Consider the following 72089-nt stretch of genomic DNA (forward strand, 5'->3'; position numbering starts at 1 on the left):
CTGTGTCATCGGTCATGCTTGTGTGTTTGAAGTATTTATTTTTCTGTACTCCCTCTCTGTGCCCTGTAGTTAATATTATGTTACTGTCCAATAATTAGAGTAAACTATTTTGACAGGCAAAATAGAGTGTGTTATTCTACAAAGTTAAAACATAATTGTTAATTATTAACTCTGCGACAAGCAATAACGCCACAAAGGAAACAAACTCATTAATGCACATTTTTAATAACACCGCAGGTAGAAACATTTCAAATTCGTAAAAGCAGTTTTGAAGAAATAATAAAATCATAAAAAATTAAATCTGCCACCATTTAACCCTCCGAAAAAAAATTGAAAGACTTGCAGACTTTTAGTACATCTACTTTAGTACAAGTCCTTTGAGCATCAGATCTGAGACCATTGCAACTGGTTGAGGGTTACACACACTTGTTTCATTAGGGTCAGGTGTGAACATGTTAACTCATCTTGGATGACAAATGCAAACCAGCTTAAGTGGATTTGAAGTTTCTTTGTGCAACATTACCCAATTATAAGACTAAAAGCTGCGTCATATTTATAAATTCTACAAACAAAATTCAAAAAGGTTTAAGTGATTGACGTTAACACATACAACACGGTTAGCTACATGTGATACGAAACTGGCTTTACTTTCAGGAGAATACATGACCCTTTGTGTTTGAAAAAGGTGAACAACAGATGCAACATATGTAGATGTACATGTTGATATAATATTGATGAACTGCCAAGCAACAATGTTTGTTATGAACAAAGCTTTTATTTTTCAAGTTTTGAGATGACATTTAAGGAGCCAGTACAGTGCAATAAGAGTATGTTGATCTGTTACATTTAACAATCCTTCATCATCTTTCTGATCCAGGGAAGGTATTGTGATACATCTGTGTACACATTGGGCCTATTTGGGTATCTGCAGTTCTTGCCCCAGTTGTAAGACACAACACCAGCTGCCTTCCCGTTGCACACCAGAGGACCCCCAGAATCACCCTGTGAGGAGGAAGAAGCTATATTAGTTCATTTTCTTTCTAATAACCTTTTTATAATGAGACCATACCCCTATGACAGGAAAGGAAGCATACCTGACAGAATCCTTTATTTGTGCCATATCCACCAGCACAGATAACTTTTTCAGGAAGCATGTTAGGCCATTCGTTCTTACAGACATCCAGGTCAACAATGGGCACATTCACCATTTGCAGCTCATCAGGTTCACCAACACTTGTTAGGCCCCATCCAGCAACACTGCACGTTTCTATATTTGTAATCTTAGTCTCAGTTTCTGGAAGTGAAATTGGCTGCAATCTTTGGTTCAGTTGAGCTTTCTTGGACAGCTGGAGAAACAAAATCACAAGTGAAAATGAGTGAAAAAAACTAGAAAATACAGAGGTCTGATAGAGGATACTTCGTATCCCCATATCAGACCTCAAGCTTGAAAATAGTTGCTTGAAAATGAAGCTGCTCATAGTATTGATGTAAATGCTTTGTTTTAACGGTTTTGTTGAGACTAAAAGTGAATTTAACAGAGCATCAAATTACTGGAACTCTACTTACTTTGAGGAGCATGATGTCCGACCCCTCTTCAACCTTCTCATAACATTGATGCTTGCATCTCTTCACACTGTATCTCATTGTGTCGTTAATATTCTTGAGATTGTGGGTACCAAGAACAACACTTGTAGGATTCCTAAGCAAATGATCATCAGGAGGCAATCAGTAGTGTTTATTAATAGCTGCTGCATGTTTTGCAAAAATAAGGTTCTTTGGATTGGTCCAATAACATTAATCATTGAGTATTGAAAGAGCAAAGGTAACCCACCCATCATCACAATGTGCAGCAGTGACCACAAAGTCTTCGTTGATGAGGAATCCTCCACAGTCATGTTGGTTGCGGCTGTTCTGAACCGAGGCCATAAACAGCATTTCGTTCTCCGGGACCTTTTCACCATTTATGATTTTACTCCCATCCGCTGAAAATAAGTAAAAGGTCATACTGTAGGTTAATTTCAGTTAATGATTGAAGCATAATAAACAGAATTCGGAGTCTTACCATTTTGTCCGAGAGATGTCAGGACCTGAAAAATCAGAAGTTTGTGTAGAGCATGCATGATGCCTGTAAGACAATTGACTTGCCTTTGTTCTTCAGGGCATTAACTCGATCCTTTTATGCAGCACTTTGTCTGATTAACACATAGATTATTTTTAATTCAGACCACATCCACATGTTTGTCTGCAAGTTTGCACTAACATATTTCATTAGTCAGCATTTTGCCGTTGTTTTTAAAAAAAATCTGCAACAGTTGAACCACAGAAACTGGTTTCCTGCTTCCCTTCTGAGCGACCATGGTCTCCCAGTCAAAGTTGTGATACGAATACTATTTAATCACTTTGATCATAATTTCACAGAAAAATGATCTAAATGTAAAATCTAAATTGGGGGTGAATGGCCGCTTCCTTCATATCAATCCCAACTATATCGGCAAAGTCTTGAGACTGCATGTGACACGGTTGCTTAAGGTGACAACATCTATCCACAGACACATGAGTAGGCCTACTAGGTATATGTATAGTCCTTTTAATTTGGCTCTATACAAATGACATTTATGATAAATATAATCTTACATTGACCCTGTTCTATATTAAAAGCTAACATTTTGGGGACATGACCAAGTGATGCGACTGCATTCGTCAAAATGTGCACATATCTTTATAGCTTAAATGATCTGCACAGCCACACTTAATGTTCAATGTTTCCAGACAGACATTAATTAATCTAATGTTACAGGCAGATTGGAAGGATATTGAAAAAATAAACAAAATCAATATGCAGTGCAAATGTTTACTCGAATATGAAGATTTCTTAAAAGGCCCAACTAGTCACTTAATGACATTAATAACTAAGGATTTCATGTCTTGTAAGAAAGTAAATTCTAATAATTAAAAGATAAAAATGTATGTAAATGTCCTCTTTCTAAAGAATAAGAAACACTTCATTCAAGCCCGCATTACAAACTAGATATCCGGCAACTGCCCTCGGCATATATACGTTTTTTATATTATGTTGTTTGGCACCTATAACTCTCCTTATTTCTTAGTGGTGTTACATTATTCATTAAACACTGGCTGACAATAAATAATGTTATTATGAATACATTTGCCTCAGAGTCCTGCATGAACTGTGCATAGACTGTATTTTAACATTGGTCATATGGTGGTACTTGGAGAGCCAACTATTTTCTCAGGTGGAAGTCTACTTGGTGTAAAAAGGTTGAGAACCACTGTTGTAGATTAAGTTACGGTCCAATAATTAAAGTAAACTAGTTCGACAGCCAAAATAGAGTGTGGCATTCTACAAAGTTAAAACATTGTTAATGGTCCCATGTCATGCTTTTCCGGTTATTACCCGTCCCCTTGTGTGTTATGTAGCTTGTTCTGCATGTAAACCGTCTGCAAAGTCACAAACCCTCAAAGTACACCCTGTAGCGAGTAAAACTCGAACACAGAAAAGACCTGTCTAGGCTGCCCCAGAACGCCTCGTTGGAGATTTTTATTTTTCCATTTTTTTCTTGCTGGGTACAGTGACGTGACCAGTGACCACAAAGTCATAATTGATGAGGAATCCTCCACAGATATCTTTGTTTCTGCTGTTCTGAACCGAGGCCATAAACTGCATTTTGTTCTCCGGGACCTTTTCACCATTTATGATTTCACTACCAAGTGCTGAAAAGAAGGATGAGTTAATACTGCATTTGTAGTAAAGAGACATGTGGGAATCTTACCATGAAGTCCAAGAGTTGTAAGAAGTTGCAGCAAACTGAACCTGTTGTCTTTGGGTGTCGTGTCGACCCTTTGATAAACCAGTTCCCTCAGTCAGCGACTCTGTGCAAACTTTAATTGTGTTAGTAAAGAAATGACAACTCATGAAGTGTTGCAGATGTTTCAGTATCTATAAGGCCTGTGGTTCTGCGGCCTCCACAGCCTGAAGCACATGAATTATGTGAACAGCGTGGCTGAGTTTTCACATGGTCAACAATTTATTCTCGACAACATTTGATGTAATTTGCTTGAAGTGATCCTTTTTTATCTATTTAAATATCAAGTATCGTGTTTTTTCTGAAAATTCTGGGATATTCTTGTCACTGTTTGGATAATACTTATCCTTAATGTGGCTAAATAACCTTTAGTCACATTAAGTTGGATGAAATATGTGAAAAATAATCAAAATTGTTTGGTATGGATCTACATTTCAGCTTTCACATTTGGGCTGTTGTCTTTTTATTACTGCGATGTTGCACCATAAATAAAATGAGTTGCTGTAACCAGTTTCCATCTCAAAGTCTGAGTGTCAGTATTATCACAGTCAAGTGTGAAGATCATTCTGTGAAAACATGTCAACGCTGACTGACAAATAATATAAAAGAGCATTGTGGCTCATTAGTCAGTGTCTTACCAAAATGTATTATAGATTAGATACGTTCTTAGGAGCTTTCACTCTTTTGAAGTGTAATTTGTTTGCATAAAAACAGCTTTTTTTGTTTGTTTAAATCAATAGGTTGAATTTCTTTTATCTGCTATAATCTAACTTCATTCTGTATCTGACATTTTTATTCACGCTATTTTTTTAATTAATTCATACTTTTTGGACATTCAGCCAAAGAGAAAAAAAATTAGCTGATTTATCTGATACAACCCATACATTTCTTTGCATAGCGTTTCAATCTAGATGAACCACAGACACCACAGTTTCCAACTAAAGATTTGAGTAGTGACGTTCCCACACTAGCAGTTATGAAACTAGAGCTCAATGATTTTATCATTGTTTAACAGCTACAGATGTATCGGTGCTATAAAACACATTTTGACTGGATACTAAAGGCCTCATGCAAACCCTTGACACTGTCTGGTGTTGTTGCTGGTCACATTCTCTGCACCTCAAACGACAATAAGAGAGCAATAAGAGACTAGTACTACTTTAATCTGACCTTTTTATTGTTTGTTCTTAAAAATGTATTCGCCACCTTTACCATCGTCAACAAGTTGATTGAAAACATTTAGATTTATTTTCTCCCTGCTCCTTTCCATCATGGCCTACAAAAACTGTGTAAAGAGTACATGTTTTGTTTTATAATAATTGCCATAAGTGGAATAAACAAATACAAAAAGGCTATAGTTCAAATCAAATATTGATGATATATACAATATTTTAGAATGGAGTGTCTACATAATGAACAGTTTAACTTATGATAATATATTGAAATATATGTTGATGAACCTTTGTGCCTTTCACATTAGGTACGGTTGCTGTACTGAGAAGTAAGATTGCCTCCCCTCTCTTCTCCCCTACAGCTCAATGGATACCTTTTTTTTTTATCATGCCAAGATAATACATTTGCATAAAACCCTATTGCTTTACTGTGTAAGTGTATTTGAGTTTCTAGATAAGCAATCTTAAAATAAAATGCATTATTATTATTATTATTATTATTATTATAGAACCTTTAATGCAAGATGCAGCCTAAGGTGCTTTACAGATACAAAATAAAAAGGAGGAACATAATTAAAAACAAGTTATAAACAAACAAGAAAGAGTTATATCACAGAACCATAAAACAATACAACATAAACTGTTATACCTCTAAAATTACTCCAAATTAAAAGATAGGTCTTCAATTTACTTTTAAAAACTCTAATGGAGTTTGCTGTTCTAAGATCCAATGGGAAAAACATAAAGCAGCCTCCCCAGATGTATTGTGTATTACTTTAGGTACTTCTAAAAGAAATGCATCGGAGGATCCGCGTGTCCTTGTTGGGTTATAAAAAGAAAGGCAGTCCCTGACGTGTGTAGGGCCCAGGTTATGTAAAGCCTTGTAAATAATTAAAAGCATTTTAAAATCAACTCGGAAAGACACCGGTAACCAGTGCAGTGATGCCAGCACAGGGAAAATGCGATCCCTTTTTTCTGTGTTTGTTAAAATCCTGGCCGCAGCATTCTGAATTAATTGCAATTTCTTTAAAGATTTTTTTTGGAGACCACGAGAATTGCAGTAGTCCAAGCGACTAGTAATAAAAGCATGTAAAACAATTTCAGCTGAGTTAGATTTCTGATACTGTTAATCCGACATTGAAACTATGGTGACGTCACATGCTCAACCTCTCCAAGTGCAGGATCTCATTATGATTATTTAAACATACAAAATGAATGTATACTGATGAAATAAACCTTGATAGACCAATCTGTGACACCACAAAGCCTCCATATTACAATGAATGTTTGCTGAAGTAAAACGTTTTCCTATAAGTGATTCAAACCTCATGTGTTCGGATAAAGAAAAGAGAAAACAACATTGAGCGAACACTGACAGAGCAGCTGAGACACAGCCTCCCCTCCTAAATACATTCAAAGTGTGCTGAAGCAAAGCTTTATGATATTGCATAATATTAAGCTTTTTAACTGTTGATCCAGCCAAGGTATTTGGAGATCTCTGTGTAGACGTTGGGATAATTTGGGTACAGATTTTGTTGTTGTTGAAAGACACAACACCAACAGCTATCCCGTCACACACCAGAGGACCACCAGAATCACCCTGTCAACAAGGAATATTATTCATTATTTTATTTAAGATTTTTAAAGCATTTTTATACTAGCTTACATTTTACATCAACAAAGTGAAATCATACCTGACAGAAGCCTTTGTGGCTGCCATAACCGCCGGCACAGATAACATCGGAAGGAATACCACCCCATGACTTGGAGCAGGGGTGTCAAACTCAAGGCCCGGGGGCCAAATCCGGTCCGCGACTTCATTTAATGTGGCCCGCAAGAGCATGCAAAGAATATAATACGTTTATTATACGGTTACACTTCACTTTACAGGAGCACGTTGCCCATAAACTACATGTCCCACAATGCATCTTGTTTTGTGACATGCGCACTGAAGAGACTTGCAATTATTTACCCTAAACTTCTGCTTTCAGACGTAGTTAATTATGAAGTTTTTACCCTATCCGATAATAATCCAATGCACAGGAAATGATGTATTATACATTATTTTGTATATATTGTAGAGCCGATGAATGGGAGTCGGAGGCGGTGTGTTCAGTATGGAACTCCACACATTATTATACATTCAAACAAGGGCCGGGACTTTAACGCGTTAATTAAGATGAATTAATTACACAAAAATTAACGCGTTAAAAAAATTAACGCATTTTAATCGCACTTATTTTTGCACCGCGGAACGTTTCTCACTGGATGAGTTTCAGGCGTACCGATTATACTGGAGCACCAACTAACGTTCATGACTTCAGACAACAACAACCCACAGTGGGAAATGTTGTTTTAAAAAACGGACGGATGGAAGCGTCGATAAGAGCACGGTTGTGTGCAAATTATGCAAAAAGGAATTCGCATAACACCGCAGCACATCAAGCCTCAAGTATCACCTCAATGCAAAACATATAGCAGCTAGCGTGGAAGCTAGCGTGGACGTTAGCCTCTTTTATCGCGTTCACACCAAAAAGAGCCGGTACTAAAATTAGTTCATGAGAACCTTTTTACCCCCACGAAAGTCCCTGCTAGAGAGCAGGGACTTTCGTACGGCTCTCTTGTGAGAAAAGAGCTATATGTCTGATTGGCTGGGCGGATTGCAAACCACACCCCGTAAAACTCCCAAAAAGTTTTGTGAAGCCGCCATTTTATTATCCTCGCATTAGCATTATTAGCATTAGCCCAGCGCAGAAACGCAGAGAGACTAACTTATGGCAACACAAAATAAAACATGGGAGCGGTGGAGATGAGGAGGTGTCGGCGTTCTGGCAATTTACTCGGAAGGCTTCAGTAGAAGCTGCTGGGACTCCCAGCAGCTTCTACTGAAGCCAGTCCCCAACTCCGGGGACTTTGGGCGGCAGTATACGCCGTGAAGTGGTTTGCGGCCTGCCAGTAAACCCAAAGCAGAAGAAGAAGAAGTGACGTCAGCGGCTTCATTTGCCTAATCCTCCCCCAGGTTCAAAGAGTTCTCATGAACCTTTGTGGGAAAAGTACTGCGGTGTGAATGCGCCTAATGGTATACTAAAATCCATGTGAAAAAAATTGCTTCTCACTGTTCTCAGGTCAAATATGTATATGTGATTAAAAATGCGATTAATTTCGATTAATTAATTACAAAGCCTCTAATTAATTAGATTAATTTTTTTAATCGAGTCCCGGCCCTAATTCAAACACAAGACTGGAATACACTTGCTGCTGCATGTCATGCTAGCCTGCATGAATCTAACTTCCGGTGTCCCACTCTAACGGGTCCGTGTTGCAACACAAGCCTGAAGGTGAATTATGTCCAATAACGTGTCACCACACAAGCCCCCCCAGAATTCACACATAAACAAAATCAGCATGGCGGGGAGGAACGACACGCCGACCCCCACGACTCCTGAGCACGGGAGTCCGGAAAAGTGACTTCCGCCTGTGCGGCCTCCGGAAGGTGAGGGACCGGAACAACAGGTCTTAAATCTGTGACCGGGGTCGAGGCCGGGGGGCGGCCCCGTCGCGGAGGTCGAGCCAGCACCACCGGCTGGTCTAAGTCCAGGTGAGCAGCCTTCACCCGGTCCACCGAGACGTGCTCGGCCTTGCCACCCAGGTCGACCACCAGGTGCTTGTCCCCGTGCTCCAAGACCCGGAAAGGGGGCTGCAGGGGGCCTCTGTGCGCATCGTGCCGGATGAACACGTGCCCCGTGCCAAGCGGAGCTCTGCGGGAACCCGGGACACCTGAGTACCACGCTGAGTAGTAGGGATCGGAGCAAAGGCCTCAGCGGCGTCCTGCAGGAAAACCCGCTGGGCTGACGCCGACCAGGGAGCCGATGCATTAGGGAGGAAATCCCCAGGAACCCTCAGCGGCTGACCGTATACCATCTCAGCCGTAGAGCACTGCAGGTCTTCTTTAGGTGCAGTCCTCAGGCCCATCACCCAGGGCAGCTTGTCGACCCAATTCCCGTCCGTAAGGCCGGCCTTGAGGGCCGCCTTCATGGAGCGATGGAACCGCTCACAGAGGCCGTTAGCCTGAGGGTGATAAGCGGTAGTCTTGTGCAGCTTAACCCCCAAACCACTCGCCACGGCGTTCCAGAGCTCGGACGTGAACTGTGAGCCTCTGTCGAGGTAGACAAACACAAACAGCAGGTCCCGCAGCACCGAATCCATCAGGCGCTGGAACGTCTGAGCGGCATTCTTTAGCCCAAAAGGCATCCGCAGGAACTCAAAAAGTCCAAAAGGTGTTATCACTGCCGTCTTGGGAATGTCCAGGGGGTGCATGGGCACCTGGTGGTATCAACGCACCAGGTCCACCTTGGAAAACACCCCCGTACCGGCCAGATGCGCCGAAAAGTCCTGAATGTGCGGCACCGGATAAATCCGCTCCTTGGAGGGGAAAATAAATGTCCGCTGTCACAAAATCCCAGCTGAAACGCGGTCCTCCGATGCACAAATACATAGTCCTCACGCCGTACGTGCGAATGGGACCGCCGGGTGACGTCTTCACTCGACGCGGGAACTACGCTCCGTTGAGCGCCCGTGTCACACAGAAACAGGCTCCCCGAAACGCTGTCGCTGACGAAGAGGAGCCTGCACGTGCCGCCGACGCTCAGGGCCACTACTGAGTGCCGGCCCCTCCGTTTCCCGGGGGTTTGTAGCTGCACGGATCGATGCATTTCTTCGCCATTGTCCCGAAAAATGCGTGGTAAAAGCACTCTCCGGTGTCTCCACGCCGGCTCGATACAGCCGTGTCCTGCCCCCGCCACGCTTTCTTGACTGCATATGGGCCGCTGAGCGTCGCGGATAACGTCTCTGCACCGGGCTGTTGTGTAGCCAGGAAAAAACGATCCGCTTCCTCAGCCAAGACACGGGGCTCCGTGACAGGCGTGTTGGCCAGCGCCGTCTGGACCTGGGGAGGCAATTGACGCAGGAAAATCTCCGTGAATAAAATCCGGGGATCTTCCCCCCTAGCAGATTTAGCATTTTCTCCATTAGCTGAGATGGCTTGCTGTCTCCTAGGCCCTGAATGTCAAGTAACTGGCGGGCCCTCTCCTTAGCAGATAAGCTAAATGTCTTAAGGAGGAGGGCCTTAATCGCCTCATATTTGCCATGGTGTGGGGGGTCTGTGATAAAACCAACCAACCTGGACGACGTGGAGCCTCCTACCACTGCTACAACGTGGTAGTATTTCAGGTCCCCGTCACGGACCTGTCGGCAGAGAAGTGCGCCTCCACGTGTGCAAACCACGCGCTGCGGCATTCTCCCAAAACTCCGGCAGCTTTACGAAAACATCGCGCTCAGCCATGTTCGTTAATTTTCCGGAAACCTTCTCGGAAAAGTCGGGGTCACCAGTGTAGAGCCGATGAATGGGAGTCGGAGGCGGTGTGTTCAGTATGGAACTCCACACTTTATTATACATTCAAACACAAGACTGGAATACACTTGTTGCTACTGCATGTCATGCTAGCCTGAATGAATCTAACTTCCGGTGTCACACTCTTAACGGGTCCGTGTTGCAACACAAGCCTGAAGGTGAATTATGTCCAATAACGTGCCACCACAATATTATATATTTATATATGTATATTTATAAAGTCTTAAAGCCACAACCGGCCCTTTGAGCGCAACCATAATGCTGATGTGGCCCGCGATGAAATTGAGTTTGACACCCCTGACTTAGAGCATGCGTTCAGGTTTATGACTGACACATCCACCATCATCAGCCTATCAACAACTCCACGACCAGTCTTTATGAAACCCCATCCAGCTACATGGCAGGTTTTCTTTTCTTGATTGTGCATATTAGAAGGAGGAAGGGCAATGATTTGTTTTTTGTTCCCGGCAACTTTCTTCTTCAACTGGAGAGGAACAAAATCTCAAAGTAAATCTCACAAAACTAGCAATGTCTGTAATATAAGATAATACTTTTTTATTCTTCAGACTTCAATGCAACAAAAAATGGCTGAATATGAAGCTGAAAGTTAAATTACTAATTTGATCCAAAAAAAATGTGTACTTACTTTGAGAAGCATGATGTCATTACCTTTGTCTACTTGGTAATAGGATCGGTGTTTATATCTCTTTTCAATGATTCTTACATTTTCTTCACCAACTTTGCTGAGATCGTGAGTGCCAACAACGACCCTGTCCGGTTCCCTCAATGAAAGATAATATTCAATATTGAAGATAATATTTACAAATAAAAGGTGGTTAATGTATCTTGAAGACTTTTCAAATAGCTTTCTAATTGAATGATTCAAAGATAGTGGATAAAGGTTATACTCACTCGGCGCTACAGTGCGCAGCAGTGAGCACAAAGTCTTCGCTGATCAGGAATCCTCCGCACATATTGTTACGATTTGTGGAAAAGGTAGGACCCAAATGCAGACTACAAAAACTGAAAAAGGTCTTGAAACAAAAAGCGAGCTTTATTTAAAAGCTGATAAACAAAACATGGCATAACTCGAAACGGTAGCACAGAAAACAACAACACAAAAACTGACCGTGAGAAACATGGAGGAAGACCGGAGAGACAAACATGAAGCGTGAAGGGAAGACAAACAATGAACCGACAGGGGCAACACAGGAAGAGACAAGACTAAATACAGAGAGCGGTAATCACGGGACAAGAAACAGCTGGGCAGGGGAGGTAGAAACACAAGGCAAGTTTATTTATATAGCACTTTTCAACACAAGGCAATTCAAAGTGCTTTACAAAAAATGAAAGACATTAAGAAAATGGCATTTAAAATCAGTCATTAAAAAGAAAAGCTAATAAAATAAACATTAAAAGAAAAAATACATGGATAAAAGTTACAGTGCAGTCTAAGATATGAATAGTTCAATTAAAATCAGCGACAAAAAGAAAAGTCTTCAGTTTGTATTTAAAAGTATTCAGAGTTGCAGCAGACCTGCAGGTTTCTGGGAGTTTGTTCCAGATATTTGGAGCATAATAACTGAACGCTGCTTTACCATGTTTAGTTCTGACTCTGGGGACAGAAAGCTGACCAGTCCCTGAAGACCTGAGAGATCTGGATGGTTCATAATTTAGCAGGAGGTCAGACAGCATGGCTGTGTGTCAGAAATGTATTTTGGGCAACAGGTGAACACAATTAGACAATCAGACACACTAGGGAAACTAACGACACGAAGGAAAACACAGGGAGAAGGACCAGACAAGAAACGAGGAAAACATGAGACAGGGAGAACAGAACAGCAAAATAAACCCAAAACTAGACATACAAAACTCAAATCCTGACATAACCCCAGGACATGGGGTTGGCAGGACCCCCGGCAGAACAGTAGTCGGCGGGACCCCAACAGAACAGGACATGGGGTTGGCAGGACCCCCGGCAGAACAGTAGTCGGCGGGACCCCCAACAGAATAGGACATGGGGTTGGCAGGACCCCCGGCACAACAGTAGTCGGCGGGACCCCCAACGGCACAGGACATAGAGTAGGGACTAGAGAAGGGACTTGAGAGGGAACTCGAGAGGTCACTTGAGAGGGAACTCGAGAAGTCACTTGAGAGGGAACTCGAGAAGAGACTTGAGAGGGGACTTGAGAAGGAATTTGAGAGGAGACTCGAGAGGACACTCGAGAGGAGACTCGAGAGGAGACTCGAGAGGTGACTTGAAAGGGAACTTGATAAGGGACTCGAGAAAGGACTTGAGAGAGGACTCGAGAGGGGACTTCAGAAGGGACTTGAGAGAAGACTTGAGAGAAGACTTGAGAGAAGACTTGAGACGGTCGGTACGCCGACAGAACACGGGGGGTTGGCGCCGGACAGAGAGCCAACCGGAGACGGGGAGCTGGAGTCGGCCGGTACGCCAACAGGACATGGAGAGCTGGCGTCGGCCGGTACGCCGACAGGAGACGAGGGGCTGGAGTTGGCCGGTACGCCGACAAGACACGGGGAGCTGGCGTCGGCCGGAGAGCCAGTACTGGAGCCGAAACTGGAGTCGGGACCATGGCTACTGGACAAAATCTATCCACAGACACGAGTACAAGGTATATGTTAATTTAGTAAAGTCCTTTTTAATTTGGCTCTATACAAATGACATTTATGATAAATATAATCTTAAATTGACCTTGTTCTATATTAAAAGCTAACATTTTGGGGACATGACCAAGTGATGCGACTGCATTCATCAAAATGTGCACATATCTTTATAGCTTAAATGATCTGCACAGCCACACTTAATGTTCAATGTTTCCAGACAGACATTAATTAATCTAATGTTACAGGCAGATTGGAAGGATATTGAAAAAATAAACAAAATCAATATGCAGTGCAAATGTTTACTCGAATATGAAGATTTCTTAAAAGGCCCAACCTGTCACTTAATGACATTAATAACTAAGGATATCATGTCTTGTAAGAAAGTAAATTCTAATAATTAAAAGATAAAAATGTATGTAAATGTCCTCTTTATAAAGAATACAAAACACTTCATTCAAGCCCGCATTACAAACTAGATATCCGGCAACTGCCCTCTGCATATATACGTTTTTTATATTATGTTGTTTGGCACCTATAACTCTCCTTATTTCTTAGTGGTACCAAGCTATTGTGCTTGTGATTTGGAGGTATTTTATCCTGGGGTTATTTCATGACTTTGGCGTTTCTGTTTCCTGTTTTTTTTTATAAAAATCACTCACCTTGTTTCATTGGCTTCCTGTTTATGTGGTTTCCCACTTTATGTGATTGTTAATGTGCTTCCACTGTATTTGTTTTTAAATGTCTTTTATTTCATTTTGTAAAGCACTTTGGGTTGCTGTGTGCTGAAAGGTGCTGTATAAATAAACTTGCTTTCCAACTGTTCTCCTTCAGTGCGTCATTAATGTTCCCTGGTGTGGTTCGCCACAGTGCTCGTCACTACTTTAATCCTCTTCTACCCCGATGTTCTCCCTGTTTGTTCTAAGTGTAGTTACTCTTTCTTGGTTTGTTATTTTCAAGCTCCCTTTTTTTGTTATCTTTAGCTGTTTTACAGTAGCTCCTGTGTGCTTCTGTCTTGCAGTATGAGTGTCGGCTTTCTACATGATATTGGCGCTGGTTTTAGAGCCTTCCCAATATTTCCCTCTGACTGCAGGATTCCTGGACATGCACTGTACGGGTAGACCTAATTTGTTTTTGTCCCCCTTATTTGTGGATAAGACTTGGTAACAGTAAGTGAGCTTTAGTTGCATTGATATAACGAGTAAAGACCACCAACACCGTTATTGTTTGATGTGGAGATTCTCGACACATGCCACTGAAACCTTTCTTTGAAATCGACAACAAATTTAGAAACCACAGAAACCAGTTTCCAGATACAGGTTTGAACATTTATGTTCTCACGGTTATGCTGCAATGATTTAGTTAGTAGGCCTCGATAGAGGGGAGAACACACACAGATCTAGTCAGAACATTAATTACCTTGTTTCTCAAATAACATTATATATTATAAACTCACATTTTGTTTTTGAAAGAACTTTGATGAAAGGATTCAACTGATTATTACATTATTCATTAAACACTGGCTGACAATAAATAATGTTATTATGAATACATTTGCCTCAGAGTCCTGCATGAACTGTGCATAGACTGTATTTTAACATTGGTCATATGGTGGTACTTGGAGAGCCAACTATTTTCTCAGGTGGTAGGCCTACTTGGTGTAAAAAGGTTGAGAACCACTGCTGTAGATTATGTTACGGTCCAATAATTAAAGTAAACTAGTTCGACAGCCAAAATAGAGTGTGGCATTCTACAAAGTTAAAACATTGTTAATGGTCCCATGTCATGCTTTTCCGGTTATTACCCGTGCCCTTGTGTGTTATGTAGCTTTTTATGCATGTAAACCGTCTGCAAAGTCACAAACCCTCAAAGTACACCCTGTAGCGAGTAAAACTCTAACACAGAAAAGACCTGTCTAGGCTGCCCCAGAACGCCTCGTTGGAGATTTTTCTTTTTCCATTTTTTTCTTGCTGGGTACAGTGACGTGCCCAGTGACCACAAAGTCATAATTGATGAGGAATCCTCCACAGATATGTTTGTTTCTGCTGTTCTGAACCGAGGCCATAAACTGCATTTTGTTCTCCGGGACCTTTTCACCATTTATGATTTCACTACCAAGTGCTGAAAAGAAGGATGAGTTAATACTGCATTTGTAGTAAAGAGACATGTGGGAATCTTACCATGAAGTGCAAGAGTTGTAAGAAGTTGCAGCAAACTGAACCTGTTGTCTTTGGGTGTCGTGTCGACCCTTTGATAAACCAGTTCCCTCAGTCAGCGACTCTGTGCAAACTTTAATTGTGTTAAAGTGATGAGTGCATGTGGTAGTAAAGAAATGACAACTCATGAAGTGTTGTAGATGTTTCAGTATCTATAAGGCCTGTGGTTCTGCGGCCTCCACAGCCTGAAGCACATGAATTATGTGAACAGCGTGGCTGAGTTTTCACATGGTCAACAATTTATTCTCTACAACATTTGATGTAATTTGCTTGAAGTGATCCTTTTGTATCTATTTAAATATCAAGTATCGTGTTTTTTCTGAAAATTCTGGGATATTCTTGTCACTGTTTGGATAATACTTATCCTTAATGTGGCTAAATAACCTTTAGTCACATTAAGTTGGATGAAATATGTGAAAAATAATCAAAATTGTTTGGTATGGATCTACATTTCAGCTTTCACATTTGGGCTGTTGTCTTTTTATTACTGCGATGTTGCACCATAAATAAAACGAGTTACTGTAACCAGTTTCCATCTCAAAGTCTGAGTGTCAGTATTATTATCACAGTCAAGTGTGAAGATCATTCTGTGAAAACATGTCAACGCTGACTGACAAATAATCTAAAAGAGCATTGTGGCTCATTAGTCAGTGTCTTACCAAAATGTATTATAGATTAGATACGTTCTTAGGAGCTTTCACTCTTTTGAAGTGTAATTTGTTTGCATAAAAACAGCTTTTTTTGTTTGTTTAAATCAATAGGTTGAATTTCTTTTATCTGCTATAATCTAACTTCATTCTGTATCTGACATTTTTATTCACGCGATTTTTTTTTAATTAATTCATACTTTTTGGACATTCAGCCAAAGAGAAAACAAATTTGCTGATTTATCTGATACAACCCATACATTTCTTTGCATAGCGTGTCAATCTAGATGAACCACAGACACCACAGTTTCCAACTAAAGATTTGAGTAGTGACGTTCCCACACTAGCAGTTATGAAACTAGAGCTCAATGATTTTATCATTGTTTAACAGCTACAGATGTATCGGTGCTATAAAACACATTTTGACTGGATACTAAAGGCCTCATGCAAACCCTTGACACTGTCTGGTGTTGTTGCTGGTCACATTCTCTGCACCTCAAACGACAATAAGAGAGCAATAAGAGACTAGTACTACTTTAATCTGACCTTTTTATTGTTTGTTCTTAAAAATGTATTCGCCACCTTTACCATCGTCAACAAGTTGATTGAAAACATTTAGATTTATTTTCTCCCTGCTCCTTTCCATCATGGCCTACAAAAACTGTGTAAAGAGTACATGTTTTGTTTTATAATAATTGCCATAAGTGGAATAAACAAATACAAAAAGGCTATAGTTCAAATCAAATATTGATGATATATACAATATTTTAGAATGGAGTGTCTACATAATGAACAGTTTAACTTATGATAATATATTGAAATATATGTTGATGAACCTTTGTGCCTTTCACATTAGGTACGGTTGCTGTACTGAGAAGTAAGATTGCCTCCCCTCTCTTCTCCCCTACAGCTCAATGGATACCTTTTTTTTTATCATGCCAAGATAATACATTTGCATAAAACCCTATTGCTTTACTGTGTATTTGAGTTTCTAGATAAGCAATCTTAAAATAAAATGCATTATTATTATTATTATTATTATTATTATAGAACCTTTAATGCAAGATGCAGCCTAAGGTGCTTTACAGATACAAAATAAAAAGGAGGAACATAATTAAAAACAAGTTATAAACAAACAAGAAAGAGTTATATCACAGAACCATAAAACAATACAACATAAACTGTTATACCTCTAAAATTACTCCAAATTAAAAGATAGGTCTTCAATTTACTTTTAAAAACTCTAATGGAGTTTGCTGTTCTAAGATCCAATGGGAAAAACATAAAGCAGCCTCCCCAGATGTATTGTGTATTACTTTAGGTACTTCTAAAAGAAATGCATCGGAGGATCCGCGTGTCCTTGTTGGGTTATAAAAAGAAAGGCAGTCCCTGATGTGTGTAGGGCCCAGGTTATGTAAAGCCTTGTAAATAATTAAAAGCATTTTAAAATCAACTCGGAAAGACACCGGTAACCAGTGCAGTGATGCCAGCACAGGGAAAATGCGATCCCTTTTTTCTGTGTTTGTTAAAATCCTGGCCGCAGCATTCTGAATTAATTGCAATTTCTTTAAAGATTTTTTTTGGAGACCACGAGAATTGCAGTAGTCCAAGCGACTAGTAATAAAAGCATGTAAAACAATTTCAGCTGAGTTAGATTTCTGATACTGTTAATCCGACATTGAAACTATGGTGACGTCACATGCTCAACCTCTCCAAGTGCAGGATCTCATTATGATTATTTAAACATACAAAATGAATGTATACTGATGAAATAAACCTTGATAGACCAATCTGTGACACCACAAAGCCTCCATATTACAATGAATGTTTGCTGAAGTAAAACGTTTTCCTATAAGTGATTCAAACCTCATGTGTTCGGATAAAGAAAAGAGAAAACAACATTGAGCGAACACTGACAGAGCAGCTGAGACACAGCCTCCCCTCCTAAATACATTCAAAGTGTGCTGAAGCAAAGCTTTATGATATTGCATAATATTAAGCTTTTTAACTGTTGATCCAGCCAAGGTATTTGGAGATCTCTGTGTAGACGTTGGGATAATTTGGGTACAGATTTTGTTGTTGTTGAAAGACACAACACCAACAGCTATCCCGTCACACACCAGAGGACCACCATAATCACCCTGTCAACAAGGAATATTATTCATTATTTTATTTAAGATTTTTAAAGCATTTTTATACTAGCTTACATTTTACATCAACAAAGTGAAATCATACCTGACAGAAGCCTTTGTGGCTGCCATAACCGCCGGCACAGATAACATCGGAAGGAATACCACCCCATGACTTGGAGCAGGGGTGTCAAACTCAAGGCCCGGGGGCCAAATCCGGTCCGCGACTTCATTTAATGTGGCCCGCAAGAGCATGCAAAGAATATAATACGTTTATTATACGGTTACACTTCACTTTACAGGAGCACGTTGCCCATGAACTACATGTCCCACAATGCATCTTGTTTTGTGACATGCGCACTGAAGAGACTTGCAATTATTTACCCTAAACTTCTGCTTTCAGACGTAGTTAATTATGAAGTTATTACCCTATCCGATAATAATCCAATGCACAGGAAATGATGTATTATACATTATTTTGTATATATTGTAGAGCCGATGAATGGGAGTCGGAGGCGGTGTGTTCAGTATGGAACTCCACACATTATTATACATTCAAACTAGGGCCGGGACTTTAACGCGTTAATTAAGATGAATTAATTACACAAAAATTAACGCGTTAAAAAAATTAACGCATTTTAATCGCACTTATTTTTGCACCGCGGAACGTTTCTCACTGGATGAGTTTCAGGCGTACCGATTATACTGGAGCACCAACTAACGTTCATGACTTCAGACAACAACAAACCACAGTGAACAACAGTGGGAAATGTTGTTTTAAAAAACGGACGGATGGAAGCGTCGATAAGAGCACGGTTGTGTGCAAATTATGCAAAAAGGAATTCGCATAACACCGCAGCACATCAAGCCTCAAGTATCACCTCAATGCAAAACATATAGCAGCTAGCGTGGAAGCTAGCGTGGACGTTAGCCTCTTTTATCGCGTTCACACCAAAAAGAGCCGGTACTAAAATTAGTTCATGAGAACCTTTTTACCCCCACGAAAGTCCCTGCTAGAGAGCAGAGAGCTGCTAGAGAGCAGGGACTTTCGTACGGCTCTCTTGTGAGAAAAGAGCTATATGTCTGATTGGCTGGGCGGATTGCAAACCACACCCCGTAAAACTCCCAAAAAGTTTTGTGAAGCCGCCATTTTATTATCCTCGCATTAGCATTATTAGCATTAGCCCAACGCAGAAACGCAGAGAGACTAACTTATGGCAACACAAAATAAAACATGGGAGCGGTGGAGATGAGGAGGTGTCGGCGTTCTGGCAATTTACTCGGAAGGCTTCAGTAGAAGCTGCTGGGACTCCCAGCAGCTTCTACTGAAGCCAGTCCCCAACTCCGGGGACTTTGGGCGGCAGTATACGCCGTGAAGTGGTTTGCGGCCTGCCAGTAAACCCAAAGCAGAAGAAGAAGAAGTGACGTCAGCGGCTTCATTTGCCTAATCCTCCCCCAGGTTCAAAGAGTTCTCATGAACCTTTGTGGGAAAAGTACTGCGGTGTGAATGCGCCTAATGGTATACTAAAATCCATGTGAAAAAAATTGCTTCTCACTGTTCTCAGGTCAAATATGTATATGTGATTAAAAATGCGATTAATTTCGATTAATTAATTACAAAGCCTCTAATTAATTAGATTAATTTTTTTAATCGAGTCCCGGCCCTAATTCAAACACAAGACTGGAATACACTTGCTGCTGCATGTCATGCTAGCCTGCATGAATCTAACTTCCGGTGTCCCACTCTAACGGGTCCGTGTTGTAACACAAGCCTGAAGGTGAATTATGTCCAATAACGTGTCACCACACAAGCACCCCCAGAATTCACACATAAACAAAATCAGCATGGCGGGGAGGAACGATACGCCGACCCCCACGACTCCTGAGCACGGGAGTCCGGAAAAGTGACTTCCGCCTGTGCGGCCTCCGGAAGGTGAGGGACCGGAACAACAGGTCTTAAATCTGTGACCGGGGTCGAGGCCGGGGGGCGGCCCCGTCGCGGAGGTCGAGCCAGCACCACCGGCTGGTCTAAGTCCAGGTGAGCAGCCTTCACCCGGTCCACCGAGACGTGCTCGGCCTTGCCACCCAGGTCGACCACCAGGTGCTTGTCCCCGTGCTCCAAGACCCGGAAAGGGGGCTGCAGGGGGCCTCTGTGCGCATCGTGCCGGATGAACACGTGCCCCGCCAAGCGGAGCTCTGCGGGAATCCAGGACACCTGAGTACCACGCTGAGTAGTAGGGATCGGAGCAAAGGCCTCAGCGGCGTCCTGCAGGAAAACCCGCTGGGCTGACGCCGACCAGGGAGCCGATGCATTAGGGAGGAAATCCCCAGGAACCCTCAGCGGCTGACCGTATACCATCTCAGCCGTAGAGCACTGCAGGTCTTCTTTAGGCGCAGTCCTCAGGCCCATCACCCAGGGCAGCTTGTCGACCCAATTCCCGTCCGTAAGGCCGGCCTTGAGGGCCGCCTTCATGGAGCGATGGAACCGCTCACAGAGGCCGTTAGCCTGAGGGTGATAAGCGGTAGTCTTGTGCAGCTTAACCCCCAAACCACTCGCCACGGCGTTCCAGAGCTCGGACGTGAACTGTGAGCCTCTGTCGAGGTAGACAAACACAAACAGCAGGTCCCGCAGCACCGAATCCATCAGGCGCTGGAACGTCTGAGCGGCATTATTTAGCCCAAAAGGCATCCGCAGGAACTCAAAAAGTCCAAAAGGTGTTATCACTGCCGTCTTGGGAATGTCCAGGGGGTGCATGGGCACCTGGTGGTATCAACGCACCAGGTCCACCTTGGAAAACACCCCCGTACCGGCCAGATGCGCCCAAAAGTCCTGAATGTGCGGCACCGGATAAATCCGCTCCTTGGAGGGGAAAATAAATGTCCGCTGTCACAAAATCCCAGCTGAAACGCGGTCCTCCGATGCACAAATACATAGTCCTCACGCCGTACGTGCGAATGGGACCACCGGGTGACGTCTTCACTCGACGCGGGAACTACGCTCCGTTGAGCGCCTGTGTCACACAGAAACAGGCTCCCCGAAACGCTGACGCTGACGAAGAGGAGCCTGCACGTGCCGCCGACGCTCAGGGCCACTACTGAGTGCCGGCCCCTCCGTTTCCCGGGGGTTTGTAGCTGCACGGATCGATGCATTTCTTCGCCATTGTCCCGAAACGTGCGTGGTAAAAGCACTCTCCGGTGTCTCCACGCCGGCTCGATACAGCCGTGTCCTGCCCCCGCCACGCTTTCTTGACTGCAGATGGGCCGCTGAGCGTTGCGGATAACGTCTCTGCACCGGGCTGTTGTGTAGCCAGGAAAAAACAATCCGCTTCCTCAGCCAAGACACGGGGCTCCGTGACAGGCGTGTTGGCCAGCGCCGTCTGGACCTGGGGAGGCAATTGACGCAGGAAAATCTCCGTGAATAAAATCCGGGGATCTTCCCCCCTAGCAGATTTAGCATTTTCTCCATTAGCTGAGATGGCTTGCTGTCTCCTAGGCCCTGAATGTCAAGCAACTGGCGGGCCCTCTCCTTAGCAGATAAGCTAAATGTCTTAAGGAGGAGGGCCTTAATCGCCTCATATTTGCCATGGTGTCGGGGGTCTGTGATAAAACCAACCAACCTGGACGACGTGGAGCCTCCTACCGCTGCTACAACGTGGTAGTATTTCAGGTCCCCGTCACGGACCTGTCGGCAGGTGAAGTGCGCCTCCACGTGTGCAAACCACGCGCTGCGGCATTCTCCCAAAACTCCGGCAGCTTTACGAAAACATCGCGCTCAGCCATGTTCGTTAATTTTCCGGAAACCTTCTCGGAAAAGTCGGGGTCACCAGTGTAGAGCCGATGAATGGGAGTCGGAGGCGGTGTGTTCAGTATGGAACTCCACACTTTATTATACATTCAAACACAAGACTGGAATACACTTGTTGCTACTGCATGTCATGCTAGCCTGAATGAATCTAACTTCCGGTGTCACACTCTTAACGGGTCCGTGTTGCAACACAAGCCTGAAGGTGAATTATGTCCAATAACGTGCCACCACAATATTATATATATGTATATTTATAAAGTCTTAAAGCCACAACCGGCCCTTTGAGTGCAACCATAATGCTGATGTGGCCCACGATGAAATTGAGTTTGACACCCCTGACTTAGAGCATGCGTTCAGGTTTATGACTGACACATCCACCATCATCAGCCTATCAACAACTCCACGACCAGTCTTTATGAAACCCCATCCAGCTACATGGCAGGTTTTCTTTTCTTGATTGTGCATATTAGAAGGAGGAAGGGCAATGATTTGTTTTTTGTTCCCGGCAACTTTCTTCTTCAACTGGAGAGGAACAAAATCTCAAGGTAAATCTCACAAAACTAGCAATGTCTGTAATATAAGATAATACTTTTTTATTCTTCAGACTTCAATGCAACAAAAAATGGCTGAATATGAAGCTGAAAGTTAAATTACTAATTTGATCCAAAAAAAATGTGTACTGTTAGAGATTTGGAGGGATAACTGGTCCGCTTTTCAAATCTCCGCGCGTTCCTATGAAGCTGGTTATAATACAGGAAGGAATCCATATCTACAAAGTAACCGTTAACAATAATCTACTTTAATGGCAATATGACAATGCAATACAATATGATATATTACAGTTATATTGTAATGCTTAAGGAGTAATGCCGGCTTACTCCTGCCCTGGTCCGCATACTGCAGAGCTACTTTCACCCGAGGGCAGCATGTGAAGAAGAGGCCGAACGCCAGGGATCCACCGGAGATATACCAGAGTAAGAAGGAGGGGTTTGGTGTTAGGTCAGCTGGTCATCTTTTCAGGTCATCTCATTGGGAGACGCAACTCTGGCCAGCAGGAAACCAAACAGGCTCACTTTCCAACAAAAGGTCTCAAGGCCTGCATACCTACACCTCCCCCACAGAGCAATAAAACCCTGTTTACTCCAACCAGCCCAGAATGTTTATAGCCATTTGTAGTCCTTACATTTATGAAAGGATAAAACAGAGAAATCAATATAAAACACAAACACAGGTATTATTTGAACAGTATTCACTTAACTGCTACTATTGATAAGCACCAGAGAAACCCAAGGGACCTCTCTTAATATCACAAACACGGTAGCTAGATCTAAGTTGAATGCAAATCAGGACATGCTCTCACCTTCCCCCATCTTCCTTTGTCCTCAAAAACACATGTCAACAGGCCCCAAATGCAGCTCACAGTTTTACCCAAATTATTCTCATTTTAAGCTTATCCATAGTTTGCTAACATGAATGAATACAAATATAACTCTACAAATCCCCCTTTTTATCTCCTTCTCCAGAGATAAACTTAGACAAGGCATTTTGAAATATACCCACTGTCATTATTTTCTACTGTGTCCGTAAATCCATCCGAAGCTGGTATTTAGAGTACTTGAAACCTTCATGGAGACAGAACACCACTTTCCATGGCAGTGAAGGAACCATGAGGGGGTAGCTGAGTGCTAGAATCATCAGCCCCCCCCCCCCCTCGGAGGAATAGCCCACAAGGACAGCTAATAGGGAGGGGGAGATGCAGCTTGCCCTTCACGGGTGGAACTGATCAGAGCGAAGTAGACTCCTCTGCTGCCTCGACAAGTTCCCTGTGCCGTCCTGGCTTGCCGTGTCTTTGTCCCCCAATCCGCTGACGGCAGCTTCTGGGCTGCCTGCTAGAGAGATGTCTTCCTCCTCCTCGTCCTCCGGCCCGCTGATGGCGGCTTCCGGGTCGATGCTGTAGAGATGTCTCCAGGGTCCTCCTTCTCCGGCCCGCTGATGATGCCTCCCGGGTCGTCTGCTGTAAGGATGTCTCCAGGGTCCTGCTCCTCCAGTCTGCTGCTTCCGAGTAGTCCACGTCTGCCAGGGCCACGTCCGTCCTGATGTCGTCCCCTGGTCCTAGCAGGTGGTTTCCCCGCCGCACACTGGCTCCCGTGGTACGAGCTGTCCCCCTTTTCTCCCAGGCAGACGGCATAAGAGGTCCGCTGGGTCACTCGGTCGGGGTCGGAGAGCCTGGGGTTGAGCCACTTTGTCCTCGTGCTTCTCGGGTCCCCCTTTTGGCGCCAGTGACCTGTGTGGAGAAATCTGATACAACTCCCTCAAGCCTACGCTCAGCTGTTTTGACCCACTTGGAGCCTGTTGGTGGGGTGTCTTGAAACAACAGCCGTCTGTGAACAGGTTTTCTAAATCAATTGTAGACCTCCTATCTGCCAGTGCAGCTTCAGAATCTTAATACTTGGACTGTGCCAACTAAATAAGAACCTCAACATCTTTAGGTAAACTAAATAACATATTTCAATAGCTCTGAATTTCTGACAAACATCCGTGTTTATTTTTAAATGAAATCCTATTTAAAATCCAAATCTAATATGAACTGCTAATGTTTCTGGTAAAGAAACACACTAATGTTATGGATTCAAAAACAACCAAAATCACGATGCTAACAAAGTGAATGATTTCCTGGTGATACTGCTTCTACCTGTCAGTGCTTAGATATTATCACGCTGAAAAAATGAATACAGAATTCCAACAAACTGTCATCAAATGTCTTTCTATTCTAAATTTAGATGAAATGTATATCCCCATAATGACCTAAACAATAAAGTCTATGGCTTTTACTTCTTTACCAGGCTAGTTACATGATGTTGTCTAAATTAAATTCTGTCTCATTACATTACTATGTTTTAGCTTTAACTGTAATATGTTCTTTCTACATTTCAAACCTCAGTTGCTCTAATGTCTGTTAAAATATTACAAAATTGTTTCATTATCACAGGTCAACTTCTTCGGTTTCACAGTAGCCCCTTGGCCACTGATTCTTTGTTACCTGCTATAATTCAAATCAATATTTAGAAACATCTCAACATTCATCAAACAGTATCTTATCCCCAGATATGGAGCAGGTTAATTACATTCAATGCTCAGTTTGAACATCTGGGTTGGGGCGGAAGGTTTCTGTCAATCCTTAAAAGAAAAATTTAAATTGTGAATTTTACAGCCATGTTGACATTGATACATTATACTCACTCCCCCCTTTTTACACATGAACTCATGTGTAACAAAAGCCTGTAATGGGAGGGGAACAAAAACTGTCAGGTAATTGGTTAGGAACATAACGAACATTATTATCATTATTTCCACAGTGAACACTTCAGTGAAAAGAAGTGTTCCTCTCCGTCCTTCAGGCCTAAAAGAAACAGAATCTTCAGCTTTTACATTTGCAAACCGCCAACTCATGTGAGAGGAAAATATCACATGTGCGGTTTCCCCTTTTTGTGGAATTTTTAGGAAACCTCTCGTTTCCCTTGGAGCTCCAAAATAATATGTTAGTCCAAAAACATGCTTGGTTAGTTATTGTTTTAGAATCATGCAGTTACACTGATCACATGCCGGCATACATTCACACTCACACTGTCTGGTTGTCATGTCAAGTTTGGTCAGGTTCACCCCAGAGTCAGTCATCCACAGTGCCTTGTCAAGTTACATTGTCGGTCAGGGTCAAAGGTCAGTTGGTCTCCGTCTTTTTTGGCCATGTGTCGTGCTCTGCAGAGACTTTGACATTTCAGCATAGGCCAGTATCCTTTGTCTACAAAAATATGTCACGATTTCAACTATAATTTTCAAGATGATTCTCACTTGTCATTGGGACTTCCGCCTCCCACTTTTCCTGAAACTTGGTACAAAACTCACTTCCTTCGAGTACCACTACTAATTAAAATGTCTAATGATCTATTTCAGAAACTTTTGTACAATAACTATTATCTTGAGTCAAAACATTACTAGGATCTGTGTCGCTCTGCATTTCATAGCTCATTATAATTCTGGTCTACTTAAAAAACGATGTTAAACTCTTTAGCAGTGTGTGGAACCTTGGGTGTCCGAACATGCAACAATTACTCCCTCCTTTATCAAGGATTTAAAACCGAAGTCTGGTAATAACTATGCCACAATGGTGAAATCAACACTTTAGATTGGAATTTAATATGTGGCTTGGCACTAGCCATTAATACAAACAAAGATTTGTCCTATAGAGTGGTTCCTAAAACTATCCTTTTAATGGTGATCAATATTGTAACCAATGAGATCACTACTTTATTCACACGTGAATAAAAATGTCTTAAAGAATGAATTGTTAACATGATGAAAATATTGAAGAATATGGTTATACTCTGTCAGTGTGTTTTAGGATGATTATCATTTTACTTTAATAGTTTCCTCTTTACTGCTATTTTTAATTTACCAAATGATTAATAAATCTTTCTGTCTTTCCGTATTTATGAAGTTAATTCAAGTTATTTAAATGTGCGTTTTGTGAATAAGTGCGTTTATGTGTAACTCACTCATTCCCGTTCTCCTTTCCTCCTCCCCTGGTTTTCTCAAGCCGTGACCCCAGCCTCCTCACTTCTAATCGACCATGCCAACTCCTCTGATTCTGTCTTCTCTTCAGTCCATCAGCTGTTGAATCCATCCGCTGTAACTTTTGTAGGCCGCCATTGGCCCAGTCACATCTGCAGCCCCATCATGCCACTGTTGTTGCACTCCTCCTTTACAGTCTCTCTGCTGTTTTTATGGAGGGCGGATTCTGCTCTCATGTCTATTGTGCCAAATCTCGCGGCGCAGTTTGGAACTTCATGTCCTGTTTGAGGGACCGATGAGAGTGTGCCTCTTTGTCAGCATGCTGGTTTGGTTCTGGATGCCTCAGGTCGTTGTTGGTTCAGCTCTGGTTCTCTGTCTGTACGATGGAGAAGGAGGAGTCTCCTGTTGGGTTAGGTCTCGTTGTCTGCTTGGAGGGTCGGGATCAAAGCCTTTCTAACTCAGAGGGGGAGTCCAGGTCCCGGTACACATTACCTATAAGAAGTCTAGCACACTGATGTTAAATAAATCCAACCCTTTCCACTCTGTCTCTTTCTAATCATACTATCTGTCTTAGTTGTTAAATGCCATCTAAACAACATAATTAATGTCTACTTATGATATTACAAAAACTCACTCCAAAAATTGTTTCATCCATTGTTACATATTTACCCAACACAACTCTGAAATACTTACATGTTTCCAGCATCACATATTCCACACACTATGAAAGAACATCTCCATATCTTCTCTCATTTTAAATCCCACTGTTACTTCGAACAATAGTAAACCTGCAGAGCACACCAATCGGATCACAGTAATGAAATTTGAATCAAGTGTAGGCCTATGTCTTCTTTCTGAACATTTATTTATATTGTCTACATTTGCAAACAGTTCGAGTGTAAAATGTGTTTTGCACAATGTATTTACACTCTACAGATTCTTGAGTTTACTCATCTCCTGGTGCTGTCGTTGTAAAAAATGTTCAATCCCTTATTGTTTTGTACCAGTTTACCAAAATCAGTTATAATTAATATACTGGGAACGTGCTTCCCGTCTTCAATACCGGCCAGCAATGTAATGATTAAACTCTAAGCTCGCATAAGTTTCAAGGGTGTGATACCCCCTTTCAGCCACTAGATGGCAGCAGCAGAAGTTTCAAGGGTGTGATACCCCCTTTCAGCCACTAGATGGCAGCAGCAGAAGTTTCCAGACAAAGGGAAACGCTCTACCTTGGTTTAATATATAACAGACCTCTGGCTTTAAGCTTTTAGCATTGGTCTGTTATTTAAACCCCAGTTTTAAACGGCGACTCGATCTGATTTATCGAGTTTCCAGGTTTTGCCGTGCAGGATTCAAACCTCGCATTCACACAAACTGCACCATTTCTACGCCACTCAGGAATAATCTACCTGCAGATCCACGCCAAACTGCTCTATTTTACGTCACGCAGGACTTTCGTCTACCTGTCGATCAACGTTTACGTTTTGTATATAACTTTCCTAACATAGTAAAATATGCATTGTATATTCCATTTAAACTATAAAAACACTTTGAAACGCCTACAGACAATCCTAAAGTTTTAGCGTATCCAATTACAGACAGGCGACTTTCATCGTCTGCTTACCTTATTTGCAAAGTTGCAGAGTCCTGCTGATTGTCTGAGATGTTTGAAAGCGTCTGAATTCTTCCTCCGCTTCGTTATATCTAGACGTCGGGTCACCATTTTGTTAGAGATTTGGAGGGATAACTGGTCCGCTTTTCAAATCTCCGCGCGTTCCTATGAAGCTGGTTATAATACAGGAAGGAATCCATATCTACAAAGTAACCGTTAACAATAATCTACTTTAATGGCAATATGACAATGCAATACAATCATTACAATACAACATGATATATTACAGTTATATTGTAATGCTTAAGGAGTAATGCCGGCTTACTCCTGCCCTGGTCCGCATACTGCAGAGCTACTTTCACCCGAGGGCAGCATGTGAAGAAGAGGCCGAACGCCAGGGATCCACCGGAGATATACCAGAGTAAGAAGGAGGGGTTTGGTGTTAGGTCAGCTGGTCATCTTTTCAGGTCATCTCATTGGGAGACGCAACTCTGGCCAGCAGGAAACCAAACAGGCTCACTTTCCAACAAAAGGTCTCAAGGCCTGCATACCTACACCTCCCCCACAGAGCAATAAAACCCTGTTTACTCCAACCAGCCCAGAATGTTTATAGCCATTTGTAGTCCTTACATTTATGAAAGGATAAAACAGAGAAATCAATATAAAACACAAACACAGGTATTGTTTGAACAGTATTCACTTAACTGCTACTATTGATAAGCACCAGAGAAACCCAAGGGACCTCTCTTAATATCACAAACACGGTAGCTAGATCTAAGTTGAATGCAAATCAGGACATGCTCTCACCTTCCCCCATCTTCCTTTGTCCTCAAAAACACATGTCAACAGGCCCCAAATGCAGCTCACAGTTTTACCCAAATTATTCTCATTTTAAGCTTATCCATAGTTTGCTAAATGAATAAATACAAATATAACTCTACAGTACTTACTTTGAGAAGCATGATGTCATTACCTTTGTCTACTTGGTAATAGGATCGGTGTTTATATCTCTTTTCAATGATTCTTACATTTTCTTCACCAACTTTGCTGAGATCGTGAGTGCCAACAACGACCCTGTCCGGTTCCCTCAATGAAAGATAATATTCAATATTGAAGATAATATTTACAAATAAAAGGTGGTTAATGTATCTTGAAGACTTTTCAAATAGCTTTCTAATTGAATGATTCAAATATAGTGGATAAAGGTTATACTCACTCGGCGCTACAGTGCGCAGCAGTGAGCACAAAGTCTTCGCTGATCAGGAATCCTCCGCACATATTGTTACGATTTGTGGAAAAGGTAGGACCCAAATGCAGACTACAAAAACGGAAAAAGGTCTTGAAACAAAAAGCGAGCTTTATTTAAAAGCTGATAAACAAAACATGGCATAACTCGAAATGGTAGCACAGAAAACAACAACACAAAAACTGACCGTGAGCAACATGGAGCATGACGTGAAGGGAAGACAAACAATGAACCGACAGGGGAACACAGGAAGAGACAAGACTAAATACAGAGAGGGGTAATCACCGGACAAGAAACAGCTGGGCAGGGGAGTGAGAAACACAAGGGCAACAGGTGAACACAATTAGACAATCAGACACACCAGGGAAACTAACGACAGGAAGGAAAACACAGGGAGAAGGACCAGACAAGAAACAAGGAGGAAAACATGAGACAGGGAGAACAGAACAGCAAAATAAACCCAAAGACATACAAAACTCAAATCCTGACATAACCCCCCCCCCCTCAAGGGACGAATTCCAGACGTCCCTACACAAAGTCTAAAATGGCCAAATGGGTGGGTGGAGGGGGTCCGGAGGACGGGTCTGGATCGACAGCCCAGGAAAGGCAAAGTTCATGGAGGGGTTCTCGGGCGGACGGCCCGGGGGCAAGGCAGAGTTCATGGTGGGAATCTCGGGCGGACGGCCCGGGGGCAAGGCAGAGTTCATAAAGGGGCGAAGGCCACAGCGGGCGAACTCAGGGGGCCAGGCATGAGGGCGAAGACCACGGCTGGGGAACTCAGGAGACCAGGCACAAGGTCGGGCAAGAAGGCGGTGACGGGACAGCCCATATATCCCAACTATATCTGCAAAGTCTTGAGACTGCATGTGACACGGTTGCTTAAGGTGACAAAATCTATCCACAGACACATGAGCAGTGTTGGGCAAGTTTCCAAAATGTAATATATTACATATTACTTATTACTGTCTTTTGAAAGTAATAAGTTACATTACAATATTACTGTCTCTGAAATGTAATGAGTTACACTACTTTTTAGTTACTTTTGAGAAGCTTTCACCAAAATAACCGCAAAAGAATGGCTAGGTATTTTAAATGCTAAAATGTAGTTTAGTGCAGCTCATTATACATCCAGTGAAGGGCAATGTGGTATAGCATAACAACTGTGTAGGCCCTTAAGGCTACTAACAACTTGTATTACACGGCTTAGTTGAATACTCGATTCTGATCTTAAATTCTTAACATGTGACACGTTGTTAATACAGTAGTACAGACCACTGTCAAGGACTATTATAATAATGAAGGTTGCTAAGGAGGATCAAGAAAGAGAAAGGAAAAGAGGTTAAAAGATGGAGCGCTGGACGTCACATAAATCACCAGAAGAAGGCAGAGAGGAAGTAAACAATAACAGGACACGGAATGGGCTCTGTAGTGTGTTTAGTATATGGCCATGTACAGGCCCGGTTCCAGAACAAAATGACTGGGTGCATCTGAGATTACAGGGGGCGCAGCAGTAGTAGGTTTACATGAGCAATAGTGGCCGGCAACAGCAATGAAAAATAGCATTGATGGTCCCCAATGAACAGATAATGGCATTTGTTATGTTTTGAAACCAAGCAAGTGAGAACATTTCAAGTGTGTTAAAAGTGCAATCCTGAAATTCCAAAGTGGACTATGGCAAAGACTGTTTTTGCACAAAATCTTCAAAACTGTACTGATAAAACAAATGAGAAGATATTGTAAATCAAGGCAAATATGGTTTGAAATGCAAACATTGAAAAGCAAAAGTATTATTAAAACCATGTACTAAATCATCACTTTGGTCCCATCATATACTCTGGGAAGAGAATATTTACTGTGCTTGAAAACTGGTATCACATCATCATGATTTTGTGACCAGGGGCCTCATTTATAAAGGGATATACGCTCAAAAGATGGCGTACGCCAGTTTCTAAACAATGTTTGCGATTTATAAAATACTAACTTGACGGGAAAATGTGCGGTCCTCCACGCAAACTCTAACCCATACGCACTAAGCACAACAACGGGAGAGACGAGAAACTGCGACACCGTTGGCAGAAGGAAGAATGGAGAGAAATATGTGGAAATAATACCATAAATAAAACGTTACCTCTCATTTATCATATATGAAGAATTCATTTTAAAACATTGATTAAAGCCAATCTTAAAATGATTAAACAAACGCCTGTTTGCGACTCCTCAGTGCACGCAAAAACATAACTTGGAGAAATAAATAAATACGGATATGTTATTGAAAACCACCTCGAATATGTTGTGTTGATGTTATGAAATGTTTTCTCATAAATGATGCAGTAAGCAGAAGGACAGTATTACGTCTAAACTGACGCCATTTTGCATTTATATAGGTTGTAGATACGAGCATGGTTTTATATAGCCCAGAGTTCCCGTTAGAATATTTTTTCGCCGGTCAACATGTCCGTTAAAGTTTAAATCTTCCGGACAAAATTTGAAAAGTGCCGGTCAAAGGTCTTCTTTGTTATTTATTGAGCTTTAAAACAAATTGATATGATTCGATATTAAACAAACTAATTATAGTAGATTAACTATTCAAAAGTGTACAGTAATTTACAATAACACGGGAATAATACACGGGGCACTCTCCCCCTCTCCTGACAGCCCGTCAGTATCATGCAGCTCGCGGATCAGTAATGAGTGACCCGACAGTAAAATTAAACATATCTATAACTAGTTTAGGTAGTTTGAGAGGTCATTAAAATAGCTACGTGTGATATTCTAACCTGAAGTGTGTGTTTTGTTCCGCTCACCGCTGCATGTGATCATGCAGAGCTGCGTGTCGACTCGTCAGCAGCAGCTGATCTCTCTCTCCCGTCAGATTAGACTTCATTCGCGTTTATGTCCATATCGATCAGATCCAGCTAGTTCTAGCTAATGATAGGACTACCTGCTTATCAAAAGACACCTAAACAATAAGCGTCGCTATGCAACCGGGTGAGGCCGCAAAGTATAGCGCAGCATTATGCATTTGTTTACATGCCCACCGGAACCCTGAGGCATTACCAACAGATCAACGCACAATCAACCCATCCAGGACATCTCTTTCTCCACATTAAGTATTAAACATTAGAATTGACTATTCTTGTCTGTCACATACTCTTTTGTCTGTCACATAAGTGGCGCAAGTTGCGCAACTGATGCGGTATTGCACTAAGTGGAAATTATTTTGACCGGACACTTTGACCGGAGAGATTTAGATTTGCCGGTCTTCAGCATATTTTACCGGTCATAGTCCGGTAATTACCGGCTAACGGGAACTCTGATATAGCCTACTATCATGTTTAATCATGTTTTATGCCATTTGCCAAGACTTGATAAGTCGTAAAACACAGGAGGTATGGAAGCTAAGAACACCATATGTGGTAAATCGTACAGTTAATATAACACAACACATTAGTTGTATTTCCTTTAACTGGTGGATATATCTCCCCCTCTACCTTTGCCTCATCGGTGCTCTCAGCCCTCCCTTCCTCTGACTCGTTCCAACTCCTGCCTTCAAACTCTGCTGCAGAAACTCTCCTCTCTACTCTCTCATCCACTCTGGACTCTCTCTGTCCTCTCACATCTCGGCAGGCTCGTCAGTCCCCTCCTGCTCCCTGGCTAAATGATGCACTGCGTGCTAATAGAACCGTCCTTAGGGCAGCAGAGCGGAAACGGTGGAAATCCAAACACCGTGACGACCTCCTAACCTATCAGGCTCTCCTCTCCTCTTTCTCTGCTTCGATCTCTCAGGCAAAAAGCACTTTCTTTCAAGATAAGATCCAATCTTCCTATTCCAATCCTAAAAAACTATTCTCCATCTTCTCCACCCTCTTGGACCCTCCAAAAGCCCCTCCCCCCTCCTCACTTCTGTCAAGCGACTTTGTTACCCACTTTGAAAAAAAGGTTGATGATATTCGCTCTTCTTTTTCTGACTCACCTTTACTCACCGCTGGGTCACCAGACCCTCCTTCCACCAACACACTAACCTCCTTTTCCCCTCTCTCTCCAAGTGAGGTTCTTACCCTCATTACCTCTGCCCGCCCTACCACCTGTCCTCTGGACCCTATCCCTTCAAACCTCCTTCAGACTATCGCTCCTGATATTCTACCGTTTCTCACCCATTTCATCAACACTTCTCTAACTTCTTGTCACTTTCCAAACAGTCTCAAGGAGGCAAGAGTAAACCCTCTCCTAAAGAAACCTACTCTCAACCCGTCTGATGTTATAAACTACAGGCCTGTCTCTCTCCTCCCGTTCCTGTCTAAATCACTTGAACGCGCTGTCTTTAAACAACTCTCCTGTTATCTCCATCAGAATAACCTTCTGGATCCGCACCAGTCTGGTTTCAAGGCAGGTCACTCCACAGAAACTGCTCTCATTGCTGTCACGGAGGAACTGCACACTGCCAAAACTGCATCCCTCTCCTCTGTCATCATCCTGTTGGACCTGTCTGCTGCATTCGACACAGTGAATCATCAGATCCTCCTTCGCACTCTCCAAAAACTTGGAGTTTCAGGCTCTGCACTTTCCCTCCTCACCTCATATCTGAAAGACCGTACCTACAGGGTGACTTGGAGAGGGTCTGAGTCCCACCCTTGTCAATTAACTACAGGGGTCCCTCAGGGCTCTGTTCTTGGTCCCCTCCTCTTCTCCCTGTACACAAACTCGCTCGGATCAGTCATTAGCCCGCATGGTTTTTCATACCACTACTACGCTGACGACACCCAATTAATTCTGTCCTTTCCCCGCTCAGAGACCCAGGTCGTCACACGCATCTCTGCTTGTCTAGCTGACATCTCTCAGTGGATGTCTGCTCATCACCTCAAGCTCAACCTTGACAAGACTGAGCTGCTCTTCCTTCCGGGAAAAGATTGTCCCACTCTTGACCTAACAATCAACATCGGCACCTCAGTTGTTTCCCCGACTCAGACTGCAAGGAATCTGGGTGTGACCCTAGATAACAACCTGTCCTTCACTGCAAACATAGCTGCCACAACCCATTGCTGCAGACACACTTTACAACATCAGGAAGATACGTCCCCAGCTGACACAGAAAGCGACGCAGGTTCTGGTTCAGGCTCTCATCATCTCACGCCTAGACTACTGCAACTCCCTCCTGGCTGGTCTACCTGCATGTGCCATCCGACCTCTGCAGCTCATCCAGAATGAGACGCATAGGCTGCAGTGGAGACGCTGCGCACAGCTGGAACACAAACCACCAAATAGAAAAACGATAGGTTACTTACTAGTGCTGGGGGGAAACGATTATTTTGAAAACGATTAATCGGGCGATTATTTGATTGATTAGTCGACTAATCTAACGATTATTTTTCTGTTGTTCAATTCATAAAAAACGTAATGTAAAAAAAACGTAATGTAAAAAAAATGTTTTTAACGATACTGTGTCTCAGGGGATCTTAATATTTAAGAACCTAGCTATTAATGTGTTATACCAGATTAACGGAAATAATCTCAGCTAATTGACGATACAAACCATGTTTACCAAAACAAAACACAAGTCTCATAAGAAGCATCTAAATGACCCCTGAGCGAAAAATGCTAACGGACATTGGCACAGAACTCAAGATAAAAGTACCCTTATTACTTATCGTAGCTGCACATACAAGATATCCGATTAAAGCTGAGACTCCACAGATTATGTAGGTATATAGTATCATCACTGAGTGATCCGGACTCGCGACAGGGGAAGCAAATACAGTCATCACAACACGTACCTTCACAGAGCTTCTAGGGAGATCGTCTCACCACCGTAGCTGTCAATCTGATCAAAAGACGTGTTCAATGGCATTAAAATGAGAAAAAACGCGGCTGAATCGGTTAATCCATAGGTTTTTAACGTCTATGTATAAAAAAATGATTGAATTTATAATCCATAATTCCATTTTTATGTAAAAATCGGAGAGCAAATGCTAGCTGCTAATGGTAGCCACCACAGCTAGCTGCTGCTTCTGCTAGGCTATGCAGCAGTCTCAGTGAGATATAAATATATAAATATCTTTGCGTTTTGGACTAACTTTAAAATATTCCCATGCTTTTGAAGACCTAGGGCGAGATGTTTTCGTTTGGGGGCTTCGTGCGCAATCCTGTGAGGAGGAGGTGGTAGCCGTTTCAGTCTCCATTGTGTTTGAAGTGCGATTGCGAACTGCTTGTTGCTTTGGGTGACCCACGTGTGTGTAGCGACGCGTCAACGCGGAAATATGTCGTCGACGATATTTTGAAGTCGACGCGTCGCTACAGCACTATTACTTACGTAACCCCAGTTCTCAGAGTAACATGAAGTGAGATGTCTCACTATGGGATGCGCCTCATCGCGGAGCAAACAGAAGCATCAATCTCATTACGCCAATCCTGATTGGCTGGTGATCTTGACGTCAGCGTCAGGGAATTCACCCCCTATAAGTAGCTTGCGCCACGACGCATGCGTCATTCAAAATAAGCACCTCTTCTCGCTTCACCATAGCAAGGAGGGCCGTCTGGTGAGACATCTCACTTCATGTTACTCTGAGAACTGGGGTTACGTAAGGCAAGGCAAGTTTATTTATATAGCACTTTTCAACACAAGGCAATTCAAAGTGCTTTACAAAAAATGAAAGAGATTAAGAAAATGGCATTTAAAATCAGTCATTAAAAAGAAAAGCTAATAAAATAAACATTAAAAGAAAAAATACATGGATAAAAGTTACAGTGCAATTAAACATTAAAAGAAAAAAGTACATGGATAAAAGTTACAGTGCAGTCTAAGATATGAATAGTTCAATTAAAAGCAGCGACAAAAAGAAAAGTCTTCAGCCTGGATTTAAAAGTAGTAAGAGTTGCAGCGGACCTGCAGGTTTCTGGGAGTTTGTTCCAGATATTTGGAGCATAATAACTGAACGCTGCTTTACCATGTTTAGTTCTGACTCTGGGGACAGAAAGCTGACCAGTCCCTGAAGACCTGAGAGATCTGGATGGTTCATAATTTAGCAGGAGGTCAGAAATGTATTTTGGGCCTAAACCATTCAGTGCTTTATAAACCAGCAGCAGTATTTTGAAATCTATTCTTTGACACACAGGAAGCCAGTGTAAAGACTTCAGAACTGGAGTGATGTGATCCACTTTCTTAGTGTTAGTGAGGACTCGAGCAGCAGCGTTCTGAATTAGCTGCAGCTTCCTAATAGATTTTTTAGTGAGACCTGTGAAGACACCATTGCAGTAGTCGAGTCTACTGAAGATAAAAGCATGGACGAGTTTTTCCAAATCCTGCTGTGACATTAGTCTTTTAATCCTAGATATATTCTTTAGGTGATAGTAGGCTGATTTAGTAACAGTTTTAATGTGACTGTTGAAACTCAGGTCAGAGTCCATGACTACACCTAGATTTCTGGCTTTATCTGTTGTTTTGAACATTGCACACTGAAGCTCAGCGCTAACTTTTATACGTTCTGCCTTGGCTCCAAAAACCATTACCTCAGTTTTATCTTTGTTTAATTGGAGAAAGTTCTGACACATCCAGTCATTGATTTGTTCAATGCACTTACTCAGTGTTTGAATTGGAGCATAGTCTCCTGGTGAAATTGTTACGTAAATTTGTGTGTCATCTGCATAGCTATGGTAACTTATTTTGTTGTTCTTCATTATCTGAGCCAGTGGTAGCATGTAGATGTTAAAGAGAAGAGGCCCCAAGATGGAGCCTTGAGGAACCCCACATGTCATATTTGTCAACTCAGATGTGTATTTACCTATAGAAACAAAGTTGTTTCTGTCCTTTAAGTAGGATTCAAACCAATTCAGAACTGTTTCCGAAAGTCCCACCCAGTTCTCCAGTCGGTCTAGTAATATGCTGTGGTCAACAGTGTCAAACGCAGCACTGAGATCTAATAATACTAACACTGAAGTTCTGCCACTGTCTGTGTTTAAGTGGATGTCATTAAAGACCTTTACAAGAGCAGTCTCAGTGCTGTGGTTTGGACGAAAGCCTGACTGGAACACATCAAAACAGTTATTTAAATGCAAGAAATTACTCAACTGTTGAAAAACAACTTTTTCAATGATTTTACCTAGAAATGGGAGGTTTGATATGGGCCTGTAATTGTTCATTACTGAAGCATCTAGATTATTCTTTTTTAAGAGCGGTTTAATGACTGCAGTTTTCAGGGCCTGTGGAAAAGCACCTGAGTGAAGAGATTTGTTTACTATATGAAGTAGATCTGAGGCCATGCAAGGAAAAACATCTTTGAAAAATCCTGTTGGAATAATATCAAGGCAGCAAGAGGAGGATTTCAGAAGTTGAATAATGTCCTCTAGGTTTTTATCATTAATCTGATGGAATTGTGTCATGATGTCTGAATTGATGTTAAGTGGAGATAGGGACAACACATTTGCTGTTCCTGATGCAGAGGCACTGACTGCTTGTCTGATTTTCTGAATTTTGTCAGTGAAAAAGGAGGCAAAATCATTGCACGCCCTGGTGGATAGAAATTCAGAGGCTACTGACACTGGGGGGTTAGTTAGTCTGTCGACGGTAGCAAACAAGGCACGTGCGTTGTTTTTGGTAATGATGTCAGAGAAGAACGATTGTCGTACGTAAGTAACCTATAGTTCTCATTCATAACACTCCGTTCGATGTCTCACTATGGGAAATTGTAGCTCCCGTATTGTCAGACGAGCTTATCTCGAAAATCACCAAACCAACCAGAACTTAACAGGTAGAGCTCTGACTCAACCAGGTTCCCAGCACTGCTTGAGTCACACTGGGAGCAGAACGTCCAGCCTGTTAAGAGGCGGACAAAAGTGAGCGGCGAGGACCAGCTCGCCGCTGCACCAATATCTTGGATGGGAGACATCCTGGACAGAGCCCAGGATGCAGCCAGACCCTGAGTCGAAAGAGCTCGCGGACCCGAGGGTGCCTGCGAACTCTGACTCGTATGAGCCCCAAAGCAATTGCTTCCACAAACCAGTGGGAGAGCCGTTGCTTAGTAACAGGCTTGCCCTTATAAGGGTTAGCCCAGGACACAAGGGGTTGGTCATTATGACGAAGCACCCTTGATCTGTCCCTGTACGTGCGTAAAGCACGGGCTGGACACGGCAAATCCGGCCGCTGTTCCCCGGAGGAATACAGTGGCGGGGAGGATGCCTCAATGTCAAATGTGGTACCTGAACCAACCGCCTTAAGATAAAGGTAGGGTTGGGCTTCAACCACACTCTGTTTGCCCTGGGGCGAACTGAGTGCATGAAGACTGTACAGATAGCGCATGAGTGCCACTGGCTCGCTTGGCAGCTGCCAGGGTCAACTTCATGTCACACTGTATTCAGATTGTACCACTCACGGGCCAGGCCCATAGAGCCAAGCGCTCTGGGTGTGAGTGAAAGATTGCCCCCCCCGCTTGGGACAGTATGTCCCTGCGTAGTGGGAGCTGCAATGGCTGCCCGCACTGCAGCTGATATATCTCCGCTGGGCAGTACATAGCTGGCCAGTGCGGAGCTATCAGGATAAGTGTGTGGCGTTGCTCTCTCACTCTGGCCAGAGTTGGGGGTATCAGAGCCAGGGGTGGGAACGCGTACAGAAGGCCCGGGGGCCAATTGTGCGCGAGTGCATCCACGCCTAACGGTGCATTTAGATCGCGCATCGAAAAGAACAGCTGACACTGAGCGTTGTCTTTCGATACGGCTCTGCCGTAACGCACCCACAGCTGGCTCACAATCCTTGGATGTAGAGTCCAGTCTGCATAAAGTGGTATACCTCTGGACAGTAGATCTGCCCCGAAGTTCATCACTCCCGGTACGTGCGTCGCTCTCAGAGAGAGGAGACGTCTCCCGCTCCATAGGATAAGTTTGCGCGCCAGTGTGTGTAACTGGAGAGAACGCAAACCCCCTTGGCGGTTAATATACGATATTGTGGTCGTATTGTCTGTCCTCACGAGGACGTGATGTCCCCTGAGGAAAGGCAGAAAGCGTTTTAGGGTGAGAAACACAGCTAAAAGCTCCAGGTAATTTATGTGCGCCCGCTGGAGGTCTCTGCTCCAGAGACCCCTCACCGGGCGACCTTCATAAATACCTCCCCAACCTGTCAGACATGCGTCCGTGGTTACCACTTTCCGTGAAAGGACAGCACCCATAGGCACACCTCGTACTAGAAAAGTCGGGTGCAGCCAGTGGCGCAGTGCCATTACGCATTTCACAGTAACCATAACTCTCCACGCGCCATGGCAGCGCTGAAACTCCCTCATGTGTAAGCGTCCCAGTCGTACGACCAGGATGGCTGACGCCATGAGCCCCAGCAATCGCAGGCATGATCTGAAGAGAACATGTTTGCGCAGCTGGAAAAGAGCGAGACAAGCTCTGAAAGCTTTCACTCTTTCCGCTGACAAGCGAGCTGAAAAGGGCACCGAGTTCAGGCGTAAACCCAGGAAGAGTATAGTCTGCGCGGGGCACAACATGCTCTTCTCTGTGTTTATTATGAAACCCAGGTTGAGCAGGTGCTTTACGAGGACATTTGTCTGCGTAACAGCCTCCTGCTCCGACTGTGCGAGAAGCAGCCAGTCGTCCAGGTAGGTCGCCAGGCGAATACCCTGTTGTCTTAACGGGGCTATCGCGGCTTCCGTACATCGTACAAACACCCTTGGACTGAGAGACAGACCGAAGGAGAGTACTCTGTATTCATAACAGATCCCCTGAAATGCGAATCTCAGATATTTCCTAAGTGGGTAATATACTGGGATGTACGCATCTTTCAGGTCGACTGATGTAAACCAGTCGTCTTGTCGCACGAGCCGCAGCAGAGATGTGTGAGTGAGCATTCTGAACTTATATCTTTTTAGATATTTGTTCAGTGCCTCAAATCAAGTATTGGCCGAATTCCGTTCCCTCCCCGTTTGGGAACGAGGAAGTACTTGGAATAGAAGCCGCCCTGACTCTGCTCGGCGGGTACAATAGATATAGCCCTCTTTTCTAGGAGTGAGAGATTCTCTCTCTCCAGAATATGGGCTGACTCTCCTTGGGCCTGCAAATCCAGAATGCCCGAGAAGCGAGGGGGGGTGACGGTGACTTGGAGTCTGTAGCTCCGTGTAACTGTCTTGAGAAACCCAAGCAGATGTCGTGAGCATCTCCCGCTGTATGCTCCTTAGAGCCAGCTGAGATGTCACGTCTCTTCCCCTCTGAGTCTCTATTTGTTGTGTTATGGGGCCCTCCAGTGTCTGAGCACTGTGGTGCCCCATTTCGACAATCCCCACCGACACAGCACATGCGCGTGGCGGTGGTGCCCTTACGGCTCCAGCCGGCACTGCGCATGCGCGTGACGGTGGTGCCTTCACGACCCCAGCCGGCACTGCGCATGCGCGTGACGGTGGTGCCTTTACAGCTCCAGCCGGCACTGCACATGCACGTGACGGTGGTGCCTTTACAGTTCCAGCCGGCACTGCGCATGCGCGTGACGGTGGTGCCTTCACGACCCCAGCCGGCACTGCGCATGCGCGTGACGGTGGTGCCTTTACAGCTCCAGCCGGCACTGCGCATGTGCGTGACGGTGGTGCCTTCACGACCCCAGCCGGCATTGCGCATGCGGGTGACGGTGGTGCCTTTACAGCTCCAGCCGGCACTGCGCATGTGCGTGACGGTGGTGCCTTCACGACCCCAGCCGGCACTGCGCATGCGCGTGACGGTGGTGCCTTTACAGCTCCAGCCGGCACTGCGCATGTGCGTGACGGTGGTGCCTTCACGACCCCAGCCGGCATTGCGCATGCGGGTGACGGTGGTGCCTTTACAGCTCCAGCCGGCACTGCGCATGTGCGTGACGGTGGTGCCTTCACGACCCCAGCCGGCACTGCGCATGCGCGTGACGGTGGTGCCCTTACGGCTCCAGCCGGCACTGCGCATGCGCGTGACGGTGGTGCCTTCACGACCCCAGCCGGCACTGCGCATGCGCGTGACGGTGGTGCCTTTACAGCTCCAGCCGGCACTGCACATGCACGTGACGGTGGTGCCTTTACAGTTCCAGCCGGCACTGCGCATGCGCGTGACGGTGGTGCCTTCACGACCCCAGCCGGCACTGCGCATGCGCGTGACGGTGGTGCCTTTACAGCTCCAGCCGGCACTGCGCATGTGCGTGACGGTGGTGCCTTCACGACCCCAGCCGGCATTGCGCATGCGGGTGACGGTGGTGCCTTTACAGCTCCAGCCGGCACTGCGCATGTGCGTGACGGTGGTGCCTTCACGACCCCAGCCGGCACTGCGCATGCGCGTGACGGTGGTGCCTTTACAGCTCCAGCCGGCACTGCGCATGTGCGTGACGGTGGTGCCTTCACGACCCCAGCCGGCATTGCGCATGCGGGTGACGGTGGTGCCTTTACAGCTCCAGCCGGCACTGCGCATGTGCGTGACGGTGGTGCCTTCACGACCCCAGCCGGCACTGCGCATGCGCGTGACGGTGGTGCCTTTACAGGTCCAGCCGGCACTGCGCATGCGCGTGACGGTGGTGCCTTCACAGACCCGTCAATTGTCCGCCCTTTGAGAGAGGCCGTAGCTGCTCTCAGAAGGGGAACAGTTGACGGACTGTTTATTGTTTTTATTGTTTTTCTTTTCATTTTTTTCGAACTGCGCCCTTGGCTCGAAGCCTGGATGCGTTAGCGGAAAATGTTTTATGACAGAAAAATCAATAAGTGTGTGACATGTGTTTATGCGGACTTGAGGATGGTGTTGAGGCATCTCTCGAGGCGGCGGGAACACATTTAGAGCTGGGGAACCGTAGACTTCCAGCTCTGTCACAGAGGGGAGAAGGAGGGGCTGTCACGCCGCTCGCTTCTTTTTCCTCGACTGCTGGCCGAAATTCTGGGTTGGCTGCGCCTGGGCTGCAGCCGGAACCGGAGATTTTCTAGGCCAGCTCGCCCTCGTCCCCTGCCTGGACTGGGGACTCGGGGCGGACTGCGACCTCTGCGTTTTCGGTATTTTGAACCGAGCAGGGTTCGGAGCAGCTTGGACGAAGGGCAGCGGCTGGGCCCTTCGAGGGAGGCAGAGGTGGAGGGCCTCGTCCTCCTTCTTTTTCGACTCGCATCTCTTCTGCATGGAGGCAAGAGCGGAGCCGAAAATCCCCTCGGGAACGATGGGCATGTCAAGCACATCCTCCTATTCCCGGTCTGGGAGGTTGGTGAGGTTGAGCCCTCTAGCTCTTTCCTGCACCACCATGATCCCCATTGTTTTGCCCGTGGCCTGGACGGCGCAGCGTTGGACACGGAGACAAATATCTGTGACCGCAGCAAACTCATCCAGAACGGCCGGTCCAGGATTACTCAACATATCCATATCCACAGAGGAGCTTGGTATGCGGTTAGCAGTGAGGAAACGTTCAGAGCCCTGGCGGACAACGCTGCGGCTCTGTAGGACCGTTCAGTCATGGTCGACTGGAAACGGTCCAGCTTCGCTGGCAGCGTGGGGTTCCTGCTTGGTGACGGGCCCATCCTCGGTAGGAGGTGGGCTGCCACCAGCAGTTCCATCGGCGGTATGCGGAGCAGGCCGAGCCTCTGCGGGCGAGACCATGGTGAGGTCTCGCCGGGAGCTCCCGCCTGGTGAGGCGTGGGGCTCCGTTCCCGCGTCTCTTGCCGCCACCGGGTCCCGGCCTGACACGGCGTGGGATCCCGGTTCCGCAGCTGCCGCTGTTAATGAGCCCCAGACCGACACAGTGAGGGGCTCAGTCTCTGCGGCGGACGCCCCCGTTTCTTGATTGCCAAACGGCGAATCAGTGGACATGAGGGAGTCCTGTTCAAACAAGCTAGCTTGGTGTGCTAGCCGTCGGTGGAGGCTCTTTCGGGTGAAACGGGCACAATGCCCGCACGAGCTGGGGTTGTCGATAGCCTCCTGGGCGTGTTCCAGCCCGAGGCAGGACGAGCAGACCTGGTGTGAGTCTGTGCCTGCTATTTTCAACCCGCAGCCTCATGACCGAGCCTCCGAGTCCCTGACTCCTCTGGTGTGAGGGGGAGAGGCGTCCATCTTGTTCGCCTCGTGGCGTGGAGAGGACCCGCTCGTAACAGGTACGTCGTTGAGAGAAAAAGTGTTACCAACCCGTCCTTAATCCGGAGAAAAAGGGACGGTGTGGGTCCTTTGTTCTCAAAGAATATTGACTGGTGTGTCAATATACTTCTAATCCTTTTCTCCTCCGTGAGAGAGAAAAAGAAAAGCGTCCTCGCTACCGTGGTGTCGGTTGCTAGCTTGAGAAAAATCAAAACCTTACCTTACTTTCCGGGGAAAGAAACGGCAAGGTCGATTTTAATACTAACTGGCGTTAGTATTACCGTCTTCTTGTGAAGCAGAAGGAGTAGCCGGCGAGCGCCCGTCGACCGAAATGGTTATATTTGGGTTCAGTCTGTGGACCGTTAAGCTTGTCCGGCTACTATAGAGATGTGCTCTGAAGCGAGAAGAGGTGTTTGAATGACGCATGCGTCGTGGCGCAAGCTACTTATAGGGGGTGAATTCCCTGACGCTGACGTCAAGATCACCAGCCAATCAGGATTGGCGTAATGAGATTGATGCTTCTGTTTGCTCCGCGATGAGGTGCATCCCATAGTGAGACATCGAACGGAGTGTTATGAATGAGAACTAAATTCAGATCCAGTCGTCATGACAACACACCGGGGGGATTCCCCGTTCACTTCTTACAGTTTCTCATCAAGGGGGTGTCTCCTGTCCCCGGTACAAACACACTGCCTGAGGAAGGCTATGTGTATTGTTTTTGTCATTAACATTTTTCGGGCCATTTATTTATTTATTTTGGTGACGATCCGACCTCCATGCTGCTACTCTGGTTCAAACTGCATAAATAAATTGATCTCGACCTCCCCAAAATAACCAAAATCTGACACGGTGTGAGATTTCTTTTTTAGCTGTTCTGTCGTCATTTCCTGCTATCTTCTTCATAAAGTCAGTCAAAATGAATGAATGAATGGGCGTTTCTTTGACTATTTATAGTTAAATATGGGCGTTACGTGAAGCCCGCAAAAACTGCACCGCATTTCGAGTCGGTTGTGATTTATAAAGGGAAACCGGCGTAGGAAGTGCTGTACGCACTTTCCTCGCCGGTGCGCAATGTTTGGTGAATCGGAAAATGTCGGAACATTTCTGTACCTATTTTTTGGATTTCTACTACGTAAGCAACCTTCCCACGTGAATCCTACGCACGGCGTTATAAATGAGGCCCCTGGAGAACATTTCAGCTGCAACATTAGCTCGTTGATAAGCTTGGGATATGAGATATTTTTGTAGCCATTCGTGGTGAAGGCATCTGTGTTATATGCATTATTTTTGACCCAACATTTCTACAGGCATGGCAGAATATGGCACTATTTTCACATGAATATTCTAGCCATTGTCTATTTTTATACCACAAGCTGCAAAATGACTGCCTAACCCCAATGTACAGGCATGTTTAGATATACCTGGGCAGGCTCTGTTTTGCCGTGGTATCCTGGCACCTGCGGGCCGCAGAGGGGCGGCGTAGTTTCGGGCGATGAAGACTGCTGTTCCGTGGGCGGCGAGTCAGGCGGGAGTAAGTTAGTGTCCACAACGGAGGGTAACGTGATGTTCTGACCTGTTGCTACTGTCTGTTGCTGGCGTTTAGTGATGGTTGCTTTAACCATTTTTGTATAAATGATTATCCACAGATCAGATGTGTGTCACACTGCTGTGGAAGCACTTTGGAAATTATGCACGCGCAGCGGAGCGTCACGCGCACCTGACACAATTTGTTGTTTGTATTTTTCGCTCCGTTCTCTTTTTTGAATGGTTGCATAACATTCAACTGCCCCGAAGATCCTGACGCGAAGCCTGAAGGGTAACACCAGGGGCCTCATTTATAACGCCGTGCGTAGGATTCACGTGGGAAGGTTGCTTACGTAGAAGAAATCCAAAACATAGGTACAGAAATGTTCCGACATTTTCCGATTCACCAAACATTGCGTACCGGCGAGGAAAGTGCGTACAGCACTTCCTACGCCGGTTTCCCTTTATAAATCACAATCGACTCGAAATGCGGTGCAGCTTTTGCGGGCTTCACGTAACGCCCATATTTGCCTATAAATAGTAAATTCATTGACTTTATGAAGAAGATCGCAGGAAATGACGACAGAACAGCTAAAAAAATACATCTCACACCGTGTCAGATTTTAGTTATTTTGGGGAGGTCGAGATAAATCATATTGTTTGGTGGATGCCGTTTGAACCAGAGTAGCAGCATGGAGGTCGGATCGTCACCAACATAAATAAATAAGTGGTCCGAAAAAGGTTCATGACAAAAAAAATACACATAGCCTTCCTCAGGCAGTGTGTTTGTACCGGGGACAGGAGACACCCCCTTGATGAGAAACTGTAAGAAATGATCGGGGAATCCCTCCAGAGTGGAGTCATGACGACTGGATCTGAATTATGTTTTCGTATTTGGTGGTTTGTGTCCCAGCTGTCGATCAGCTGTGCGCAGCGTCTCCACTGCAGCAACTCTATATCCACCAGTTAAAGGAAATACAACTAATGTCTTCGTTTCCATACCTCCTGTGTTTTATGAGCGACTTATCAAGTCTTAGCAAACGGCATAAAACATGATTAAAACCATGCTCGTACAACCTATAGAAATGCAAAACATTTCATAACATTAACACAACATATTCGAAGTGTTTTTAAATAACATATCTGTGGTGACACGTTATTGGACATAATTCACCTTGCTTATTGTGTTGCCTCACGGACCCTTTAGTGGGGAACACCTGTAGCTTTAGCTGCCATTCCTGCTAGCTCATCAGGCAGAGCAGTGCATGTGTTAACCTCTCTGATAGTAATGGATAATAAAGATTGGAACTCCCTTCTTAATACACCGCCTCCGACTCTCTTTTCACGGCACTACACTGGTGACCCTGACTTTTCCGAGAAAGTTTCCGGAAAATTAACGAACATGGCTGAGCGCGATGTTTTCATAAAGCTGCCGGAATTCTGGGAGCACGCCGCGGAGGCATGGTTCGCACACGTGGAGGCACATTTCGCCTGCCGACAGGTCCGTGACGGGGACCTGAAATACTACCATGTGGTAGCAGCGCTGGGGAGCTCCACGTCGTCCAGGTTGGTGGGATTTATCACAGACCCCCCACACCATGGCAAATATGAGGCGATTAAGGCCCTTCTCCTTAAGACATTTAGCTTATCTGCTAAGGAGAGGGCCCGCCAGATACTTGACATTCAGGGCCTAGGAGACAGCAAGCCATCTCAGCTAATGGAGAAAATGCTAAATCTGCTAGGGGGGAAGATCCCCGGATATTATTCACAGAGATTTTCCTGCGTCACTTGCCTCCCCGGGTCCAGACGGCGCTGGCCAACACGCCTGTCACGGAGCCCCGTGCCTTGGCTGAGGAAGCAGATCGTTTTTTCCTGGCTACATATCAGCCCGGTGCAGAGACGTTAGCCGCGACGCTCAGCGGCCCATCTGCAGTCAAGAAAGCGTGGCGGAGGCAGGACACGGCTGTATCGAGCCGGCGTGGAGACACCGGAGAGTGCTTTTACCACGCACGTTTCGGGACAATGGCGAAGAAATGCATCGCCCCGTGCAGCTACAAACCCCCGGGAAACGGAGGGGCCGGCGCTCAGTAGTGACCCTGAGCGTCGGCGGCACGTGCAGGCTCCTCTTCGTCAGCGACAGCGTTTCGGGGAGCCTGTTTCTGTGTGACACAGGCGCTCAACGGAGCGTAGTTCCAGCGTCGAGTGAAGACGTTTCCCGGAGGGGGCACGGACCGCGATTGACGGCGGCTAACGGTGGTCCCATTCGCACGTACGGCGTGAGGCCTATGTGTTTGTGCATCGGAGGACAGTGTTTCAGCTGGGATTTTGTGACAGCGGACATTTCTTTTCCCCTCCTCGGAGCGGATTTTTTGTGTGCTCATGGACTCTTAGTGGACGTTAAGAATAGGCGTTTGGTTGATGCCTTAACTTTTTCTTCCCTCGTGTGCACACTTGGCAGCGCAGGCTGTCGGGCTCGCTGTCGGGGGCAGACACGTTTCTCAGACTGTTGACCGAGTTTCCAGACCTGTCGCTGCCCACCTTCTCTGCGCTTACCACTAAGCATGGTGTGGAGCACCACGTCACTACAGAGGGGCCTCCTGTCTACGCCAGGGCCCGGCGGTTGAACCCTTCTAAGCTGGCTGTAGCGAGGGCGGAGTTCGCAACCATGGAGCGCCTGGGCATTGTCCGCCGCTCCGACAGGCTTCTCCCCTGCACGTCATCCCCAAACCGAACGGCGGGTTCCGCCCGTGCAGGGATTACCGCCGACTCAACGACGCCACTACGCCTGACCGCTATCCGGTGCCGCACATTCAGGACTTTTCTGTGCATCTGGCCGGTACGGGGGTGTTTTCCAAGGTGGACCTGGTGCGTGGATACCACCAGGTGCCCATGCACCCTCTGGACATTCCCAAGACAGCAGTGATAACGCCTTTTGGACTTTTTGAGTTCCTGCGGATGCCTTTTGGACTCAAGAATGCTGCGCAGACGTTCCAGCGCCTGATGGATTCGGTGCTGCAGGACCTGCCGTTTGTGTTTGTCTACCTCGACGACATACTCGTCACCAGCGCTTCAGTGCAGGAGCACCTGTCCCACCTCCGAGCCCTTTTCACGCGGCTCAACGAACACGGATTAATCATCAATCCTGCAAAGTGCCAGTTCGGGGTGTCTGACATTGATTTTCTGGGGCACTGCGTCACCAAGGGCGGTGCGGCACCTCTGCCGGCGAAGGTGAAGGCTGTTGTGGCTTTTCCTCGCCCGCTCACAGCCCGGTCGCTCCGTGAGTTTCTGGGGATGGTGACCTCCTACCACCGTTTCATCGCCCGGGCCACACACATCATGCGGCCGCTGTATGAAGCATTGAAGGGAAAGACCCCCGTCCAGGCGATCGACTGGACGGCAGAGGCGGACGTCGCTTTTGCTGAGGTCAAGACCGCGTTGGCTCAGGCGGCTTTGCTGGCACACCCATCATCTACGGCTCCCATCTCCATCATCACGGACGCGTCGGTCGGCGCGGTGCACGAGCAGTGGGTGGAGGGCGCTTGGCAGCCGCTCGCCTTTTTCAGCCGCCAGCTGACGCCCAGAGAACGCAGGTACAGCGCTTTTGACCGTGAGCTCCTGGGTCTTTATTTGGCCGTGCGGCACTTCCGTTTCATGCTGGAAGGCCGGGAGTTTACGGCGTTTGTCGACCACAAGCCACTCACTTTCGCCATGTGGCGGAGCCTTGGTCGGCACGTCAGCAGCGGCAGCTTTCCTACATCTCTGAGTTCACCACAGACATTAAACACGTGGCTGGCAAGTCGAACCTGGTTGCAGATTGCCTCTCCAGAGTCGTCATCGGAGCAGTCCAGTTGGGCCTGGACTATACCCGCATGGCGGCGGACCAGGTCACAGACCCCGGCGTCCAGGCTCTGAAGGTGGAGGGCGCGGGGCTGCGCTTGGAGGACGTGGTGTTCGGCGAAGCGGGCGTTACCCTCCTGTGTGACGTCTCCACAGGCCTGTCGCGGCCAGTCGTTCCCGCCAGCTGGAGGCGCTCTGTGTTCGAGGCAGTGCACGGACTGTCACACCCCGGCGTTAAGCCTTCGGTGCGCTTGGTGGCCGCGAAGTTCGTCTGGCATGGGCTGAAAAAGGACGTGAGGACTTGGGCTGGTGAGTGCCCGGCTTGTCAGCGTGCTAAGGTGCACCGCCACACGAAGGCCCCTTTGGAGCGTTTCCTGGTGCCTGAGAGGAGGTTTGACCACGTCAACATCGACCTGGTTGGTCCATTGCCCTCCTCTCAGGGCTTTTCCTACCTCCTCACCATGGTGGACAGGACGACCCGTTGGCCGGAGGCGGTCCCGCTCGTTTCGACGTCGGCCGCAGACGTTGCCCGGGCCTTCATTGCAACGTGGGTGTGTCGTTTTGGCACCCCGTCGGACATTTCCTCAGACAGGGGCTCTCAGTTCACGTCCGAACTCTGGAACGCCGTGGCAGGCAGTTTGGGGGTTAAGCTGCACAGGACTACCGCTTACCACCCTCAGGCTAACGGCCTCTGCGAGCGCTTCCATCGCTCCATGAAGGCGGCCCTCAAAGCCAGCCTTAAGGACGGGAATTGGGTCGACAAGCAGCCCTGGGTGATGCTGGGCCTGAGGACTGTGCCTAAAGAAGACCTGCAGTGCTCTATGGCTGAGATGGTCTACGGGCAGCCGTTGAGAGTTCCAGGGGATTTCCTCCCTAACAAATCGGCTCCCTGGTCGGCGTCGGCCCAGCGGGCTTTCCTGAAGGACGCCGCTGAGGCCTTTGCTCCGATCCCTACTACTCAGCACGGTACTCAGGTGTCCCAGGTTCCCGCAGAGCTCCGCTCGGCGGAGAACGTGTTCATCCGGCACGATGCGCACAGAGGCCCCCTGCAGCCCCCTTATGATGGGCTTTTCCGGGTCTTGGAGCACGGGGACAAGCACCTGGTGGTCGACCTGAGTGGCAAGGCCGAGCACGTCTCGGTGGACGGGGTGAAGGCTGCTCACCTGGACTTGGACCAGCCTGTGGTGCTGGCTCAACCTCTGCGACGGGGCCGGCCTCGTCCCCTGTCACGGATTTAAGACCTGTTGTTCCGGTCCCTCCCCTTCCGGGGGCCGCACAGGCGGAAGTCACTTTTCCAACTCCCGTGCTCAGGAGTCGTGGGGGTCGGCGTGTCGTTCCTCCCCGCCATGCTGATTTTGTTTATGTGTGAATTCTGGGGGGGCTTGTGTGGTGACACATTATTGGACATAATTCACCTTGCTTATTGTGTTGCCACACGGACCCTTTAGTGGGGAACACCTGTAGCTTTAGCTGCCATTCCTGCTAGCTCATCAGGCAGAGCAGTGCATGTGTTAACCTCTCTGATAGTAATGGATAATAAAGATTGGAACTCCATTCTTAATACACCGCCTCCGACTCTCTTTTCACGGCACTACATATCCGTATTTATTTATTTCTCCAAGTTATGTTTTTGTGTGCACTGAGGAGTCTCAAACAGGCGTTTGTTTAATCATTTTAAGATTGGCTTTAATCAATGTTTGAAAATGAATTCTTCATATGATAAATGAGAGGTAACATTTTGTTTATGGTATTATTTCCACATATTTCTCTCCATTCTTCCTTCTGCCAACGGTGTCGCAGTTTCTCGTCTCTCCCGTTTTTGTGCTTAGTGCGTACGCATGGATTAGAGCAGTGGTTCCCAAACTTTTTGTGCCCAAGGCACACCAAAGGACAAGTAAAAATCTCAAGGCACACCTATTGTGCAAAATAGCCCTTATAACACGTGTTATCACTCATATCATGTAAAATATCTGTAAATGTGCATAATTATTTACTAATGCCAAATAAAATGTGACAAAGACAACTATATTACTCATGAAATATTTATTAACGAAATATTTCAGAAATTAATTTGAAACTTTATCAAATTAGGCTTCATCAGAGCAGCAACACACTCATTTAAACCAGACAGGTCACAACATTAAAAATGAGGCAAAGGAAACTCAGCAGAAATTCAGCACAGAGAACTGTCAATGCAAGGAAGCTGCATTGTCCATGGTCCTGAACTACAAATTATAAATGTAACATTTCAGCAATCAGCATTGAAACATGTGCTATTGTAAATATTTTGCCGACTTACAAATTAGTGAGATACATGTGCCTGTCGGGGCGCGCAGATTTTTTTAATCCTTGGTGGCACTGAGGAGAGGGCCACTCGCAAGTCCTGTTCAACAGAGAGCCGTGGCCTCCTGTTGTTCTTCATGTAAATTAGGCAAGGCAAGGCAAGGCAAGGCAAGGCAAGGCAAGGCAAGTTTATTTATATAGCACTTTTCAACACAAGGCAATTCAAAGTGCTTTACAAAAAATGAAAGAGATTAAGAAAATGACATTTAAAATCAGTCATTAAAAAGAAAAGCTAATAAAATAAACATTAAAAGAAAAAAAATACATGGATAAAAGTTACAGTGCTGTCAATTAAACATTAAAAGAAAAAAGTACATGGATAAAAGTTACAGTGCAGTCTAAGATATGAATAGTTCAATTAAAAGCAGCGACAAAAAGAAAAGTCTTCAGCCTGGATTTAAAAGTAGTCAGAGTTGTAGCGGACCTGCAGGTTTCTGGGAGTTTGTTCCAGATATTTGGAGCATAATAACTGAACGCTGCTTTACCATGTTTAGTTCTGACTCTGGGGACAGAAAGCTGACCAGTCCCTGAAGACCTGAGAGATCTGGATGGTTCATAATTTAGCAGGAGGTCAGAAATGTATTTTGGGCCTAAACCATTCAGTGCTTTATAAACCAGCAGCAGTATTTTGAAATCTATTCTTTGACACACAGGAAGCCAGTGTAAAGACTTCAGAACTGGAGTGATGTGATCCACTTTCTTAGTGTTAGTGAGGACTCGAGCAGCAGCGTTCTGAATTAGCTGCAGCTTCCTAATAGATTTTTTAGTGAGACCTGTGAAGACACCATTGCAGTAGTCGAGTCTACTGAAGATAAAAGCATGGACAAGTTTTTCCAAATCCTGCTGTGACATTAGTCTTTTAATCCTAGATATGTTCTTTAGGTGATAGTAGGCTGATTTAGTAACAGTTTTAATGTGACTGTTGAAACTCAGGTCAGAGTCCATGACTACACCTAGATTTCTGGCTTTATCTGTTGTTTTGAACATTGCACACTGAAGCTCAGCGCTAACTTGTATACGTTCTGCCTTGGCTCCAAAAACCATTACCTCAGTTTTATCTTTGTTTAATTGGAGAAAGTTCTGACACATCCAGTCATTGACTTGTTCAATGCACTTACTCAGTGTTTGAATTGGAGCATAGTCTCCTGGTGAAATTGTTACGTAAATTTGTGTGTCATCTGCATAGCTATGGTAACTTATTTTGTTGTTCTTTATTATCTGAGCCAGTGGTAGCATGTAGATGTTAAAGAGAAGAGGCCCCAAGATGGAGCCTTGAGGAACCCCACATGTCATATTTGTCAACTCAGATGTGTATTTACCTATAGAAACAAAGTTGTTTCTGTCCTTTAAGTAGGATTCAAACCAATTTAGAACTGTTTCCGAAAGTCCCACCCAGTTCTCCAGTCGGTCTAGTAATATGCTGTGGTCAACAGTGTCAAACGCAGCACTGAGATCTAATAATACTAACACTGAAGTTCTGCCACTGTCTGTGTTTAAGTGGATGTCATTAAAGACCTTTACAAGAGCAGTCTCAGTGCTGTGGTTTGGACGAAAGCCTGACTGGAACACATCAAAACAGTTATTTAAATGCAAGAAATTACTCAACTGTTGAAAAAACAACTTTTTCAATGATTTTACCTAGAAATGGCAGGTTTGATATGGGCCTGTAATTGTTCATTACTGAAGCATCTAGATTATTCTTTTTAAGAGCGGTTTAATGACTGCAGTTTTCAGGGCCTGTGGAAAAATACCTGAGTGAAGAGATTTGTTTACTATATGAAGTAGATCTGAGGCCATGCAAGGCAAAACATCTTTGAAAAATCCTGTTGGAATAATATCAAGGCAGCAGGAGGAGGATTTCAGAAGTTGAATAATGTCCTCTAGGTTTTTATCATGAATCTGATGGAATTGTGTCATGATGTCTGAATTGATGTTAAGTGGAGATAGGGACAACACATTTGCTGTTCCTGATGCAGAGGCACTGACTGCTTGTCTGATTTTCTGAATTTTGTCAGTGAAAAAGGAGGCAAAATCATTGCACGCCCTGGTGGATAGAAATTCAGAGGCTACTGACACTGGGGGGTTAGTTAGTCTGTCGACGGTAGCAAACAAGGCACGTGCGTTGTTTTTGTTTTTGGTAATGATGTCAGAGAAGAACGATTGTCGTGCGTTTTTCAATTCCAAATTATAAAGGCCAAGTCTCTCTTTATAGATTTCAAAGTGAACCTGGAGATTTGTTTTTCGCCACCTGCGTTCAGCTTTTCGACATTCTCTTTTTTCTGTTTTCACGCTCATGGCCTTTCTCCATGGAGATATTTTCTTGCCAGACACTTCCTTTACCTTAGTTGGAGCAATGGCATCTATAACATTTTTAATTTTTGAATTAAAATGATCTACTAGCTCATTTACTGAGATGTTGGCAGGGGCAAGTGTGGAAGAGAAATTCTGAGTAAACATTTCCCTAGTATTTTCAGTTAAATATCGCTTTGTGGTTACCTCTTTTTGAACATTTTTGTGAACAGAAATAGAGCTCTCAAAGAAAACACAGGAATGGTCAGAGAGTGCAACATCAGTCACCACAACCTTAGAGATATTCACACCCTTTGAGATAATTAAGTCCAGAGTGTGCCCCTTATTGTGCGTGGGCTCCGTCACATGCTGAGTCAGTCCATAGCTATCAAGAACACAAAACAGTTCTTTAGCCCCTCTGTCCTGGGGGTTGTCAACATGGATGTTAAAATCACCAACAATGACTAGACGGTCAAAGTCAATACACACTATAGACAGCAGTTCAGTAAAGTCATCAAAAAAGCTTGCACAGTATTTGGGTGGTCTATAGATATTTAGGAACAGAGCTCGAGAGGAGCATTTCAGCCGAAGGGCCACATATTCAAAAGAATCAAAGTTTCCATACGATGTCTTCCTGCATTGAAGGGAATCATTGAACAGAATAGCAACTCCACCCCCTTTCTTATGCATTCTTTCCTGACTCATAAAACTAAAGTTGGGAGGGGTTGATTCGATAAGAACAGCTGCACTGTTATTTTGTTCAATCCAAGTTTCTGTTAAAAACATAAAATCGAGATTGTGCTCAGTGATAAAATCATTGATTAAAAATGTTTTTCCTGCCAAAGACCTGATATTTAATAAAGCTAGTTTAAGTTTGTTAAACACACTATCAGTCATGTTTTTTGTAACAAGCTGTGGCTGACATGGAATCACTGCTAAATTAGATACACTCACACAAACGTTTGAGCGCTTCCTGTTTCTATGATTCACCGCTCTTAATCTATTACCTATCAACACAGATATCGGCAAAGCTACTGGCAGGCAGGGCCCCGACATGTCCTGGAAAGAGTTGAGAGTGCCATACGCCCTTGAGCCTGGACCCATCACATATCAGTAAGAGTTTGTTGTGTTTTGTACACACACATCCTTATCAGGCTTCGGAGACTGCAGATGCCCCCTCGAAAGGAGGGGAGGTGGTCGACGTAGGCACGGTGATGGAGACGGGCTAGATGGTGCGGGGGTAGAGGACATGCTGCCAGGGGGGGGAGGTGGTTGACGTAGGCGCGGTGATGAGGACGGGGGAGATGGTGCGCGTCTCCGCGGTGATTTTGGTGGGCGTCGTTGAGGAGCGGGGGTAAAGGACATGGTGCCAGCCCTGCGTATCGCCTTCGTTTGGTCTTTGAACTCCAGGAAGGAATCGGTGCCAACCCTCTGTATCTCCTTTGTGTGTTCATCGATCTCCAGGAGGGTGGGCGAGGGTGAAAGGGTGAACGGAGTATCCTCAAAGGCGTTGACAGGGGGGGGGGGCAGTGGAGACTCCTCCATGTGTCTCATATGTCTCCCATAATCAGAACATTCCTTAGGCGGGTGCAGTGATAATTCTTCAGGGTTTTCTGCGTGATGTGTTGTGTCTTTCTCGTGTTTTGATTCCTCTTGCCGCTTGTCCTTGGCAGAGGGAACAGATTGATGACGCAGGCAGTTGAATATGTTAGAGATAAACAATTTCACTCCTGACTTGTTCAGGCAAACTCCATTTGCCTTGAAAAGATGTCTGCGATCCCAGAAAAAGTTAAAATTGTCAATAAAATGAACAGAATGGTCAGTACAGGCCGTTGAAAGCCAGGTGTTCAGTGCAAACAATCTGCTGAATCTCTCCACTCCTCTTCTGACTGGCGGTAGAGGGCCACTGATGAACACCTCTGCATTTAGAGAGCTGGCAGTTTCCAACAAACATTTAAAGTCTTCTTTCAGCACTTCTGACTGTTGTTTCACAACATCATTTGTTCCAATGTGCAGTACCACATTCTTCACAGTCGGATGTTCAGCCCCAATATGCAGGATCTTCTCAGCCAAGTCAGAGACCACATCCTTGGGAAAACAGAGTACTTTGGTGTTGTTCTTATTACACAGACCTTTTACATCTCTTACAGCAGAGTCACCCACAATCAGAGTTTCAGGCCCAGTCGTTAGCTTTCCCTCTAGCCTTTTACTTTTGGAGTAGCTATTGGTCCTTACCCTGCTGTGTGAAGAGGACAGGTTATCCAGGGAAGTCACCTAGTGCCCGGCTGGACATTTTTCTCATTGGGATATAGTGCCGTCGGTCACAATAGTGGGGCCAATGGATGTTCCGCTGTTTTTGTTGTCCCGCTGCCAACATATTTTAGTACAACAGCAGCTTATTAGTGTAATGCATGTTATTGGACCCTAGGTGGTGGCAACTCATAGGTTTCTACTTATACTTATGGGGGGGGGGTGGGTTAGGTCCAACACCTCAATATAGGGTCCCACCGGGGTGTCCGAAAACTCAATATTGGGCCCACCTCCCACATATTTGTACCATGTATTTATGGGGGGGGGGTGGGGGTGTCCAACACCTCAATATAGGGTCCCACCGGGGTGTCCGAAAACTCAATATAGGGCCCACCTCCCACATATTTGTACCATGTACTTATACTTAATGGCGGGGGGGTGGTGGGTGTCCAACACCTCAATATAGGGTCCCACCGGGGTGTCCGAAAACTCAATATAGGGTCCCACCGGGGTGTCTGAAAACTCAATATTGGGCCCACCTCCCACATATTTGTACCATGTACTTATACTTAAGGGCGGGAGGGTGGTGGGTGTCCGAAAACTCAATATAGGGTCCCACCGGGGTGTCCGAAAACTCAATATAGGGTCCCACCGGGGTGTCCGAAAACTCAATATAGGGTCCCACCGGGGTGTCTGAAAACTCAATATTGGGCCCACCTCCCACATATTTGTACCATGTACTTATACTTAAGGGCGGGAGGGTGGTGGGTGTCCGAAAACTCAATATAGGGTCCCACCGGGGTGTCCGAAAACTCAATATAGGGTCCCACCGGGGTGTCCGAAAACTCAATATAGGGTCCCACCGGGGTGTCCGAAACCTCAATATTGGGCCCACCTCCCACATATTTGTACCATGTACTTATACTTTGGGTGTCCGAAAACCCAATATAGGGTCCCACCGGGGTGTCCGAAACCTCAATATTGGGCCCACCTTCCACATATTTGTACCATGTACTTATACTTTGGGTGTCCGAAAACTCAATATAGGGTCCCACCGGGGTGTCCGAAAACTCAATATTGGGCCCACCTTCCACATATTTGTACCATGTACTTATACTTTGGGTGTCCAACACCTCAATATAGGGTCCCACCGGGGTGTCTGAAAACTCAATATAGGGTCCCACCGGGGTGTCCGAAAACTCAATATTGGGCCCACCTCCCGTTAAGGCCTTTTGAGATGCTGTAGTGCTGCATGAGAGTTTAAAGTACTTTGAAAAGGGCTAAAGAGATAATTTGTTCACAGGGGGCCTCTAAATAGGGCTCAGATCAGGAATCTGAAATATGGGAAAGCTAACCCACCCAGAACTTTTTTTTCAATAAAATGTCAAACTTTCACACATAATGCTGTTTGGAGCTAAGAATCTGACACCCTTGTGGTGGGGGAGGGGCAGAAAATGAAAATAATTGAAAAAATGTAGTTGGCGTTCTGAAACTTTCAGAGTGTGTTGCTTAACGTCTGTGGAACCCCCTTGCAAAATATGGGGACCCTGCGACCTTCAAGAAGGTCAAAACGGAGGTCAGAGGTCACATTTGCAATGCCGACAGTACCCTTGACGGCACAAAGGAAGGTCCGACCGCTTTGAGCTTGCTCTCATTAGAACCGGCTCAAAAAGTACATGCAGATTGATGCCTCTGCTGCTCCTAATGTCAAAAGTTACGGCTTAAAATGTAACAAAGATCCAAAGGTCAAAGGTCACCTGTGCATGCTATACCCTACTGTTTTTGCCACTTAAGAAGGTCCGACTGCTTTGAGCTTGATGTCATTTTAACCGTCTCGGAGAGCAGATGCAGATTCATGCCTCTGGTGCAACAAAATGTGAAAGGTTATGACTTAAAATGTAACAAAACCTTCCGTTAAGGCCTTTTGAGAAGCTGAGTGTTTGAAGTACTTTGAAAAGGGCTAAAGAGATAATTTTTTGACAGGGGGCCTCTAAATAGGGCATAGATCAATAATCTGAAATATGGGCACCTTCACCCACCCAGAACTTTTTTTCAATAAAATGTCAAACTTTCACACATAATGCTGTTTGGAGCTAAGAATCTGACACCCTTGTGGTGGGGGAGGGGCAGAAAATGAAAAAAATTGAAAAAATGTAGTTGGCGTTCTGAAACTTTCAGAGTGTGTTGCTTAACGTCTGTGGAACCCCCTTGCAAAATATGGGGACCCTGCGACCTTCGACAAGGTCAAAACGGAGGTCAGAGGTCACATTCGCAATGCCGACAGTACCCTTGACGGCACAAAGGAAGGTCCGACCGCTTTGAGCTTGCTCTCATTAGAACCGGCTCGAAAAGTACATGCAGATTGATGCCTCTGCTGCTCCTAAGGTCAAAGGTTACGGCTTGAAATGTAACAAAGATCCAAAGGTCAAAGGTCACCTGTGCATGCTATAGCCTACTGTTTTTGCCACTTAGGAAGGTCCGACTGCTTTGAGCTTGATGTCATTTTAACCGTCTCGGAGAGCAGATGCAGATTCATGCCTCAGGTGCAACAAAATGTGAAAGGTTATGGCTTAAAATGTAACAAAACCTTCCGTTAAGGCCTTTTGAGATGCTGTAGTGCTGCATGAGTGTTTAAAGTACTTTGAAAAGGGCTAAAGAGATACTTTTTTGACAGGGGGACTCTAAATAGGGCCTAGATCAGGAATCTGAAATATGGGAAACCTAACCCACACAGAACTTTTTTTTTGATAAAATGACAAACTTTCTCACACAATGCAGTTTAGCATCTGACACCCTTGTGGTGGAGGAGGGGAGGAAAATGAAAAAAATTGAAAAAATGTAGTTGGCTTTCTGAAACTTTCAGAGTGTGTTGCTTAACGTCTGTGGAACCCGCTTGCAAAATATGGGGACCCTGCGACCTTCAACAAGGTCAAAACTGTGGTCAGAGGTCACATTTTCATGCTTCACGGTGCCCTTTACGGCACAAAGGAAGGTCCGACTGCTTTGAGCTTGCTCTCATTAGAACCGGCTCGAAAAGTACATGCAGATTGATGCCTCTGCTGCTCCTAAGGTCAAAGGTTACGGCTTGAAATGTAACAAAGATCCAAAGGTCAAAGGTCACCTGTGCATGCTATAGCCTACTGTTTTTGCCACTTAGGAAGGTCCGACTGCTTTGAGCTTGATGTCATTTTAACCGTCTCGGAGAGCAGATGCAGATTCATGCCTCAGGTGCAACAAAATGTGAAAGGTTATGGCTTAAAATGTAACAAAACCTTCCGTTAAGGCCTTTTGAGAAGCTGAGTGTTTGAAGTACTTTGAAAAGGGCTAAAGAGATAATTTTTTCACAGGGGGCCTCTAAATAGGGCATAGATCAATAATCTGAAATATGGGCACCTTCACCCACCCAGAACTTTTTTTCAATAAAATGTCAAACTTTCACACATAATGCTGTTTGGAGCTAAGAATCTGACACCCTTGTGGTGGGGGAGGGGCAGAAAATGAAAAAAATTGAAAAAATGTAGTTGGCGTTCTGAAACTTTCAGAGTGTGTTGCTTAACGTCTGTGGAACCCCCTTGCAAAATATGGGGACCCTGCGACCTTCAACAAGGTCAAAACGGAGGTCAGAGGTCACATTCGCAATGCCGACAGTACCCTTGATGGCCCAAAGGAAGGTCCGACCGCTTTGAGCTTGCTCTCATTAGAACCGGCTCGAAAAGTACATGCAGATTGATGCCTCTGCTGCTCCTAATGTCAAAAGTTACGGCTTAAAATGTAACAAAGATCCAAAGGTCAAAGGTCACCTGTGCATGCTATAGCCTACTGTTTTTGCCACTTAGGAAGGTCCGACTGCTTTGAGCTTGATGTCATTTTAACCGTCTCGGAGAGCAGATGCAGATTCATGCCTCTGGTGCAACAAAATGTGAAAGGTTATGGCTTAAAATGTAACAAAACCTTCCGTTAAGGCCTTTTGAGAAGCTGAGTGTTTGAAGTACTTTGAAAAGGGCTAAAGAGATAATTTTTTCACAGGGGGCCTCTAAATAGGGCATAGATCAATAATCTGAAATATGGGCACCTTCACCCACCCAGAACTTTTTTTCAATAAAATGTCAAACTTTCACACATAATGCTGTTTGGAGCTAAGAATCTGACACCCTTGTGGTGGGGGAGGGGCAGAAAATGAAAAAAATTGAAAAAATGTAGTTGGCGTTCTGAAACTTTGAGAGTGTGTTGCTTAACGTCTGTGGAACCCCCTTGCAAAATATGGGGACCCTGCAACCTTCGACAAGGTCAAAACGGAGGTCAGAGGTCACATTCGCAATGCCGACAGTACCCTTGACGGCACAAAGGAAGGTCCGACCGCTTTGAGCTTGATGTCATTTTAACCGTCTCGGAGAGCAGATGCAGATTCATGCCTCAGGTGCAACAAAATGTGAAAGGTTATGGCTTAAAATGTAACAAAACCTTCCGTTAAGGCCTTTTGAGAAGCTGAGTGTTTGAAGTACTTTGAAAAGGGCTAAAGAGATAATTTTTTGACAGGGGGACTCTAAATAGGGCCTAGATCAGGAATCTGTAATATGGGAAACCTAACCCACACAGAACTTTTTTTGATAAAATGACAAACTTTCTCACACAATGCAGTTTAGCATCTGACAGGCTTGTGGTGGGGGAGGGGCAGAAAATGAAAAAAATTGAAAAAATGTAGTTGGCGTTCTGAAACTTTCAGAGTGTGTTGCTTAACGTCTGTGGAACCCCCTTGCAAAATATGGGGACCCTGCGACCTTCGACAAGGTCAAAACGGAGGTCAGAGGTCACATTCGCAATGCCGACAGTACCCTTGACGGCACAAAGGAAGGTCCGACTGCTTTGAGCTTGATGTCATTTTAACCGTCTCGGAGAGCAGATGCAGATTCATGTCTCTGGTGCAACAAAATGTGAAAGGTTATGGCTTAAAATGTAACAAAACCTTCCGTTAAGGCCTTTTGAGAAGCTGAGTGTTTGAAGTACTTTGAAAAGGGCTAAAGAGATAATTTTTTCACAGGGGGCCTCTAAATAGGGCATAGATCAATAATCTGAAATATGGGAACCTTCATCCACCCAGAACTTTTTTTCAATAAAATGTCAAACTTTCTCACATAATGCTGTCTGGAGCTAAGAATCTGACAGGCTTGTGGTGGCAGAGGGGAAGAAAATGAAAAAAATTCAAAAAATGTGCTTGGCACTCTGAGCCTTTGAGAGTATGTTGTTGCACTTGTGTGGAACCCGCTTGCAAAATGTGACCGTGTACATTACTAAGAGCCATTTCATTTTATTCCCCTCCCCCACCACGAGCCTGTCAGATTCTAAGCAGTGCAGTTGCAGTGATATAAGGGTTGCTCATTGATCGCGAGTTCGAATCCATGCTGTGGCATGCATGCAACATTTTTTACATTTAGTCAAGAGAGAATTATATGTGGAAAGTTGTCTTCTCAGACATATTTGAAGTTGATTATTGTATAGTTATAGTTGTTTTTCACACGCTGGGAGTACTTTCATTCGCTACGTCTTGGTCTGTAGATGTGATTTGATGTGTCGTTTGTACATTTTGATGGCGGAAAAGATAATGTTCCGTTGATATACATACTGAGAAATATATCTCTATATATTAGACGTTTTTCTCAGTAGTCTTTTAGCGGCCCTGTGTCGCACTGAGATAAGCGTTGGACTTTGCTGCGGGAGACCCGGGTACGATACCCGTCTAAGCAGTTTTAATGAAAATGCGAAAATTATTTAAAATTAGTTAGGGAGAAAGGATCTTTACTTATAGGTTTATTTATTTTGGAATTATTAAATATAAAACAATTGTGTTGAATTAAGAGAGGGAAAATGGGTTACATTATATGTCAGGGTGAACAGTGAATGTGTGAAATCCTAGTATTATGCTAACCACTAGCAGCAAAGCTAGCATCACAGCTACTGCTCCGTTCTGCCTCACTTCATTGAGGAATATCTCCCCGCTCCATGTGCACTCTGGCCCCGGTACATGTGTTGCCTGTAAATGCTAACCGCTAGCAGCAAAGCTAGCATCACAGCTACTGCTCCGTTTGGGGATACTTTGCACACGTTTTTCACACGCTAGAAGTCTGGGAGTACTTCCGTTAGCTTCGTCTTGATCTGTAGATGTCTATCGATGCATCGTTTGTCCATTTTGATGGTGGAAAACGCAGGGAAATGTGCCGTTCGGAATGTTTATAAAAGACTATACAGCTATCAAGCTTTTTGATCCGATCAAGCGACCTGTGTTCGAAACCAGCCTCGGCAGTGTGAATGAATTATGTTGAATTGAGAGATGGAGGATGGATCTGTAGTGTATTCTATTATAATAATGAATTTATTTATTTTGCTCATTGAAATTGTTACTTTTACCACGTTGTTAAAGTGAAGCTGAAAGTGAAGTCACTGTTGAGAAACGGAGGGAGAGAGATCTCTCGTCTCGATGTTCACATGCTAGGAGTCTCGGAGTAGGTCCATTGACATCGTCTTCATCTGTAGATGTGATTTGATGTGTTTGTTTGTCAATTTTAATCGGCAAAACGATAGAGAAATGTCTTTTTACTTTATAGTAGAGTCTATATATAATACTTTTGTTCAATAAGCTTTAGCGCCACTTGTGGGGCAATGGAATGAGAGTCGGTCCCTGCTGCGGGAGATCCGGGTTCGACTCCCGCCCTTGGCATCAGATCCTGACCTCCCTCAATTCGTTTGTATATGTTACCCAAGTCAATACGGGTCAATACGGGTGCATATTTAATAGTTATAAAATATATTATTATTTTGTAATTATTAATAATATTGAGAGTGGGTGCTATTGAAAAGAGGTGCTTTTCGCGCTCTGTCTCCTTGCAGTGTGATATAACCTGTTTGCTCATGACATGGAGAGATGCTGGGGCTGCTGCGTCCGTGTTTTGGGGGTCTTGGAGCGGCCCAAAAGAGGTGCTTTTCGCGCTCTGTCTCCTTGCAGTGTGATATAACCTGTTTGCTCATGACATGGAGAGATGCTGGGGCTGCTGCGTCCGTGTTTTGGGGGTCTTGGAGCGGCCCAAAAGAGGTGCTTTTCGCGCTCTGTCTCCTTGCAGTGTGATATAACCTGTTTGCTCATGACATGGAGAGATGCTGGGGCTGCTGCGTCCGTGTTTTGGGGGTCTTGGAGCGGCCCAAAAGAGGTGCTTTTCGCGCTCTGTCTCCTTGCAGTGTGATATAACCTGTTTGCTCATGACATGGAGAGATGCTGGGGCTGCTGCGTCCGTGTTTTGGGGGTATTGGAGCGGCCCAAAAGAAGTGCTTTTCGCGCTCTGTCTCCTTGCAGTGTGATATAGTCTGTTTGCTACATGGTACAAATATGTGGGAGGTGGGCCCAATATTGAGTTTTCGGACACCCCGGTGAGACCCTATATTGAGTTTTCGGACACCCCGGTGGGACCCTATATTGAGTTTTCGGACACCCAAAGTATAAGTACATGGTACAAATATGTGGAAGGTGGGCCCAATATTGAGTTTTCGGACACCCCGGTGGGACCCTATATTGAGTTTTCGGACACCCAAAGTATAAGTACATGGTACAAATATGTGGAAGGTGGGCCCAATATTGAGGTTTCGGACACCCCGGTGGGACCCTATATTGAGTTTTCGGACACCCAAAGTATAAGTACATGGTACAAATATGTGGGAGGTGGGCCCAATATTGAGGTTTCGGACACCCCGGTGGGGACCCTATATTGAGTTTTCGGACACCCCGGTGGGACCCTATATTGAGTTTTCGGACACCCACCACCCTCCCGCCCTTAAGTATAAGTACATGGTACAAATATGTGGGAGGTGGGCCCAATATTGAGTTTTCAGACACCCCGGTGGGACCCTATATTGAGTTTTCGGACACCCCGGTGGGACCCTATATTGAGTTTTCGGACACCCCGGTGGGACCCTATATTGAGTTTTCGGACACCCACCACCCTCCCGCCCTTAAGTATAAGTACATGGTACAAATATGTGGGAGGTGGGCCCAATATTGAGTTTTCAGACACCCCGGTGGGACCCTATATTGAGTTTTCGGACACCCCGGTGGGACCCTATATTGAGTTTTCGGACACCCACCACCCTCCCGCCCTTAAGTATAAGTACATGGTACAAATATGTGGGAGGTGGGCCCAATATTGAGTTTTCAGACACCCCGGTGGGACCCTATATTGAGTTTTCGGACACCCTGGTGGGACCCTATATTGAGTTTTCGGACACCCACCACCCTCCCGCCCTTAAGTATAAGTACATGGTACAAATATGTGGGAGGTGGGCCCAATATTGAGTTTTCAGACACCCCGGTGGGACCCTATATTGAGTTTTCGGACACCCCGGTGGGACCCTATATTGAGTTTTCGGACACCCACCACCCTCCCGCCCTTAAGTATAAGTACATGGTACAAATATGTGGGAGGTGGGCCCAATAATGAGTTTTCGGACACCCCGGTGGGACCCTATATTGAGTTTTCGGACACCCCGGTGGGACCCTATATTGAGTTTTCGGACACCCCGGTGGGACCCTATATTGAGAGGTTGGACACCCCGGTGGGACCCTATATTGAGTGTTCGGACACCCCGGTGGGACCCTATATTGAGGTGTTGGAAACCCACCCCCCCCCCCCCATAAGTATAAGTACATGGTACAAATATGTGGGAGGTGGGCCCAATATTGAGGTGTTGGACACCCCCCCCCCCCCCCCCACCACTCGCCATTGCCACCTGGTGGTCAAAGGCGGGATAAGTGTACGGGCAAGGCATATTGGGTTAATGGGGGCCTACAGTGGGGGGGAGGGGTCGAGGGGTGGGGCTCAGCGACCCCCGGTACCGCCAGGACCCGGTGAGGTCTCACCGGGGTCCGACTATTTTACAAACGTGGGGGGGCGTGTCTAAAAAATGAGTCAAAGGGGGCTCCGGCTGCAAGTGTACGACAGCTTCATAATATTGAGCTGTCGTACATCCCGACGACTGCATATGACTACTTTTGGTCATCAGATCTCCGGTTCTCGGTCAGCGGATCGTATCTGTTCTGGATTGGCACACTTGGTGGTTTAGGAGGATTGTTTGTAATTCTCCCTTTAGCAGCTGTCCACTGCTGTTTCCTAGTATGAATAGGGGTTGAAGAGGCGCTCTTCCTGGGTGATAACAATGCAGGCCAGCCGGTCGCATCACAGATTTCGGAGCTCTGGGCTCTGCCTGTTATCCGTCCTCCCAAATCCCATGGAAGTGATTTACTCTTAGGCTTTGCACCCAGAGAGTTCCAGGGAGGACTACCACTTGTAGATTTATTACCCGGTACACAGCCCTCCTGTTCCTTGGAATCCTTGTAGCTGCTAACTAGCTGTGAGTTAGCATACCCTTCTCCATTACTTTGCAACACTGGTAAAGTCGTGTCATTCCCACGACATAGTCCATTCACTTCCACGTTAACTTCCAACCGTTGCATTTTCATTTCCAACACAGCCATCTTCTGTATAAGTTTCTGGAAGTCTTCTGTAGAGAACGGAGGCATTTTGCTACCAACTAGCTTAAGCTAAATAGCAGTAGCCTACCAGGCTTTAGCTGTTGCTAGGCCACGCTATTGTAAGACTGACGTCGTCGTAAAAATGTTGAAATATGGCTGAAACCCTCCGTCTATTTACGAAGATGAACTGTCCCAGTGATAAGTTAATGTCCAGGAGCCGCTGCTCGAAGTTTTCAGAGAATAAGAATAGGAAAATCAGCATAAAAAGTAAGCAGAGGCAAGAGCAAGCAGAAAAGCGTCTGCACTGTAAGAAAGATAAGCAATTCAATTAGAGTACAGAACGCCAACTCCAGAGATGGGGTCGTTACTAAACAAATGTAATATATTACATATTACTTTAAAAAAAATAATATATTACACTACTTCGTTACTAACTACATAAAGTAACTCGTTACTTTACTCGCCGAGCACGTACGAACTGCGCATGCGTGAGTGGCAATAACTTTCCTTACCAGCAGGCGGCGGTAGTGTTTATTTGTCATTCAAAACAGGCAACAACCGGAAGACAGAGAAGAAGAACAGACTACGTGATATAAACAAAAAAGCATGTGTTCTTTGCAGGTGTTTGTTGAGGTTTGACGTGGTGTTTACAGCAGTGGATAACAGCTTCTGGCCTGGACACAGTTTGCACCTCACCGTCACATTCCTGTCTATTCTTCGGACGAACTCAAAATAATGGGCATACCTCCACCCCTAGAAAGTTATCGCTGACTCAGCCATGTTTATGCAGCACTGCACGTGGAGATGTGGACGGGCAAGTCGCGCAGATTACGTACATATAAACCTACAAAGTACTGATATAGTAAATAAAAAAATTATTATTTTTGTGTAGTTGTATATTGCAATAATAATGTATGGTTGTCACAAAATCCCACGGCACACCCGGACTTGCCTCACGGCACACCAGTGTGCCGCGGCACACCGTTTGGGAACCACTGGGTTAGAGTTTGCATGGAGGACCGCACGTTTTCCCGTCAAGTTAGTATTTTATAAATCGCAAACATTGCGTAGAAACTGGCGTACGCCATTTTTTGAGCGTATATCCCTTTATAAATGAGGCCCCAGGTTTACTAATCTACCCGCACAATTTGTCTCGGGTGTCGGAATGTCTCGCTATGTTAGTACATTCTTAAAAAACAAAACACCATTTAATTTCGGGTTAAAATGTGTTGTAACTGCGTTACTGAGCATTGTAACAGGTAATATATTACCCACATTTCATTAGTAGGGGAGAAGGGGGTAAATTGAGCCAGTGGGTAAGATGAACCACCCCCTGTAACCAGGCAACGCCTTATAGTTGTAATCACGTGACCAGAAATTATGCAAGCTCCACTCATTTCTCATTGCCTGTGAAAGAGAGATTCTCATTGTGGTCTGGTAAGTAAAAATTTTTACAAAAAAACGTTTTTTGCTAGTCAAAGTACATTTTCTAGATGTCAGCTATATCGGCTGTCATGTCAAAAAAAAAGTTTCCATATATTGTATATGTTGATGTGTTGGCAGCGTATTAAACCATGTTCATTTAAAATCATTAAGCTAAAGATGACTCTTTAGCTTATTTTATCTAAAATGGTGGCTATGGGGTAAAGTAAACCATGGGCCTTGGGGTAAGTTGAGCCAGTTTTTCAATGGAGAAATTAATGAAAGTAGGCCAAGTTGATAATAAGAGCTCATTGTAGGCTACATTTAAAGTTGAAATTACCCTGTGTTTGATTGGTACGATGTATGAAATTGTATCACCATTTGTATGATTACTTTTCCTTTTAACATGTTAAAAAAAATCAATCCATTCAATCGAAATTTATATTAAAAATATTTGAAAAACTAAGCTTGCATTTGGTTTGTTATTTATTGTTTATAGTTACCTTTAAGATTTGTTGTAGGTATGCCCAGGTTTGAACAGGTATGCCCAGGTTTGAACCGTGGTTCAATTTACCCCCTGACCGTAGTGCCCCTCACTGCAGTGCGCAGTACCTCAAGCCCCTCCTTCTCAACCTTTGAGGCACGTGACTAACGGCGCCTCCTTCTCAACCTAGGCCCCTCCTTCTCAACCTAAGCCCCTCCTGGCACGTGACTAACGGCCCCTCCTTCTCAACCTTTGAGGCACGTGACTAACGGCCCCTCCTTCTCAACCTTTGAGGCACGTGACGAGCTTCACAGTTCTGTTCTGTTAATCATAGCGTCAGAGTATTAACTATTTTAACATATTAATATAATGATACCAATGATGATGGCGAGTGATCTGTCGCCATGGCAACGGCATTTAAAAATGTAAAACTCAAATTAAACACATTAACAGCCTTCAAAGCATATTTTAATGTCTATTTGCATGTTAATTGCATCAATTATTTCAGTTATGACTTCAAGAAAGGGCCTTCATTTGTTTTTTAACTTTTTAATTTTAATTTGATTTTAATTTCAGTCAATATTGTATATTTACTCACTTTTTACTGAAAAACATGTGATATAAATGAAATCATATCACATTATTTCCAACCAGTATTTTAAAAAATATATTAAAAAAAGTGCCATCGTATTGACAAATTGATAGAATTGACAGGATAATATCAATGGTAATATAATACTGTGAACAGAGCCATTCCGCATGTACTTCTACTTTTGATACTTCGAGTACATTTAGCTGATAATACTTATACTCTTTTACTTAAGAAACACTTTGAATTCAGGACTTTCAATTTTATTGAACACAGAGACAGGGACAGGACAAAATAAAACACAGACAGATTCTGACAACTATTACATTTTGAGGCATTAGTGAACCTAATACAGATTGTAACAGTTCCCCCCCCAGCAGCGCTCACTCATGACGCATTCAAATTATGGCCTGCTTCTTTTGTGGAACCTCTTCATCCTGAAATATATTTGACAAAGACAGGTTACATGTTTAACACTCACACTGGTTCAAGACTTTATCATTTGTGATTCAACAACTTCTACCTGCATTGCCTTTTCCTCCCGTCGCCTCTTGCAGTCTTGCGACCTCTGTTGTTCAGACCTTGGTGAATGAAAGACAAACATTAAAAATATTAATTAAAAATGATATAGTCAGGTTACAGTGTAAGAAATAGTTTCAAGAATGCAAATGTAAATTGTAAAATTAAGAGCTGGGCAGGTGCTGCAGTGAGCAGGTGAGATGGTGGGGTGAGCTGGGCAGGTGCTGGAGTGAGCTGGTGAGATGGTGGGGTGAGCTGGGCAGGTGCTGGAGTGAGCAGGTGAGATGGTAGAGGGAGCTGGGCAGGTGCTGCAGTGAGCAGCTGAGATGGTGGGGTGAGCTGGGCAGGTGCTGGAGTGAGCTGGTGAGATGGTGGGGTGAGCTGGGCAGGTGCTGGAGTGAGCAGGTGAGATGGTAGAGGAAGCTGGGCAGGTGCTGCAGTGAGCAGGTGAGATGGTGGGGTGAGCTGGGCAGGTGCTGGAGTGAGAAGGTGAGATGGTAGAGGGAGCTGGGCAGGTGCTGCAGTGAGCAGGTGAGATGGTGGGGTGAGCTGGGCAGGTGCTGTAAGTCGCCCTACAGTCACAGAGTTTGGCTCATGTGAATAGACATGCCGTAAAAACTGGCCCCTATTAATTATGGTCTGTGAGCAATAAAGACAATGAAAATGGCTTGCTGTTCTGCAGCTTAAGCCACACTTAACAATTGTGAACTCTGAAAACAAGAAACAATAGTAAAGTCAATAAGCTTGAAGACATTAAGCTCTCATTGTAAATAATGTGAAAATACAGACAGCACTAAAAAGAGCAATTTATTATACCTCTGTGCCTCACAGAAGAATGGCTTTTGGCATGGTATTCCACCTGAAGCCTCTGACCCTGGTATTGGCAGAACGGGCAGTGATAACTGCCAGAATTACAAATATACACTTTTGGGCTCCCATCATGGTGTAAGTGTGTGATGTGTTTCTGGTCAAAGAAAATAAACACAAACAAAATGGTTAGGCAATAGGCAGGAATAAAATAAGCTGCATATACATTTATTTTTAAAAATCGAATTGAAATATAGTTTATGCATAGTTCAGGACTTTGCTTATACAGCAATCCTACTATTACATAGTATAGTTATTAGTTCTCAAGTAGTGCAAAAATAATATAAAGACTTTCCTAAAGTTTTCAGGACTTTGCTTATACAGCAATCCTACTATTTTGAAGCAACACAAATGTAGTTTTACTTAAAATCAACACATTTTAAACCGCAGCAAAAACAAATAGTTAATTTATTCAGGGTACGACCATACTTGCCAACCTTGAGACCTCAGAAAACGGGAGCATTTCAAGACTTTGAGTTGCACGTGCTGCTAAAGTGACGTGCTACCATGGAAACCAAACAATGGTGTAGCTGTATTAAACAGTCCTGAGTAAATCTGATTTTGTCAGAAATCGGGAGAAATATGACCATGGGAGGAAACCGGGAGAGGGTAATGACATCGGGAGTCTCCCGCGAAAATCGGGAGGGTTGGCAAGTATGGAGACGACCATGGGCGTCGCCTGGGGTAGGCATCCGGGGCTTTAGCCCCGGGTGTTTTTTCTTTAGCCCCGGACAAATTCTCCCTCAATAATATAATACATTAACCGTACTTTACCTAGAGGATGGCAGGATTGTAATTTCCCATGTTCAGTGAATGCAACAGAGGCAACCACCAGACCAATCCGAGAGTTGCATGGAAATAAACGTGTTTTATTGGCTGACCTCTCCTCTGTGACAGTGTTTAAACTTTAAACTTTCAGCCGCGGGCGCGGAGTTTCTGAAGATGGACATTAGACATTTTTTAAATAAAAAATACGGCAATTCTCAAGTGGTGGCTCACACAACAACCCCAGAGCCACCACCTGAGCCAGGTGAACAAGGTATGTAAATGTCAGTAAACTTACAAGTTATGTCAACATGTAAGCAAAGCATACATTATAGCTACGTTGACGTTACTTTGAATCGCGGGGGTAAGCTAAACCGTTAGCAAGTAGCTATAGCTAGCCAGATATTAAATAAACACTTTGTCATAAAATCTAAATGTTGTGTTTTTTAGCGTTACCTGATGATTTCAAAGAAAGCTCTCTGGGAAATGTTGACTTACTGTCAGTGTTCGACATGAAGCTAGAAGCTACCTTACAGTACACAGTTGATCCGGAGTCCTGTCAGTTAAAGTGTTTCATAGTTAGCTTAGCTAAGCATCAACCTAGCACTGAAATATATGGATGTTATGTGACGGTATTTCTGAGGAAAAGTCAGCTGAAATGGTGGCATAGTTGCCACTGCTTTACGTGTCAACAGCATGTTTGAACGTATTTGCAGCAGTAAATGTGGCTGTTTGGCCACTGACGTTGCCATAACAACACCTGAATTTAAATGTGCAACCTCTTTTTGTGACAGATTTTTGCATGAAATTATAATTCTTCTGATTGATATTCCTATTGACAGCTAGTTTCTATGTGTACATTATGAGATGGACAGCCAGCTAACAAGCTTTCAGATCAAAGCTAATCCAGTGGGGCTCCTGAAAGGGGGCAAGGGACACTATGCTCCCAAATATTAAGCCTTGACCCCCATCTTAAAATTGATATGATCACAAAATGATCTGCATTGTCGGAGGCCTTTTTTCCTCATTATCATGTCAAATTGTACAGCTTTCCTTAGTTTTGAATGCAGAAAGATGACTATATTAAAGTATTAAGTGAAAATGACTATATTAAAGTATGAAGTGAATATATTAAGTGAATTACTCAAACTGCATTTGTATAGGAATGATTATGTCCTATTGGCAGATAACTACTCTAACAGTGATATCTACAAGAGATGTACATTTAACTATTTTCAATTGGTTAGTATTACATTTTGTGACAGTGTGGTGACACTCATTTTAATGAAGACAAATTTGTGTATCTTGAAATTCATTTATTTGACAGAGCTGGAAACTGATTGACTTACATACTTGTTTGTGTTACCTACACAGTCATCACAGATGAGCCAAACAGAGTAGAGGATGAAGAAAGGAGAACAGGAGAAAGGGACACACAAGAAGGAGAAACAACAGACAAGAACGACAATGGAGACAACAATGAACAGGAACACCAGAACAGACAAGAGTCAATGGGTAACATGACTGATTTAGGGACAGCAGATAGAGGGCCAAGGCAAGTGAGACATCACTGCTTTCCATCCAGCATGTTTGGCCAGCAAAAGAGATAATTTCAACCGCAAACAGCAAGTGATGAGGGATTATTATTTCCTCCTTCCATCCCTTTTTTCTGTTTAATCTGATTACTAACAACTTCTAATAATTTGACATAGTTTATGATTTAATTGGAAAATAAAGTGTTTTTAAATAATAAACCCGTTTCTGATTCTGATTCTTTGATTTTTGTTGACATATGGGTGTTAAGAGATGTATCCATATCTCTTAATGTTGCTCTCAAAGTGCACAAGATTGATGCTTTTAACTTCAACATTTAAAAAAATTCTTCCTGGGGGACCCCAGAGGAGGTGAGTTCCCTCAAAATAGCACTTTATCTCTGCTTATGTAACTCCGGTGTAGTGTTCCCTCGGCAACAGATCACTCAGAGCTGGTGATTACTTTCCTGCATTTCAATGGACAGCATAAAAGGACACGTGAGCTGGGTTCTGGTGCTCAGATTAGCTATTGATGATCACGTTGATAAATCATATAAAACCAATCACACAAAAACATGTTGCTGTGACTGTGAGCATTAAACAATTAACATTAAACTAAACAAACACAACAGTACGTTATTGTCCTTATAAAATAAAAACATACATTTTGTCCACCGAGATAATACAGGCACCTTACGGCCCGTACACACAGCAGCTTTTGGCGATTTGTCCACCGCTTCCAGCGCGTCTCCGCCCATTGACTTTGAATGGGGATGACGTCACTTTCCCTCGCTTGTCGCCGAACTGCATTGTGGGGGGGCGAGGCGAAGATTTCCAGGATTTTCAGGATGTTCAGGATTCCAAAGTT

At 44.7% G+C, this 72089-nt stretch overlaps 2 protein-coding genes and 1 pseudogene across 3 annotated transcripts; all 3 read right to left on the reverse strand.

Annotated features, from left to right (window-relative positions):
- Positions 1–755: 755 nt before the first annotated feature.
- On the reverse strand, positions 756–4589 carry LOC117541377 (trypsin-1-like). 2 transcript variants are annotated; one of them, XM_034208517.1, is made up of 5 exons: positions 3792–4589; positions 1832–1982; positions 1567–1699; positions 1095–1346; positions 756–1002 (listed from the first exon to the last, which is right to left on the reverse strand). In XM_034208517.1, the coding sequence occupies exons 2-5, from the start codon at positions 1933–1935 to the stop codon at positions 847–849; spliced, it is 645 nt and encodes a 214-aa protein (XP_034064408.1). In that variant the 5' UTR covers positions 1936–1982; positions 3792–4589; the 3' UTR covers positions 756–846. The 2 variants fall into 2 exon arrangements, with proteins under 2 accessions (XP_034064408.1, XP_034064407.1); XM_034208516.1 differs by lacking the exon at positions 3792–4589 and adding an exon at positions 2063–2173.
- Positions 4590–5768: 1179 nt separating this feature from the next.
- On the reverse strand, positions 5769–15264 carry LOC117541381 (thrombin-like enzyme catroxobin-1). Its single transcript, XM_034208521.1, is given in 4 exon segments — positions 5769–6521; positions 6524–6596; positions 6691–6759; positions 15010–15264. Coding segments are annotated over 4 exon segments (393 nt in total). The 5' UTR covers positions 15199–15264; the 3' UTR covers positions 5769–6459.
- Positions 15265–16983: 1719 nt separating this feature from the next.
- On the reverse strand, positions 16984–22314 carry LOC117541382 (annotated as a pseudogene).
- Positions 22315–72089: the final 49775 nt, after the last annotated feature.

The sequence above is a fragment of the Gymnodraco acuticeps genome, unplaced genomic scaffold (assembly GCF_902827175.1).
Source record: "Gymnodraco acuticeps unplaced genomic scaffold, fGymAcu1.1, whole genome shotgun sequence".
Taxonomy (NCBI): Eukaryota; Metazoa; Chordata; class Actinopteri; order Perciformes; family Bathydraconidae; genus Gymnodraco; species Gymnodraco acuticeps.

Bases quoted from the DNA above. Each gene is read 5' to 3' on its own strand.
- LOC117541377 (XM_034208516.1), bottom strand. From the start codon at position 2,120: ATGCATGCTCTACACAAACTTCTGATTTTTCAGGTCCTGACATCTCTC. The intron at 1,983-2,062 runs GTAAGACTCCGA...ACTTATTTTCAG, and splicing joins GACATCTCTCGGACAAAATG to CGGATGGGAGTAAAATCATA. The intron at 1,003-1,094 runs GTATGCTTCCTT...TCCTCCTCACAG, and splicing joins CAAATAAAGGATTCTGTCAG to GGTGATTCTGGGGGTCCTCT.